The sequence below is a fragment of the Sturnira hondurensis genome, unplaced genomic scaffold (assembly GCF_014824575.4).
Source record: "Sturnira hondurensis isolate 20B ecotype Veracruz unplaced genomic scaffold, ASM1482457v3 Scaffold0014384, whole genome shotgun sequence".
NCBI classification, from domain to species: Eukaryota; Metazoa; Chordata; class Mammalia; order Chiroptera; family Phyllostomidae; genus Sturnira; species Sturnira hondurensis.
The window spans coordinates 16,704,091-16,776,179 of NW_028087015.1; the positions used below are offsets into that span (position 1 = coordinate 16,704,091).

The window sequence follows — 72,089 nt, forward strand, 5'->3', positions numbered from 1 at the left end:
TGTTTGTCTCCATTTTGACCCCACCATGTCCCCTCACTCCACCCATACCCACCTCCCACTTTTGACCCCACCCCCTGTGGCTTTGCTCATGTGTCCTTTATACATGTTCCTTGATGGCCCCCTATTTTTTGAAATGCACTATTCATTGCAATATTATTCTCCATAGCAAAGTATTGATATGATCTAATGTTGTGGAATAAGAAATATCTTTAGTAAACTTATAGCACAGACACATAAACAGATATTATGCATGGTGATGTATTTAATGACATCATAAAATATGTGGAATATAATGTAATCTGTATTGTACCCAATATATGGTTCAATCAGTAAAAGCACATAGGAAAGTACATTGGGATGAGACAGTCATCCCATTAAAATATTAGTAAATAATACATCAAAAATACTACTAGATCCCTGGCTGGTGTAGCTCAGTGGATTAAGCATTGGTTGTGCACCAAAGGGTCACTGGTTGGATTCCCAGTCAGGGCACATGCCTGGGTTGCTGGACATGTACCCAGTGTGGGCCATGTGAGAGGCAACCACACATTAATGTTTCTCTCCGTCTCTTTGTCCCTCCGTTCCCCTATTTCTAAAACTAAATAAATAAAAGAGAAGAAAAGAAAGAAAGAAATTACTAGAATCATGGAAAAATAGGTATTTTTCTTTAAACTTTTCTAATACAAAAATATATTTTGAGATAATTACTAAAGTAAAAAAACACCACATCAAAATGGTATGAAGGTAAATAGATTTTTTTTTAAAGTTTTATTTTTTAGAAAATCAAACTGACACAGATCCAGTCCTCTCCAGGTTCTATTTTCCAGCCCTTTTGGAATTATGACAAATGTTGTGTTTTATGCTTAATTACACACCTTACACATTTCTTCTTTTGTTATGAAATTAAATTCTAAACCATGGATAGAGCAGCTTATTTTTCACCAGTCATGTCAAAATTTGCTGTAGGAATTAAATAGAAATCTTAGGTTTTCAAAATTCTCCAACTCTCCCTGTGTTTTCAGTAGAAAATCTATTCCACAAAATAACCTACTGGAAAGATATCTGAAACATTTATACCAAATGCTGTTCACGGAGGGTCACAGATTGCATTCTGATGATTTTGTCTACATCTGAAGATAGAAAATCAGTTTCACTTTATTTAAAATGTAACTTTCCAACTTTATTTTGTCATCATACCGCATATTAAATTATGTCCTTTCTTCAAAGGATATTTGAAAATGATATTCTTTTCCTGATAAGCCACACAGAAAAGGCAGTGCAGTGCAGTGGTTTGGAATGTGAGCTCTGGAGCTTGGGTAGAACTCCAGACTATTAAACCCAGTTATGTAACTGTGGCAGACCTTGCCCAGCAGAGTCCGCCCATTGTGGCTGACGACGAGAATCAATGCACAGGCGACAACAATCCTGTGTGGAAAAATGGAACAGGCATGACTACTCTCTCAAGGGGACAGTGCCTATGGTGCCCCGGCCACTAGCTCAAGAGGGGAGCACCCCAACCCTTGCCTAGACAGGCTTTTATTGTTTTCCTTGGGTCTTACATCAAAGAAAGATTTATTATCTATCATATAGAATATTATTGTCTACATTCTAGGTACAATCAAGGAAATAAAAATAACATGCAGAGGGGGTAGCAAAGAGCTGATTAGCTCTGTCCTTGGGAAAGCTCACACAGGTTTTGGAAATTACCTTGAAGATAGACAATATACATCTGTTGCTTTAGACCAGGGTGGGGAAGTTTTAGCAAGAGCAAGCCATAACAATCTGTAAGCATTTTCTAGGCCTGATTCCCACGGGAAAACTCGGTTTGCAAGTCTGGGTTCTGCCCACCACTTCACTTCTATAGGTTTTCCGTACAGAGCTGAGTCACACTTGCCAGGCCAAGACGAACCGGTCCCCTACATGTAACCTCCTTGTTTCTCAGCAGCTTCAATTTTTTTAAAGATTTAATTTTATTTTTAGAGAGGGGAAGGGATCGAGAAAGAGAGGGAGAGAAACATCAACGTGTAGTTGCCTCTTGCACACCCCCTACTGGGGACCTTCCTCAAAAACCCAGGCATGTGTCCTAGACGGGGAATCGAACCAGTGATCTTTTGATTCACAGGCCAGCGCTCAACCACTGAGCCACACCAGCCAGGGCAGAAGCTTCATTTTTAAAGTAGAAAATTAATAGTAACTCTCATAATTTTATGACATTTAAAACTGTAAATTATGTGTCCTGATATCCTAGAGTGGTATCTATTATAGTATTGTATATACTTTTTTATTCATATTTAACCCAGTCTATGTACCTAATTTCTTAGTCTCTCGGATTTTCCTATTCTAGCTACTCTCTCCAAGGAGGTGAATACATGACATCCCTTATCTGTTATTGGGGTGAGGGGCGTTTCAGGGCCCATGCTGGTCCTTGGATAGGCACAGCCTCCTTCCTCTGAATCATGATCAGCTGGCAAGCTGCCTAGGCTTTCTGTTCCCCTATTAGGCTGATTTCTGCAGTTGGTGGAGTGATGCCATTGTGTGCTTCTCTGAGCCATATCTCTGTTTGACAATGGCTCGGGCTGACCTCCTGGGAACCTCTGTCATCTTGTCACCACCCAGATCTCATCATTTGTCATGGACTGAATATGCCCACACTTTTTCCCAATTCACATGTGAAAATCCTAACCCTCAATGTGATGGTATTAGCAGATAGGACATTTGGGAGGGTGAAGCCCTAATTAATGGGAATAGTGTCCTTATAAAAAAGACCCAAGTGATCCTTCATTCCTTGTGTCATAGGAGGACAGAGCAAGAAAATGGTTATTTATGAACAAGAGGTCGGCCCTTGCCAGACACCAGACCTGCAGGGCCTTGATCTTGGACTTTTCAGACTCCAGAGCTGGGAGGAATGCGTTTGTTCTTTAGGTTACCAGGTCTGTGGTAGTTTGTTACAGCAGCCTGGGCAGCCTGAAACATTATTTATACTCCAGTGTGGGAGGGGAATGAAAGTTAGTTTGGATTTGCTCTTTCCTTCCTTCTCATAGGACTGTGATGTACTTCCACCAGCCTCCCGTAACTTTCTGGTACGTGGACACGTTTTACTTCCCTTCCCTTTCACTCTTTGTTCCCTCTACTTTTCTTAGAAATTTAATGGTGGATATGGGAGAGAACGTGAAGGAGAGAAGCTGTCATAATATTCAAACACACACAAAAGAATGTCCTGCAGACATGGAGTATTCACTGTGTGCACATGCCTATGACCCCTCAGTGCCCTTGGCCCACCCAGCGGAAGCCAGCACGTATCAGCCCCTCTCTCTCATGTCCAGTGTACTCACCTGGTCTCTGTCCGTGGGGGCTGTTCCTCAGTTCGTTCTTTTATGTGATTGTAAAACTGATTGAAATATTCATATGTAAATTAGACTATGGAAAATGGAATTTCCATTTAAATGCCAGTTATCAATGTTCCAGTCAAGTGTTTTCTGTTTTCAATGAAAATTCCCTGTCTGTCCCTACCAGATAAAGTGGTTCTTAAAATCCTGGGAAAACAGCAAAACTGGCATGTTTTGCTCTGTATTTGAGTGCTTTCCTTGTTAGATGGTGATTTTTTTTGACAGTAGGAGTTTTCATCTTAAGTCATGTATTTACAGTTTTTTACATGTGCACTGACGCATTGCACACATTGTAAAAATCTTAAATGTTTGTTTAGTAAACTGATGCAAACTAGTTCTTATTCTCAAATTTAGTAAGAAATCTCTTCCCTACCCAATAATGGCTGGATGGAGGAATTTTGTTAATTCTTTCCATTTTTACTGGGTTAAAAATTAGATACAACTTTGCAGGTCATGATGCTATTTGAAGTCGAAATTTGGGATCAATAACATCCCAGCGCTTGCTTGGATCTAAGCATGTAAACATGCCCTTTCTGCTTTGCAAAGGGCCTCTGGAGGTTTAGCTCCAGGAACATAAAATCTCAAGCACGGTAGACCCTTTTTACCCACTGCAAAACAGTTCTCATTGCAAATGACACTGACACGCCAGCTCTGTTTGTTATGAGATTTGTTTCTTCGTGTTTGGCAATTATGGATAACCTTTGAAGGAAAGAGCACTTAGAGCTCGGTAAGTCATGTGTACCATTTCAGAAAATTTCCCCTAAGTTCAAAGAGTAAGTAAATATCACTGATACCCACAGATTTAAACTTTTCTGCCAAAAATTGATAAAAGGAGTTTTCTCCCTTTTTTTTTCGTCACAAATTGTTTCTATGAGGCATTTCTTTAGGGTAAGTGGAGAATTAATGGTCTTGAATTGCCTTAACTGTTTAGGCCCTTGAGAATTCTTGGAGCTAATTCAGTAGTTGTTCTGCAGCAGTAGTTGTTCAAAAATTTTTAATTTAAACTAATCACTTTGAAAGAAAGCAAATCATCCTTCTGTGTGACTGGAGCTAATAGTGATACTTGAGGTCTCTGCGGAATCAAAAAAATGTAATTCAGAAAGAAAATACAATGCCAAAAAGCCTGCTTGAGCCTACTTGGACATCAGACTGAAAGACATTAAAGGGAAACATATCCCACTGATCTCCAATTTTGTTCTTTATCAGGCTTATCCTCGGGCTTCTTCCAGTACAAAACAGTATATCTTTCTTAGGAGCTCCTGCACAGCCCATAGTTAAGAATAAAAAGAGGTAAATAAGAAGCTGTAAAAACATACTGTATTGGTAGAAAGGAAGAGATCGCCATTACTTCAGCTCCAAATACAGTGGATATAAGGTGCTTAGATCCTGATGGAACGCAGATATTTAGGTGACTGGAACTGTATATTTCAAACCATTAGACCTGAAGCCACATTACTTGTAACGTTTGTGCTTGTTAGTAGGGTTAGAAATCTAAAAAATATACTGTGCTTTAGGAAATGCAACAAGAGAACATGATCCATTGACAAAAGTGTATTGCCGTATACATAGGAACATTTGTAAGAGAGCCATGCATTTTGTATATTTGTCTAAGCAGCTGATCTCATATTTCTTAGTTGTTGTTTTTCCCTGTAAACATATTAAATATGTCTCCAAAGTTTTATTAAAAATGCAAGTTTCACAAGTAACTTAATAAATAGGAGAGAACATTTACCGTACATTGATCGGAGCATTTTACCCTACTCTCACTTATATTAAAATATAATACTGAATATATTATTTGAGAGTACACTTGCAGCATATATTGGCAAAATGAGTTTGTGCGCATGTCCATAATATTTGCTATGGGTGTCTTTGTGTGTTTGTGTGCAGATGTGTGTGGGTGTGTAGGTGTGAAAAATATATGTGCATTAATATATATTAATGGACTTTAGTGTAATATATTTTAATCAGGGACTTGCAATCAACAATTAAATCATTAAAAAGTATTTCTTATTATTTACTATAATATTTTTGAAATGATAGTTTCTTCAATCATTGAATTAGTTTCATAAATCTTATTGATCCTAATGTATTTTCACATACATTGTATAAGTAAATAAATGATACTGGATAGGAGAAACTTGAAGGTTTATCAGACCAGCCTTACTCACCACTTCTTTCCCTCACTCTGTGCACTCATGGACTCCATACTGGTCTGATGATAGAGAGCATGCCTTACGCAGCCAGGCTCCTGAGTTCGAATAGGAGCTTTGCAGCATCCCACCTGTTTGGGGTGAATTGCCACATCTTCCTGTGCTCCAGTTTCCTGATCTGTAAAATGAGGTCGATAACAGTGTCTATCTTATCAGGTTGCTGTGAGGGTTAAAGAAATTGATATATGATAAATATCAAGAAGATTGACTCAAGAGTTAAGTGTTCTGTTGCTTCTAACAATGACAATGATAATAATTATAATTGTATTTATTTGAAAGATTATTATTAATGATCTTGAATTAAGAAGTACCCTAATAATTTATTTTGTCATACGCTAATATTCATATGATCAGTGAATTATAGACAGGCAGACAGATCGATGATTTGGAAGTATCTTAAAGCTAATGTGTTCAAAATGGACCTCATCCTCTCTTTCCACTCACAATTTGTTCCTCCAGTTACTTATGCAGACCTGGAGCTCAGTCAGAATTTTTGCCTTCTCTTCTCTCCTATGGTCCATGTTGTGTATTAGGTCCTCATGATTCCACCCCCTAAAGAGCTCTCAATTCGCCTCTTCCCTCCATCTCTATTGATGTTTCTATGATTTAAGGGATGATTGTTTCTTAGCTGGTCAGCTAAGATGGACTACTTATTTTCCCTATGTTTCTCAGTTTAAAAAGTATTTTGATATTTCTTTTATCTTCAGTATAATAATGACATTGAAATATTTAGCAGTTATGGATGTGCTATGAACATTTTAATTGCTTTATTTATCTTATGATTCTCAGGGAAAAATGAAAACAATAGTATTGGTTCATAATTGAGGAAATTGAGCAGACAGGTAAGTTAACTAATAGTTTGTAGTTAAGCAATAGTTTAACTAGAATAGTTAAGTTAACTAAACAATAGTTTAGTTAAGATTGAATTAAAATTATCTAGTGGTACTTAGAAGACCCTTACTAATCTCAGTGACTGTGACTTTCTCCTATATGTTGCTCAAGTCTCAGGCTAATGACCTTACTTCTGGCAAGCCTCTTGTGGTCCGCCAAACTGGGTGAAGTCTCGGAATAACGAACTTCCAAAGTGACAGCATTCATCCAAGTGCTTTTGTGTACGTATAGCTATTCTTTGTGGATATACTTCTCTCGCCAACATGATCTGCTCTGTGAGGGAGGGGACCGGTGGGTCTGTTTGTCGATCAAAGATGATTATAGTGTGTGACACTTGGTATGAAACCAACAATTTCTGTTAAAATAATGAATCACTTGAGGTGATTCATGACCTTTTTTTTGTGGCAGTTTCCCAAATTTCTATCATGCTTTTCTAGAACCATAACACCTATGTCGTCGAAAAATAAGTAGTTGCCAATATAGTAATTGCATGCAGGCTTCAGGGTCTGGTTGGATAGGCTGCTTAAATAGTGGTTCCCACGATTTAAAAAAACATTAAATGATTCCCCTTGTCTTTGTGTAGATTTCAGGAAGGATCATCCTTGACTTCAGGTTTGAGTTTAATTCATGGGCATAATCTGTTGCTATCTTTTGTTCTTCCCTTTAGCTTTTATTATTTCCAGGCCAGGTTTCTATATTTGAAGCTAAATATCCTTCCTTTGCTAGATTTCTCTCTTTTTAGTCATTACAGATTATTTATTCCTTAAATCAGCTTTACAAATACACTTATTAACATATCTCTTCCTTATGCTATTCCCAGTAAAATTGAAATACACATGATTGCTACAAGTTTTTATATATTTACTTCAACAGTTTGATACAAGACATGAGTTGTTTTTATTACACATATTTGATATATTCAAATAATCTATTATTACAACCTAAGCAATAAAGCAACCAAAATGCAACTCAAAAATTACCATACTCATATACACAAGGCAATAAACATTAGTCATTTTATAACATTTGTGCAGGGGATAGAGTCTATTTTTTTACTTAGTACTTAAGTGAAAAAGCAATAATTTCGGAGAATGTGTCCAATAGAGTCGTTAAATTTATTTGATATTGACCTTTTATAAATCCACAGGTTTAATAATATTATGACTATCAATTAACAGAAAATACATTTGTTCAGAAGTAAGCCTCATTAAATTCACCTCCCACGTTTGACAAACGGGCTCTATTTGCTCTGTACGTTGACTTTTCAGAGCTGGATGAAAGTATTCCTATTCCACATTTAATTACTGAACCTCCAAAAATGCAACCAAATGAGCTAAAGAAATTTATTGGAAAAAAATCACCCAATGTGTTTTTAAAGTAGTATTATGTGTCCTCCCACAGATGTAACCCCATTTGATATGATACATGTGTCTAGTACTCAGTGATTGCTGAACAAGTGTGTGGAACTGGTGATAACTTGTCTTTCTTTCTTTCTTCACATACTTCCTTGAGCTTTTCCAAATGGTCTCAAAATTATGATAGGCAACTCGTAAATCTATTATTGAAAATGATAAGGTTAAGAATGAAAAGAACAATTTTTGAGAGATTTCTAGATTTGACATTTTCAAGAAAGATATTGACATGTATAAAGGACACATGGACAAAACCAAAAAGGGGTAGGATCCAGGGTGGGAAGTGGGAATGGCTGGGGTGGTGGGGAGGGGTGAAGGGAAAATGGATGCAACTGTAATTGAACAACAATGAAAAAATGTAAAAAAAGATACTGAAAAAATATCTTGCTCACTCAGTGTTGGGGGGAATTGATAGCTATTTTAAAATATAGCACAGTGCGTAGGGAGTGACTCCCTACTTTAGAATACAGCACAGCAATTAGGGAGTTGCTTTTACAGCCACTGACTGGTTTTCTTTTAACTTTTTCTAAACTGTTTATCACCTGCATGCCAGAGATAATGCTCCATTTCCCCTGCTTTTTTTTTTTTTAAGCTGACTCCTGCTTTCTCACCAGAAGTAATGGTCCGAAGGATGGGCCCCCGCCTTGATCTATAAAAATAACTGCTTTCACGTGGGCCTGTGAACCACACGATCTGGGTTCGATTCCCAGTCAGGGCACATGCCTGGGTTGCAGGCCAGTTCCCAGCAGGGGACTCATGAGAGGCAACCATACATGGATAGTTCTCTCATTCTCTCCTTCCCTTCCCCTCTAAAGATAAATAAATAAAATATTTAAAAAATAAAATAAAATAAAAATAACTGCTTTCCCACTGCTCAAGGCCCAGAATTTGGAGACTGCCTCCTCTGGGTCTGTGCGTAAAACAAAGTTCCACTCTGTACACCCGAAAGTGGCTGAGTTGTTTACTGTAACTTCAGTTTCAACTGAAATCAAACATACATTTCACAAATTGATTACATGAAGTACTATTTCTTCAGTAATTAAAATATTTTAGTATTAACATCTTCTATAAAATGTTAATATTTCTATAAAATCAATATAATAATAACAGTAGTACTTTCTTTCTAAAAATAAACTATTTTACAGAAATTTTAGGTTTTTTCAAAGACTTGCAGATATTAGAGAGTTTAATATACATTACAGCTATTTTCTTCTATGATTCTTGAGGTGGTGGTATGCTCTACTACCTCAAGAATGGAGAATTTAAACAAATTATTTACCTTTTTTTCAGCTTTTTGAGTTATAAGTGGCAAATGAGATCTGTAAGATATTCAAAGTCTAAAATGCGGTAGTGTGAAATATTATGCATATACGCATATATTGTAAAAGCACACACAGATATTGTAGTGCACACACAAATGACCAAATGACAAGTGAGGAAATGATAACCACAATTTCATGCAATGGACAGCAAAGGAAATAGGTGCATGAGGGGGACATAGACAGATGTCCACTATTGTCCGTGTCCCAGAACATAGGTGGCTAATTGATTTTGGGGGATGTTTATTACATTATGAGAAACACATACCTGCACATATAAGTATGGATATACATATTAAGATACATAGAATAATATATGTGTATGTATATAGAGAGAATTCAAGTGGTTTCTTTCCACACTAATTAATACAGAAATCTGTATGTTCCTAGTTGCCTCTGTTTTTGTCTTCCTTCTCTTCTATCTCTCGAAACATCTTGACTCTGATTTTTCTAAGCTGCAGGGTGAAGCTGAAATAAACTTAGTTCCTGACATGGTAAAGGAGAATCCTTTAGAGACAAGAAACAGAATTTCTTTTGCTAAGAAAAAGAAAAGAAAGAGATGACTTTCTTATTACTCCTTGCTCCACAAGTCTGACCTGGTGCTTTGCCAAGGTGTCCTTTGGAAGCTGGTGCTTTGTTGAGGAAATCAGTTTCCCTCTTAGATTTCCTTTCTTTTGAACTCTTATTTAAATGAATAAGTTTTGCTGCTTTCTATTCTGTGAAAATCAAGTGAAATGCTAGTGAAATAATCCCCGGAGGGCATTACCTTATGCTTACGTGTAGCAAGGAATTAGGTAAATATAAAATAAAAAATTAGGTATTTTCAAATGTGCTCTAAATGACTTTAGACTGGGCAAATAGTTATCAAATGGGCTTATTTTTCTGATGCTGGAAGGACATTTTACCAAAGTGGCTAAACAATCAGGTCTTAGATTCAGTACTGAAGTCTAGGCTTAAAACGGATTGCCACTTACAAGCTTTGGGATCAAAAGCAAGTTTTATATCCAAGTTTGCCTTGGTGCCCTCAGCCATTAAGTAGAGACAGCAATAGTGCTGACCATCCTGGTTGTTATGAGGATTAAATAAACTTAAAAATATGAGCACTTAAAACAGTTTCTGTCAACATAGGAGGTACTATACAATTACTTGTTATTTTTTCTTCATAACAATTATTTTCCTCTCACTGAAAACAACTAAGTGCTTGTTACATGTTGTACTAGATAACAGATATACTGATGTGAATTCACACTAGAGTTTTTTCCTACATGGAGATTCGTACACAAAGAAAGGCACTTCGACCAGAAAGCATAAAAAATAAACATTTATTTCTTCTGTGAGATGATGGTATAGGTGGATTAATTTGGTTTGGAAAGTGAGATAAAGCTTCTTTAAAAATGGTATTCATTGGTTCTCTTCAGAATTTCCCCAAATAATCTCAGCATGTTTTGGTAACTATCAGGCAACTGAAAATCAGAATATTAAATACATACTTTACAATAATTAAAAAACTTTGGTCACAAATCTTTTTAGCTGTGGTTGGGAGAAGAGAATTGGAGGCTATAGATGGGATTTGCTAATTTATGTATAAATGATCATATAATAATGAAGATGGGAATGCACAGGCTGGGAAAACTTTCCCATCATGGAAAAAGTTTCTGATAAGATACTTTTAAAATTTATTCTATGAAAGAGAAGACATTTTATGGTGCAAAGTTTTAAAGTGTTGAAAGTATTGAACAAAAAAAATGAGCATTATGAAATCAAGGGACATTTGAAATAAGATGAAGACACACTTGGTAGAATACAGGAAAGGAAGCAATGAGACCACAGTGAAAATCTTGCAAAAAGGACTGTTCAGATAAAACAGCAACAGGAGCAACAGTATATCTGAGGTATTCTATGTATGAGAATACCACAGAGTAGTGAGAGAAAGCAAGTATACAAATATTGGTTTTAAGAGTTTCTGGATAAAAGCACTGCAAATACAAAATGCACATAACTGATGTTTTTGAAAATTGATGTTTAGACCAGGAAAAATAATACAGAAAGTTTTCAGAAAAAGTGATACAGAAAATATTTTAAGATAACAGAACAGTTCCTATAGTGAATAAAAAACTGAACAGACAGTTCAAAACACTGTAATTCAGTGACTCCACAACATTAATGAGGATCCAAAAGACTGACATATGTTCTAGTCAACTCATTGATCTCTGGGTTTGAAGAAGAAATTCTGCAAGCATCCAGGGAAAATAAGTAAGAGATCACTAACAGAGGAAAATGAAAGGATGGTTTTTCTTAGTAACTTTAGACAACAGGTGACAACAGAGAAATCTGTAGGATGTCTGTAAAGGAAATAAACTTAACTCGAGTTTTCTGTGACCAATTAGCCTGTCCTCCACTGTGCAATGGAAAATGAAGATTTTTGACAAACCCAGGGTTTTTTTGGGAGGTAAAATATTCACTCTTAAAAAATATACTGCTGAGAAATATCCATTTCATCAGAAATATAGCTAAAGAACTGTGGGAAATACAAATATAAAATGGAATGCTAAACTATATTTTAAGGTGTTTAATAGGAACAATAATTTATATCTAACTCATTGATTCCAAAATTTATGTAGGCATTTTATTATGTTATCTGGACAAGAAAATAAATAGTTATGAAGGTATAGTCATTCAAACATTGCTAAATTATTCAAATGTATTTGGTGAATATCCACTTCTCTAGATCCTAAGGATCCTGCAGAGAAGAAAATAGGAAGTCCTTCTTAACAGAGTGTATCCTCTAAGAATAGGCATAAATTCAAAAAGGATTTGCTAAATATATAATATATGGTAGAAGATAGTCAATATTATTATAGAAATAAGATAGAAGGGGTAAAGGGGGTGATTAATCAAATGGAGGTTTTAATTTTAAATTAGATGGTCAATGAAGACCTAAATAACGTGCTATTTAAGCAGATAGGTGTGTATGACCTTCCAAACCCCTTGTGGTAAAGACAAGTAGATTCTGGTCCTCATCATTATTCTTACACAAGCTGAGAATGGGGTAGAGAGAAACGAGAGGGAACAGGGAGCACAGAGGGAGACATCAGCTCGGGAGGGAGGGAAGACGGCATTTACCTTATGTGTGGGTGACTCGCAGCACACAGGGACAACAATCTGACTCTAGACAGATTCACACCCTTACCCTCATAGTGCATACACTTTACCTCTTGTGCTGCAACTCTGCTGTTGACCCTGAGGTAAAAGAAGCCACGGGACTGACTGAATTCTACAAACAATGATAAATTCAGGGTAAGTAAATGTCCCGTAAGGCGAAACTTTGATAGATAACAAACTGGATATTTCTTGTTGCCATCTCCCAGAGACTTTATTGATGATCATTTACATTGCTTCTAGAAGAGTTTATGTATTTTGTATCTACAGACCATCTTTCCTAGAGTGGATAAGTCATTTACTGAGTAGTGAAAAGAGGGCAACATTGTAAGGTAGTGTAGAGTTAGAAGAATTTAGTTGACATTGATGTATAAAAGAGGATAATTAATATAGAGAAATATTTTGTTATCAATGAATGCATAATAATAATAGCATTGCTCTTTGGTAGGGGTGTGTGGTGCTGATAAGACCAATGCTGTTTATGTCTCATCTTTTCAGGACACATCTGATTTTAGCTATTGCTGTAGTGGACAATTTTGTGCAAGTCAGTCTGTGGTCACGGCATCTCATCTTAGACTATGAGTCATAAAACTTCCTACCTCAGAGCCTCTGGAATGTAGGGGAGCTGAGGCACCCAGCCATTGGGATCAGTGCTTCAGCTTCTCTGAAGTTCAAGAGGAAGGAGAAAGAGAAGAAGGGGAAATATCAATGTGTAGTTAGCTCTCACATGCCCTGCACTGGGGACCTAGGCTGCAATCCAGGCACGTGCCTTGACTGGGAATCGAACTGCTGGCCCTTTGGTTCCCAGACCAGCACTCAATCCACTGAGCTATACAAGCCAGGGAAGAATTTTATTTCATAGAGAGAGCACCACTTTAACAGGTTGTTACATTTATGATGCAAGAAAAGGGATGGTCTCATAGGAAGTGAGAAACAAGTAAAAGAAATGAAAATTTTTGAAAGGGGAAGGGATCTGGGTATATCACTAAGGAAAAGTCTGAGCTTCTACATAGTTTTATGTAAGAAAATCCCACTTACAGATTAAGGATTTTCATAGAGATTGCAAATTGTTTTCACAATATAGATGATTAAACTTTCTATACATATGCTAAATAAAGTCATTCTTCAGGGACAAATTATAAACCCATTAGAAAATGAGATATAAGTTAGCAATTAAAGAGGCCTTTCCAATGGGCTGGAAATAGGAAAAATATTAATACACATACTGACCAACAATTTGTATTTTTATTAATACAAAATGCTTGAGAATGTTGGAAATCAGAGGTAACAGTTTTATTTTTCCACAAAAAAAATATATTAAGATCTAATGGCATTCAGCTTTTTATTTCCAACTCATTTCTTCTACTCTCTTTCACAGACAAACTTCAGAAATAATCACATAATAATCCCTGCATTTCATCACATCTTTGTCTCTGTTCCTCTCATTGCAACTGACCTTATGTCCTAGTCACTCAATCAGATTGTCCTTATCAAGCTTCTGAAGGGCATGTATCTCTCACTTTTCTTAGTCCATCATTAGTGGCATTAGACAGAGGTGAGCGTACACTCTCCACATGCTTCCTTGATATCACGTTTCTTCTGCCTCACAAGGCTCTCTCTCCTCTTTGATCTTCTCTGCTTCTGTATTTGTTCTTTAACTATATGTACTTTTTGGACTTGGTCTTTTGTTTATGAACTTTTCTTCTTAAAATTTCACCTATACCTCCCAGACAAACCTCAAATCTATATAATTCTGTACTTCCTCAATCAATTATGTCCACTAATAAAGATCAGAATTTGAACTCATCCCTCTTTAATCCACTCCCCTCATGAAAAATACTGTAGACACAGTGGCCTCCTGTATGTTCCCTGAACAGGGTTAAGTCCTTATTATTCAAAGTCTTTCGTCTTTGGATGATGTTTCTTCTTAATTTTCAGTTTTAAATGTGCTTTATAGAGCATCTTCTCTTTGTTCATTTCAAAGTAAGTGAAATGAGGAATGAATACACTATACTTATTTAAAGCTGCCCATATTAATCTTTGTAAATGTTAAACTCAGGTTATTACTCTAACCTGAACTAGAACTTGTATGTTAAAGATTTTTAGCCCTGGCTGGCGTAGCTCAGTGGATTGAGCACTGGGCTGCAAACCAAAGGATTGCGGTTCAATTCCCAGTCAGGGCACATGCCTGGGTTGCCGGCCAGTTTTCAGCAGGGGACACATGAGAGGCAACCGTACATTGATATTTCTCTCCCTCTCTCCTTCCCTTACCCTCTAAAGATAACTAAATAAAAATCTTAAAAAATGTTTTTAGTACTTTTTACCATTCATCAGATTCAGTTTCTGTCTGAACCTAAGGAGCAGCCTGACCTTGAGACCGTGGCTGACCCGGACTGCCCAGACACAGAAATGCAGCTGACAAAAACCAGATAGTCAGCTCAAGGACAGTGCCCACACATCCGTCGCCCACCTCCCCAGTCTCTTTCTTCTTCCTATAAAAACAAAGCCTGCACTGAGATGTTAGGATGGGCTTCAGGGTGAGAGTCTCGGGTAAGTGGCACTGAAATAACTAACCTCTTTCCTTTTCATCAGCACCTTCTTAGGAGTTTGGCTTTTGTTGTGGCAAGCAGCCAACTTGGGTTCAGTTACGTTAGCGTCCTATTCATTCTTTCAGTCTATCTAACTATCTTTAGGTATGTATTTTCTCCCTGGAGATCCCATGTTTCCTGAGTTATTATCGCCTATACTTTAGTTTGACTTTATATAATTAGTTTAGAAGTTATTTACATATAATTATAATAGTAGTTAGTGGAAGAGGGTCTAAGTAAAGAGACCCTAACACTGAGTTTCCCTTTGTCTTTAATCCTTCCTCTCTACCTGTTAGTGTTGGCAGCTGGGAGTCAATAAAAGGGAGGGGGACTGGACTGGCTGGGCCTGATTGAGTCTGGAATTGATACTTAATCAGGCTTAAGTCTGGAAGCTTCAAATCCCTCGGTGGCTAGTTGGCTAGTCAAATCCCCACCAAGGGGTTTAATAGCCCTGCTTCCCCCTCACCCCAGGGGAAAAGGATCAGCTTTTAGCCTTTCTAGGAGAGGACTGGTCCACTCATTCAGACACTGTGGGGAGAGGAATAAACAACAAAGGGGAAATTCTTTTGCTGGGCACATGCCCAATAAAAGTCAAGATGGCAGACGGAAAGGTAATTTCATGTGCAGTAGAAGCCAGATGACGAGGCAAAAAATTTGAGGCATGGGTATTAGAAGCCAAAAAGGTGACATAAATGGGTGAGTCTAGCCTGGTAAACCTGAGAAAAAGACCCAGTTGGATAGGGGGAGGACACAGCACAAGCCCATGAAGGACTAGGAAAGAGTTAGGTTAGTTTGGAAAAAAACCTGCTCTCTCCCAAACCTGAGGTAATATATGCAAAGCTTAACAAAGGCCTGTGTGGGTGGCAGTGGTTCATTCATTTGTTTCTGCACTGTCTCTCCACAGCAGCCCTGAGGGTCTGCCTGCATCCCCCGCCCAAGTGCAAGCCCAAGAGTGAGCCCAAGTGCAGCGCTTGTACAGCCTAGGTGGCCCATGGTCAGATGGGCAAATGAGGTAGAGAAGTTCTGTGTCCTGGGCCCTGGCCCTTCTTGGCTTGGTAGGGACAAGTGCAGGCTTGCAACCCCAGAGACTGGACTTCCCTTGTGGCAAGATGGAGCTGAGCCATCTGGTAGTGGACGAGACACCAGGTGACTGGGTGCAGCCCTTTGTTGTTGCTCCACTTAATCTTACCACTAGACCTTATCCTCCTGTGTGTGGGTTTCCAAAATTCTTTTCTCCTGATTCAGTGGAGGAGCCCTATTTCCACCAGCAACATGCCCACAGGTACTAAGTAATTGGAGGAGTGGGCACTGCAAAGGTCAATAAGGGATTATACTGTTTTCACTTTGCATGAAAATATTTCAACTTATACAGGTAAACATTTTTGTACATATTAGAAGAGGTGGAAAACTGTAAATGGTAATATCACATTCATGAAACACGCGAATGTTTCTCTTTTTTATCCACCATTTTACCCTTGAATGTATTGAATTTCCTCTTTGATCTTCTTCATATGTAACCTCTCAAAACAGTCTTGTAAACTTACAACTTAACTCATATTTTAAATAGGATTTTGTCTTTCATAACAGCTTTAAGAATCTCAAGTTTATACAGATAGAAGCCTTTTATTATAAACAAGTTTTTGTATGCAAGCAAAGCTTTCACCCTAAAGATAAGACACCTTCAGCAATATCCATCAGGAAACAGGAAAGAGACGAGGTTTGTTACAAACAAGACCTGGAAATCGCCTGGCACACCTGGGAGCATGGGGTAGAGTTAGGGGATGAGGAGAGTATGGTGGGTGTTTCTGCTTTTATTGAATCAGGGGTGGGGGGTTTCTTGGCTTATTCTGTATTGATGAATTTTTACAAATGGGAAATTTAAAGCATGGGAGGGAAAAAGAAAAAAAAACAGGTCCCAAATTGTCATTTAGACTAGTCAGCCAAGATCTGAAAAACCAAGAATCCTGAGGCGGGGACATGGTGTGTGCTTGGGAGTGGGTGGAGGGAGTGGTGAGGGACAGCTTGGCTCTGTAGTCCTGTGACTGGCATTTTGTGTGTGAGTGTCTGTGTGTGTGCAGCCATATCGGAGATGGCTCTTTGAAGTGGATGCCTGGGCAATCAAAGCTTAAGGCAGGTAATTGCACTGAAAAAAAAGAAAAGCAGCTGTAAGAATGTAACTTCCACAGGGCATTTAAAAAAGTCTATGTAAATGAATTACATGTAAATACGTGACCTTATAAAGCAAATGATAAAATTAACAATTAGAAAAAATGTGACTATAAAGTAAATAAAATGGGATGTATGACATAGATTATCCAGGCATAAAACCGTAACAATAAAATATCACTGAAGGTGCTTATGAAGGAAGCTAATAGAAATGTGTTGATTCAAGTTGAAACATAAACTGAGTTAAAGTTTTTAGATGCTATCTTATGAAATATGTTATTGTGATCTCAGAATAGGAGACAAAAATTTGGAATAATGGTAGGTTACAGTTGTATATGTTAATCTAGTCTAACTTGCTTATATGACAAATAATGAAATTAAAATTACGTTACATGACATTGTTTTTACTATTATTGTAATTATCTTAGACAAACCATTGTTTAGGGTCAAATATTGAACTTGAATACTGTACACTTTGCGGGGAGAAAATCCAACGGGTCCTTTAGATGACCAACCAAATCCCAACATGATAATAGATTCAGTAGGTGCAGGAAAGATACTATGGCAGTGTGATGTCTAACAAAGATATTTCCAGATGAGTTAAATGATTTAAAACTGAGGGTCATATAAACCTTGTTTTTGCCAAGTTATTCCAGCAACAAATATTAAGAAAGAAATTACTGAGTGTAGTTGTTGCCCAATAGCACATTGGCAAGATCCACAAGGTCACCCTTTAGACTGAAAATGAAAAATACATACGTGCTACTTTCATTGTTTTGGCTTTGTTTTGTCATAATACAGAAGAGGGAGTTCTTAAATATTAATGATAGTTTCCTCTCAAACTTATTTTAATTTGATCTTGAGAGACCTTAATGCTTTAACATTCCTTTAAACAGTAGATAATATTTCAATTATTCATATATCTATTATATTGCTGGAGAATATAAAGGACACAGTAACACTTTTAATAATGCCAACAAGTAATATGTTTCTTGTAACTGAAGACTTGTATAAAAATATGTAACAGGTAGCTGATACTTTTACAATATTTAACTCCATAATTTCTATTTAAATTTATGCTTTACACTCTATATTTGAGTGTCTTTAATCATGAATTTAAAGTAGACTTGAAATTGCTTAGAAGTTTATACAGACACTTGTGTCTTAATCAACATATAAAGCAAAGCTTCGACATAAAAGAGTTTTATCTCAAGTGAATATTCATTATTAGGATACTCCAAAAGTTTTAAAGACTGTGGGAGTGTTTAGGAATGTATTCGGTAACACAATAGATAATTATCTCAATCAAGGGTATTAGTTCCTAATATTGCTGAAATCTCAACATATTTCAGTCATTGAGATGTTGCTTGTTGTATAATGCAAGGAAGACAATGAGAATGGTTATGTCTTCTTTAATTTAAAAAGAAGCATCTAATTTGAAAGATGAAGGGAGTGCTGTGTGTTTTTCTTAATAACTATGATTAAAGTTTATTGTCACATAAGGCGTCAAAGATTTACTTTTTTTGTGGGAGAGCGTGGTGCACATTGGTGGCTAAATCTACCGATTATTGTTTTGTTGTTGTTGCTAATCTCTGGTTTCAATTCCTGACTCTGTCACTGAGCTATCAGAATATGGGATAGTTCTTTCACTATTTCCTACACTCTTGAAACAATGACAATTGCCTGTATCACTGTATTTTAATATATGTGAAAATACAAGCTAATACATTTATAAACTTTTCATTACATAAAATTTATAGTATGTTTTTATTCTCATAGGTAGAGATTTGAATTTTGTCTTTTAATTTAATTTTATTGTATTATTATCTTCTTTAGGTACCTTACTCTTGATTCATTTGATTTGTTGTTGAAAATATCAACTCCCGAATTATAACGCATTTCTCTTAAGTTCTATTAAATTAAACAAAATGAAAATGGATAAGAAAATTCATAGGAAATCATGAATATTGTTTCAATTTTATTCATACTAAGACATTACTAATGTTTATATTGCCATTATGTCATGCCTGATTGTCAAATTACATAAATTACATTATAAAAAGATAATTGCTTTGTTCTTTCAAATTCTGAAATTTTTCCCCTTATAAACCTGTCAACTCAGAGGTATCAGTAGTAATAATGAGTGGGAGCTTAGATTGCATACCATTCTTTTTTATTATTTGAAATTACAAATACAAATTAATTTGCTTCATATTAGTTGATTTAACAATGCAGTTATTATTGCTTACATATTTATATTTTAACCCAATTTATTAAATTTAAAGAAGTATTCCTACAGAGCAGGACTTATATAATTATTGGCACAATGTTGTAATACCCTAATGTTATTTTGGAACTACCATCATAAACCTAAATTTCCTACTTACATTTTAACAAACCAACATTCATAAATCATTATTTTTAACAAAAACTAATATTGAGTTGATAAAGTTCACCCATGACAAAGGATCTATGAAACAATTTTAAAGTTCTCAAAGAAATTTCAAACCATCGACAGCAAATTTCTATATACTTTTACTGCCCAGTTTTTCTAATTCTATAAAGGTGTTTTGTGTGTGTGTGTGAGTGTGCATTCATTTATATGAAGAATAGTAATTATCTAAAAATTTCAATGTCTTTTGGTTTTTCTGTACCAGATACAGTTTTGATAAAAAATACTGTAGTTATTTTTAGTCTTATTTAATGTTGCATATTGATTTATAAATCTAAGTTTTAAAGATATTTCTCATGCTTATTTGACTGTAATTTGTCCAAATGTTGTGATTATATCACTAATATAATTTTACATAACAGAAATAGTTATAGGTAATACACTTCTGAGAAGAAGATAGGGGTATAAAAATATTAGATGAAGTAAACTGAAAATCAAATATTTCATATGGATATTGGATAAATGTTCTTGTGAATTCATATTTTACTTAAATTTACCATCAAAAGGCCCAGAATAATTGCTAGTCAACTTAATTTACTGTTATACTAAGATACATTAAAAAAGACTGGTGTGCATATTTTTTTGTGTTTATAAACCACAGTATTTCACATTTGACCATTTTATTGGCTGATCTAATGAAAATTGTTAACCTTTCATTGTTCTTTCAACCTTCAGTTCTCAATCTGTCATACATTCTCACAGTGTAGGTACCCACCTACACTGCAACTGGGTCATCATGTAGATTTTTTTCATCAGATATTGGATGACACATTCAATATGTGGAATGTGTTTCTTTTTACTTTTTAAAAATATTTTATTTATTTCTTTTTAAAGAGAAGGGAAATGAGGGAGAAAGAGAGGGAGAGAAACATCAATGTGTGGTTGCCTCTCACATGACCCCCACTGGGGACCTGGCCTGCAACCCAGGCATGTGCCCTGACTGGGAATTGAACTGGCAACCCTCTGCTTCACAGGCCTGTGCTCAATCCACTGAGCTACGCCAGCCAGGGCTGGAATTTGTTTCTTTTACTTACTGCCCATAAACATTTCCCCTTTTTATTTTAGCTACTCTCTCCCCAGTCAGATTTAGAACTTTTTCTCATTCCGAAGTACTACGGTCTAAACTCTTTAAACATCTTAACCTATGGTTATACTGACCACCATACCTACCCGACTTTTTCTGCTAACTATGTATCATTTGATAAGCTAACCCAGTCTCTGTACTTGCTCTCCCCAATCCCCATTTACAGTCCTATCCAAGTTAGATTGTATGGTCTATTATTTCAATATTTTTATTGCATTTCCAGAAAGAATCTTGGTCAATTTCTTTTGACAAAACTGTAAATCTGGAAAAAGCCATGCTCTAAATCTTCATAAAAACAGCTAAAAATTGAAGATGAGAATCATATAGTGGCTGACTGGTATCACACTTATTTCATAGTCACTAATATCAACAAAACCTTCAAAACTGGACAGTTTTTAATGATTTTATTTATTTATTTTGAGAGAGAGGGGAAGGGAGGAAGAAAGAGAGGGACAGAGCATCAACAGCAATGTCAGAGACAAACATTGATCATTTCCCTCTTATTTGCACCCCCGTCTTGGGACCAAACTCGCAATCCAGGCACGTGGACTGAGCAAGAATCAAGCCAGTGGTGTTTTGCTTTGTGGGATGATGCACGACCAACTGAGCCACAGCAGTTGGAGCAAAATTGCACATGTTTTTCACTAACTTTCTCTAATCTAACTGTACAGCATGTTAGAACTAGTACTAAATGAAAGTGTAAGTTAATATCTTTTTATTCAAAAATCAAAACAGTGCTTAAAGAAATTAAGTATATAGTATTTTCTTTTTAAATTTAATTGTTGTGCAAGCACAGTTGTCTCCATTTTACTCCCACCTTTCCCCCCTACTGTAGCCATCCCCACTCTTTAGCCTAGATGCTACCCTTCATGGGTTTTGTCCATGTGTCCTTTATAGTTGTCCCTGAAAACCCCCCTCTTCCCCGCCCCCATTATCACCTCCCACCTCCCCTCTGGTTGCTGTCAGCATGTACATACTTTGCTTGCTTGCTTGTTTGTTTTGTTAATTAGGTTTTTAAAAATTTTATAACAAAGTAAATAGTGTAGTAGTGATATATGACAAACCACATGAAATAAAAAAATTAAATATGTCATTGTATGTAATATAATAAATAATAATGCATTATTAATGTTATAGCTTGATTGGTTAAACATTTTTTGGCTAGTGTTCTTGAACATACACAAGGTCCAGCAGAAGTAAGGCCTATCTGAGTGTGATTGGTAGGGTAATAACATGGGTGTAATAATTTATAATTTTAATTTCAACATTTCACCTAAAATGTTATTTGTTGTGCTCAAGTCTGATCTTGTTATGTTACAGAATTACATGCTTATAATTTTGTAATAAAAGAGGCATTATTTTTGTAAGATACTATATCAGTTAGGTAATTGAAATTTATACATTTAGGAACTTAATTTTAATTTGTAAATTATAAACTGATGCTACTTATTTTTTGAAAATGCAAGGTGCAAATATTTTTGATAATTTTCCATTTTTCAAAGGATCTTTCTGCTGATGCAACTCTTATTAGGGCTTATGGTATTTTGTATATTGTGATAATATTTGGACAAATCAATATTTAGATTTTTGTCTCTACAAAGAGGTTCCCATATTAAACATTCTTTACCTCTTTGAAAGACACGTCTGTTTAACACCATAACCTTGAACACAAAATCATTTTTTAATTTTTTAAAAATTTTGATTGCAAGAATTAAGAAAATTATTCATTCATTCATTCATTCATTCATTCATTCATTCATTCATTTATATCCTCACCCAAGGGCATTTTTTTTCATTGCTGTGAGAGAGAGGGGAAAGGAGAGAGGAGAGAAGAGAGAAACATTGACATGAGAGAGAAACATTGATTGGTTACCTCCCCATATGTGCTTGGGTGGAACGTCAGATAAGCCTAGACCCAGGACTGACCCACTACTCAGGCATGTGCCCTGACCAGGAATCCAACGTGCAACTCCTGGGCTACCGATGCTGCTCCAACTAACTGAGCCGTGCCACCAATCAGGGAGCGTATTACATTAAGAGCTGTGGATTTACCTTTGAAAGACATCAAACTACTGGCAGCTTTTGCAAATAATGTTGAGAGGAGTGCGTGTACTTGCAGAGCTTTAAAACTAGATATTTTTCTTTTTTTTTTAATTTAACTCTTGTTCAAGTACAGTTTTCTTTCTTGTATTCCCAGCCCTGCCCCACCCCAGTGCTCCCCACCTCCCTCCCATCTCCACCCCCCACCTTAGTTATTGTCCATGTGTCCTTTATACTTGTTCATGTGAGTCCTTCCCCTTTTCCCCTGTGATTCTCTCCCCTCTCCCCTCTGGACCCTGTCAGCATGTTCTGTATTTCAGTGTCTTTAGTTACCTTTTGCTTGCTTGTTTGTTTTGTTGTTTAGATTCCTGTTAACGGTGATATCATATGGTATTTGCCTTTCACTGCCTGGCTTATTTCACTCAGCATAATGCTTTCCAGTTCCATCCATGATGTTGCAAAGGGTAGGAGTTCCTTCTTCCTTTCTGTAGCATAGAATTCCATTGTGTAAATGTACCATAGTTTTTTGATCCAGTCATTGACTGATGGGCATCTAGGTTGCTTCCAACTCTTGGCTATCGTAAATTGTGCTGCTATGAACATTGGGTGCATAGGTTCTTTTGGATTGGTGTTTCAGGGTTCTTAGGATATACTCCTAGCAGTGGAATTGCTGGGTCAAAAAGCAGGTCCATTTTTAGTTTTCTTAGAAAATTCCGTACTGCTTTCCATAGTGGTTGTACCAGTCTGCAATCCCACCAACAGTGAACTAGAGTCCCCTTTTCCCCACACCCTCTCCAACATTTGTTGTCTATTGCTTTGTTTATGATAGCCATTCTGACTGGTGTTAAGTGGTATCTCATTGTGGTTTTGATTTGCATCTCTCTGATAGCTAGTGATATCAAGCATCTTTTCATGTGTCTCTGGATCCTCGATATTTTTCTTTTAATAATAATAAAGGGGTAACATTATATGTTCACAATAATAGTTTCCAAATAATTTTAAAGCTGTTCAATAATGTGCCTCACTGAACCACAGGGCTGTGCAATTCAGTGCTTTAAGCTGCTCAGTATATCTATGCACGACCCAATTTTGATAATGACTTCTTTTTCTTAAATAACAGCTTTATGGAGATATAGTTCACATACTATATAATTCGCCCAAAATATATAATTCAATGTTTTTTAGTATATGCACAGGTATGTGAAACCATCACTATGACCAATATTAGAGCATTTTTATCGCCTCATAAAGAAACTCTGTATTCTTAGCTGTCACTTTCTCAAATCCCTGGGTCCCCTACCCTAAAGCCACCACTTCCTATTGCCATTGATTTTCCTATTCTGGACTTTTCATAAATATGGAACATGCAATATGTGGTCTTTTGTGACTCATTACTTGCATGAAGCTGAGGTTTGCAGCGTTTATCTATTTGGTAGCATGTATCAGTAAGTCATTCCTCTTCGTGGCCAAATGATATGTGCCACATTTTGTTTATTCATCAGTTGATACAGAGTTATTTCCACCTTTTGACTTTCATGAAAAATTTTGTTATCATCCTAAACATATAAATACTGGACAAGTTTTTGCATGATTTTAAGTTTCATTTCCTTTGGGAATATATGAAAGGGTGGAATTGCTGTGTCCTGCAGTAACTCTACGTGTAAGCAGCTGAGGAATCGCCACAATGTTTTCCAATGAGGCTGCAGGATTTTACACTCCCACCAGCATTGTATGAGGCTCCCAATACTTGTTGCTATCTCATTTTTATAATTATAATTATATAATTTCATAATAGCCATCACAGAAAACCATCCTAATTCACATACACAAAATGCATCTGATGTGGTGTATTATTGAGGCTTTGATTTGTATTATCCTGATGAACACTATTGTGGAACATCTTGCTATTCTATCTAACCAGATCCTTTGGTCATGTTTAAAACTCATAGATTTGTATTTGTATTTTTAAGTTGTAAGGATTCTTTATGCATTTGAGATACAAGTTCCTTATCAGATTATGATTTTCAAATATTTCCTTTCATTCTGTGGTTTGTCTTTTCATTTTCTTGATAGTTTTCTATATAGCTCTATATAAATTTAAAAATTGGTTCTCAATTTCCACAAAGAAACAAATTGAAATTTCGATAGGGATTATATTGAATTTATAGATTAATTTGTGGTGCATTGCCATTTTATAATATTATGTCTTCTACTTTTTCTATTTGTTTAGCTTTTCTTTAAATAATGCTTTAGAGTTTTCAAACTATATGTTTTATATTTTTTCAATTTATTTTCTAAATATTTTATTTTTATACTATTTCACATGAAATTGTAATTTCACTTGTATTGATTATTGCACATTCAATAAAATGAATTATATTATATTAATCTTGTATCTTGAAGTCTTGCTGAACTTGTTTGTTAGTGCTAATAGCCTTTAGTAAATTCTGTATGATTTTTTTAATATACGAGGTCATGTCATCTGTGAATAATGATAATTTTGCTTCTTCCTTTCCAATACACATGTTTTTTTATTTCATTTTCTTGTCTAGTTACCTTAGATAGAACTTTTAATAGAATTTTGAATGGAAGTAGCAAGAGCGAATAGCCTTGTTTTGTTCCTGTTTCTAGAGGGAAAGCACCCACGGTTTCACTCCTAGGTGTGCTGTTCCCTTGGGTTTTTCATAGATGTCTTTTATAATGATGATACTTCAGCAAACTATTCTGTAATTTCATAAGATGACATTAGGGTCATGAAATTTCCTGGTTCCAAAGGTCACTTTTTCTCTTCTATTTTCCTGAGCCTCCTATTGAGTAAATAAATCAGATCAAGACTTGTTAAGCAAAACTGGTTATTTCGTCTGGAGGGAGACAAAGGTAGAAATGAATGCCAAATACTTAGACCTATGCTGCTTTCTGCGTTGTGACACTTATCAGATTTCTGAGTGGGAGTGGAGGAGTGGGTTTCATGTATTTTCCAGCCATAAATTAAATAACAAATTGTTCTCATCTTAATATCATTTTTAAGGCAGTTTTCATTAGGAGCCTCCGGTGGAGAGAAGGTGAGCACAGGATTTATCACAGTAGCAACAAAAAATGAGAAAACAAGAACAACACATTTAAAAACCTCATTAACCATCAAGTAGCAAATATTCAAAATATGTTTGCTTAAGAAGCTATAGTAGTTGATTATTTGTGCTATATTCTTTGCTTTCATCGAGGGGGATTGGGGAGAGGGGAGACAGAGAGGGACAGGGAGAGAGAGATGAACAGGAGGAGGGAGAGAGGGAGGGACAGTCACTGTATTGAGTGTATGTCATATTCTTACTAATTGGTGTTCTAACCCAGCTAGAGTTCCATTAACTTTTATAGTAAGCTTTTCCAGAGAGCAACATGCATATGAAAATTAAACCACCACTAAAATAGTAACTATTATATAGGTAGTTGTCTGACAAGTAAAAACACTAGAAAATGTTTAATTATTTAGTGGAAAATATTTTAACAGGAATACTTCAGGGGCAATGAAGAGTAAACAAAGAACTAAAGAGACACCAAAATACAGAAATAATTTCTCTGGGCCATATATCATACACAGCTGACTACACAAAAATTAGTAAGAAATGAATGAATATAAATTTTTAATGGATACAGAATATCATGTTAAAATTTATATATAGATCATCACACACAAATTAAACAATCACCGACACCCTCATGTCTTTCAAATATCATAATAAAAGTTATGATTGAACACATATTATTGTTTGGATTCTTAAAATATTTTAAAAGACATAGTTTGCCTTAATTACATATAACAAAGGTAGTAAATTTTAACAACATGGACAATGATGAGGTCATACATTAAACTGATATAATGCATAGTCCATTTTCTGAAGAGTGGAATGCTCAAGTGCACAGGAAACTAATCTCCATTTAAACATTTCAGGTGATAAAATTACACTAGAATATAATTTTCTAGGAATTAAGTACAAGTGATGTGAAGTCTAATTACCTATAAAAGCATACAGGTTATGACAGTGTAACAATTCAATAACTCAATTTTCTATTAAAATAAATTAGAGAACTTGAAAGGGAAAAAATTCAAGGGATAGTATTTATAATCTACTGTGCCTCGTGTCTTCTCTGAGAAATTGATCACAATTTCAATTATATTTATTTTAAGTAATGTCCAGGCATTAAGTATATATTAAATATAACATGGTTTTTGAAATGTAACAAACAGGACAAAAGTCTAATGTGTTAAGAAAATGAGCTATAAAACAGTGACAGTTAAGTAAGAGGATTTATCAGCACCACATGTACGAGAAGGCACATGACCATAAGATTCATCAATACCCTGCCTCCATCAGGAAAACTAAGTTTAATTACTGAACTGCAGAGTGTGCCTTTGTTTAAATTCATTTCCAACCTCACAACCTCAGGGATCTGTTGAGAGACTGTTTTTTGTTTTTTTGTTTTCAATTAGCAATAATTGTGCCTTGAATAAAACTAATCAGCCATGACATTGCCACTGTGCAGAGTTGTTTTTTGTGTTTTTTTTTGCATAAATTTTTGAGGTGTCTTTACTCTGTTTCTAAACTGTAGACCAACAGTGTGTGTGTGGGGGGGAGGTGTTATGTTCTAGATTTCTTAAGGAAAACAGTTGTACTAAGAAGAAAAATTGTTGTAAGGAAAGCAACATTTTTAATCAAACGTAGGACAAAGAAAGAAAAAAGTAGAAGAAAGTGATAACTAAAAATTACGAAAGAGCTTTATTACAAAATATAAAAGACTAGAAGTTACAAGAATCAGAATAATTTTTAAAGCTCCATTAAAGAATGAAGAACATGTATTTACTACATTTTTAAAAAATTAAATTAATTGGGATGGCATTGGTGAATACAATTAAATATATTTCAAGTGTACAATTCTGTACTCCATCATCTGTATATTGCATTGTGTGTCTACGCCCAAAGTCAAGTCTCTTTCTGTCACCATGTATTCAACCCCTGTGCCTTTAGTAGCACTTCCTACTACTCCACACATACTCCTCTTCCCTCTGGTAAACATCATACTATATTGTCTGTGTCTGCAAGTGAGTTTTTGTTTGTTCTTTGTTGCTTTCAGTTTTATATCCCACATGTGAGTGAAGTCATATGGTTCTTTTTTTAAAAAGATTTTATTTATTTATCTTTAGAGGGGAAGGGAAGGAGAGAGGGAGAGAAATATCAATGTATAGTTGCCTCTTGTGTGTCACCTGCTGGGAACTGGCCTGCAACGCAGGCATGTACCCTGACTGGGAATCGAACCGCGATATTCTGGTTCACAGACCCACGCTCAATCCACTGAGCTACACCAGTCAGGGCCTGAAGTCATATGGTTCTTAACTTTTTCTATCTAATTTATTTTTCTTAGTATGATATTCTCAAGATCCATCCATGTTGTCACAAACATCAACTTAAAATTTAAATGAAACTAATGTTTAATAGTGATACCTGCAGGCAGGTCATAATGACTTAAGAAAGAAATAATATGGACTTAAATAATTAATTTAAAAGTTATTTTATTAGAAATTTATAATATTTGTAAGTTATATAAAACAGTTATATCAAATTGGGAGAAACAAATCTATTCAATCAAAAAAATTTAAATAATTTTTGTGATCAATGTGACACAACATTTAATTTTGGAAAAAATGTCTACATTAAAATTTTATGGAGGACTCGAATTAAATTACAATTAACAATTGAGTTTTCTAAGATGGTCTGGAAGGCACTGGGCAAAAATGAATTGATATTTTGTATTATTTACAACCTTTAAAACATCACCTCATGTTAGTGAACTTTCAGTTTATCATCCACAAATGTAGAATTCAAATAGTAATCCTACATATCTGGCCATTGCATTGAATACACTCTTTTATTATCCAAAAATAAAAACATTATATGTTAACAATATAAATGAGTTTGCAATATAAATGAGTTTGCATTTGTAAAGTTGGAGTATTCCCAACATATAATTAAACACAGTGTATGTTTTTATAATTAATTATTTTTATAATATTGAGATTTCAAAAAATGCTTAGAGAATGGATTCCTTGAGCTGTCTATAGCGTTCTCAAATTGAATAATTCTAGTAATTGGTAAGTGAATCAATTCAAATTCCTTCCTCCAAACTTCCTTACAGTGTGTGCAACATGGATTTTAATCCATATACACTTAAATGTTTTTGTATGTGAGACTCTATTGATACAGAACACAACCTAAATGCCACATTCTATAATGAGTAAGTTCTCAACTACGCAAGTGCTGGTTATTAATATCTGAAATAATCTTCACAATCTTTGAAACAAATATTTCACTAAGAATTCTCTACCTTTGATAGTATTAAAAAAAGTAAAAATCTAAATTATGATAATATGTGAGCACTTTCACTCTCAATCCTTGTAAACTAGTGGATACATAAATTTATTGATTAATTTTTACATTGTTATTAAATTTATTGCCAGTACATTGGTTCCTGTGTCATATAGGGGTCAAGTATACATTTCTGTGACACATGACCTGTTTATTGGACTGTGTGCCCACCACCCAAGGTCAAATTATCTCTGGTCACCATATGTCTCACCCTTTGACTCTTTATCGCCCCTCTACATTTATTTTAATGTATAATAAAACATTATAAGTTTTTTTCCAGTTTGTGGAGCCTTGGTATACTTAAAGCCTAAACCAAATTTGAAACAAATAACAACTAATTTTCATGAATAATGAAAGATTTCAAAGAAATGGCCAGGCCAGTCGTAGAGAAAATTCTTTGAGTAAACCAGAGAAAGATCAAGATCTAGTTCTAGTCTTTAAGCAGGTTCATAATTAATAATTCAGGGGGGATATTATCTCAGCTTAGCTATAAGTTTTATAGTAAGTAACTTAGAAGGGTAAATGTGGACCATTAAAAATGATGTAACCAATTCAAGAATCCAATTTCCTAAAGATTTGTCTATAAGAACTTTTATTACCTTAAAAATTTTAAATCAGTTTCATTAGAATAATAGGGGAACCACATGAAAAACCATAGATTTTTCATGATAAAATACAAATTACCTCTTTGTAATATGTGCAGTGAGCCTTGAACAATGCAGTTGAGTGATCAGCTGCCCCACACGGTCAAAAATGCAGGTAGAGCATGTGAGTTCCAAAAAGCTTAACTGCTAAAAGCCTACTGTTAGACAATTAGTGTGTATGTTGCATATTCTATGTATTATATACTGCATTCTTACAATAAATAAGCTGGAGAAAAGAAAGTCATAAGAATAAGATATTTACTGTATTTTTTTTAAAAATCCACATGTAAGTGTAACCATGCAGTGCAAACCTTTTATTCAAGAGTCTATAGTACTATATTATATAATGTGCATATTGAATTGAGCTATATAAGAGGTCAATATAACAGTTTATTTGTTGTATCTTTACTTTTTAAACCAACCTCTTACTTTACAATTCAATGCCGTGTTAAATACAATGAAATTATTTCTAAGCAGGCAGCGAGGAAATTAAGAATAATGTTTTGAAAATATTATTTACTTCTGACTCTTATCAATACTTGTCTGCAATTCAAATTTGCAATGTTTTGAAAATATTATTTACTTCTGACTCTTATCAATACTTGTCTGCAATTCAAATTTGCGTTAAAACAACACATTATTTTGTTGCCTGTATCAATAGTTGATCCTTGGATTCTCTTGCTGTTCATTCTTGTTTCTAAGTTGCCAAACTCTAATTAAGAAAATGCAAATGATTTTACTTTGTGTTGTGTGTGTCAATGTTTGTGATATGGCAAATATTAAATAGAAAATGGGCAAGCTCTTACAATGCTCTTTCTGTTTTTCATTTCTTATTTAATTCTTAAGTGATTTTTATTTTCGATAATAGTCTTGCAAGCATATGTGAGACTAATGTCAAGTTTTCAAGGAAGAAATACAGGGACATGCTAGGTACTAAATTGTGAGGTGATAAAATGACTGAAAGAATGGATTGGTGACACACAGGGTCTTTTCTTTTCTTTGAACTACCTAGTGCTGCGTTCCGTACTCACTAGCATTTCTGACTGTACTCAATTTATGTTTTCATCTTTAATATATATTTAGCACCACCAATCTTCTTTTTTAATGCTATGCTCAACATATGGGCTGTGCTGACCTTAAAAACTACCCCATTGATACAAAGAAAGTGACGTTGCACTGGGGGTTTCCTCCTGAGGAGAAGAGGCAGGTAGCGTGGTCTGTGTCAAGCCTCAATATTGTGTCAGCAAAACCACTCAGTTTAAAAAAGAAATTCCTCATCCTCACAGAAACTGAAGGCTTTCATAAGCGATTGTAAAATGTAAATTTTTTTTAAAAAACGTGTGTCTTTTATAGTTTCTTTCTTTTAAGAGATGTTTTGGTTGGGCAAATAAAATAATTAAAATTTATTGAGAACCTCTGGGTGCTTACATCTTACAACTACCCTCTGAGATAAAAAAAAAAAATACCCACTTGAGTGCATGTTTCAACTCCAAGAAGGATTGTTTTATGTTCCGTAGCTAAACATCTTAGGTTCCATGACATGTCATTACAAATAATGGCTTGATGATGTGTTAACAGCTTTCACCTAAATGTCCTTTTACTATGCCGGCCTGAGGATCTATCAATTGTGATTTAACACACTTGTTTAGACCTTGGCCATGGTTGACAGTTGCTCACAGCCTGACAGTTTCATGGGCCAGAGTTGGAATCTGCATACTGCCAGTGTGATCCTGCTATTTCTCTTTTGTCAGAGTTCTACCCACCCACAATTTTCACTTCAAAACTTTACTAACTTTTCTCCAACCTCCAAAACCGAAATCTCTTACACTTCCTGCATGGTTCTGCCACTCAGCCCACATATCATGTGCTGTTTCTTAGTCTGTGTTGTGATATTCTGCCAGTTTGCGTAGCCATGAAACACTATGTGGTCAGGGGAAGTAAATTTGAGATTGGAACCGAGATTGGAGGGAAGTGTTGTCCTTTGAGTCAATGAATTTGATGGCATCCAGATCTTCTGTGTATATTTTATATTTCTGGCATCAAATTCTTGCTTTTTTCTTATAATACCGAGTCCCATTCAAAATCTAATTTAGCCTACCTTTATTGGCAGCACTGAAATTGCCATTTTCCCTTTTCTATTGTATGGATTTAATTTATTTTACTTAGTTTTAGTGTGTGCTTAAAACTAACACAAAAACAAAAAAGAAAAAGAACTTTATTGAATAGTGTTAATGTCCAGATAAAACTCACTGACAAGCATTTCCTTTATATTGATACATGTCCAATGAATTTGTATGTGTCATGTTTAAATATCCAGTATCCTCTTCCAAAGCTATTTATTCCTTTTGTGTCATTTTTATGTTTCTATTATCCTTCTCTAAATATATCTGAGGTCTGTCCAGAAGGTATCCAGCCATGTAATATGAAAAGTAGAGACATTTATTGAAGAAGTCATAGGATTCAAGAAATACCGTACATAGGATAATGATGCCTCAGTCCCCTTCAAAGTGGGCACCTTGGGACCTCACATAGTTCTCCCAGTCACCATCAGCTGCCATGTTGTATTTTCCTGTATGTTGGTCTGACATCTCTTCCCTCTCAAAAGTGATTTTGATTTTGGGAAAAGCCAGAAGTTGCAGTGTGCCACATATCTGGGCTGTATGGGGGCTGAGTCATCTGGGAGATTTGATGTTTCACCAACAGTTTCTGCAGGAGACCTGATGCATGAGTAGGCATATTGTTGTGATGAAACTGCCAACCACCAGTTGTCCATAGCTGTGCCCTTCTGAATCATCTAAATAATCTCTGCAGAGGAATGTTCAAACTTAACACAAAATTTGATGCAAATTTGTTCCTCTACTCACTCAGTCATTTTGAATGCAACAGCAACACAGTACACATGCTCACTCAACATTGTCTACTACCCCCACTGACTAATACAGTGAAGTCTGCATTGTTCATGTATGTGCATTCCAGTCCACTCTCCTTGGCTGCCAGGTTACAGAGATGTTGCACAAACCATTCTTGTTTACTAACAATAGATGGTTTTATTCTGCATAGATCTAGTATTCTGACCTGTAAAGTCCAATGTTAACAATTTTCTAGATGACTGACTACGAACTTTAGATAGATTTGAAGTTGCATCACCCTTTTCATGCAATTGGCTCCCATGATCCGCATGTCCTTCTGCTGACACAAAGTGTTTATTGCTGGTAGTCTCTTTTTACCCTTAGCCATATACTAGACTTCACATAGATCATCTGTTTAAATGTATCAAATAGAATGTAAAATATAGCATCTCAATAACTTCCCAAGCTTCATATACTGGCATCATCCATCATATATAGTAGCATCCTTTCAAGCACTCAAGCAGCATATTTAAACAATAAACACATGAATCAGAACAGGATAATGACTTGAAAACACTCTCTACTAAGAGCATATACTTAAAATGTACAGGATCATGGCATAATTATATCTTTTACTGAAGTAAATAATCCAAAGTGCCAAGTTATATTTAGTTTTTTTCTATTATGCTTATTCTTGTATATTTAAATCTTTTACCAGATTTTGTTCATATGTTTTGTCTCTTTTTGAGAGTGGCACAATCCTAGGCATCAATAACTGTCTTCAGTTACCCAAAGTCTTTCTAGGGCATTTTTAAAGTGTATTCGTGTTTACTCTCTGAAAGACTTCATTAGGAATTTGAACACGGCTGCCTGTTGACTTAGAGAAAAATTTCTTTCTTTCTATATAGTTACATAGAGAAAAATTTCTTTCTTTCTATATAGTCCCTATAGTTTCCTTGTATAGGGACTTGAATGACTCACAAGAGCTAGAAAGTTTCATTAAAAATTAGTCTGTAAACAGCATGATCAATATGAAATAAGTTAATAAAATCAAATAGTAAAAAGAAAATGAAGAGATATCATTACATGAATGAATAAAAATATGGCCTGGTATAGCTCAGCAGGTTGAGTGTGGGCTGCAAACTAAAGGGTCGCTGGTTCACTTCCCAGTCAGGGCACATGCCTGGGTTGCAGGCCATGTCTCCCAATGGAGGCATGTGAGAGGCAACCACACATTGATGCTTCTCCCACCTCTTTTTCCTTCCCATCCCCTTTCTTTAAAAATAAATAAAAATTTTTAAAAAGAATTAAAAATATGAAACCACAAGGGTAGAAATTTTTAAAAAGCAGGTGGATAGGAAGAATGAAATAGACCATATAGATGAAAACATTTATTACAATTAAAATATTTATAGATGGAGTAAATTTGAGTATGGAAAAATTATAAGAAAATATTAAAACAGTTCTGAGAATTCTTAAAGAATACAGCTCAGAAATCAAAAAGTTTAAAATATATTAAAATATTAAGCTAAATGGAAGATACATTTAATAGCTTGAAAAACATATAGTAAGATTCTTAGAATGACACTTAAGAAAAGTAGTGGAGCATCAAAATTTGAAGAGATAATTACAAAGATTTATTCAAGTGTGAGGGAAAACCACAAATCCTAGTAAAAAATGAATTCTGAATACAGGAAAAAATTTAATCCATATTTAGAGACATAGGTAAAACTATCCAACACTTACTATAAAGGTATTGATTAACGATACCAAAAAAAATTATCAAAAAGTATAAGAAAAACTTGTATCTTCAGGCTGTTATTCAGCTACTTAATTAGTCAGCTAAGCAATTATTTAATATTGATAGTCAAATATAGAGTTTTTTGGTATCAGAAAAATTGAGAGTTAAAAATTCAGTACTCTAATTAAAATTGTATCCACAGCTTCACATGATTAAGAATCATGCACACACCACACAAATAACAACTGTGATCTAAGGAATGCACATGTTTACATATGGAGGAGTACATGTATGCACATGCATATGTATTGATTTGTTTTAAAATAAGTAAATAAATAAATATATATATATATACATATTATTTTTAAATGGTACCTGATATTTGTGTTTGGTTTTTGCAGATAAAATTTAGTTTTAGTTTTAGATAATTATATATTATATAAGCATGAATATTTATATAAGCATGAATATTCTAAATTTGTTTTATTCCTTCAAGTGGTTACACTATTTCAAAACTTTAAATATAATAAATATACAAATATTATAAAGGCATGAATTTATAATCCAATAAAATATTATTCAAAAGGATTATAGAATAACTTTATCACAATGAAGTAAAAATAATTAAGACTGGCATTTATTTATTAATAACAATAAGAAACAATTTTCCTAGAAAAGCAGAGGGTTGAATGTTGGGAACAGCTCTGCCTGGTTTCAGGAGTTGTAACTGCCCCCCATGACTAAGACTGAATGAGCAACCTCGGGAATGGGAGCCACAAGGAGACAAAGCTTGTCTCTGGCAGCAAATGCTGCCTCTGCTTCATCCCCTGTCCCCAACGCTTGGTTGGTTAGTACATGATGAGTAAGACCCCTCAGAGGGGGAGCAACCAAAGCCAGACACGGTCACTTGGGAGGCCCTCAAAAAAGGACTCAGGAGCTGCAACAAAGAGGGAGTGATGGACCCTCACCTCCCCACCCCCCGCAGGCTATTCTGACATAGCCTGAGTCCCCATTTCCATCTGGGAGAAGCACTTCCTAGCTCTAATCCACTTAAGCCTAAAAACCTATGATGGGGGAGGCAGTGCAGCCCCTTGCTGGCTAGAGCAGGATTCGGGGTGATCAGGCATAAGAAAGAATGCCTAAAGTCCTGTGAAGCCTGCTTTGCTAAAAGTGCTTTCATTCATATGTTGAGTCTGAGCAAGAAATGAGTATGTCCCCCAAAGTTTCTGCAACCCCCCTACCTGACAGACACTGACTCAGACTAAGCCCTCAGATTTCTTTGAAATGTTATCCTTTTTGATCTGTTTGATTAAACTGTTTGATCCTTGCCACTTGACATTGATTGATGACCTTTACCTGTATTCCTATGTGTTCTGAACCTAATAAAAGCCATTCAAGAAGGGGCTCCTGGTCCTTCTCCTTTGAGAGATTGACCACTTCTCTTCCCCAAGCAGATCATGTCTTGGTAGTTTCACTTTCATCCGTGGCAGACAAGGGGACTTGCTGGCAAAGTTGCCCCCATAGTTGAACTTGTTTAAACTGATTAAAAAAGGTCTACCAGAAACTAATTAACAGGTTGGAGAAACTTCCCAATAATTTTAAGAACAAAACAGATATGCCCTTATAATTGTTTCTTTTTAGCAAATTACATTTGAATTGATTCAAAGCCATAATATAGAGAAATACAAAAAAAATTGTAGGGATTAGAGAAAAGAAATAACATCATTTTCTTCAGAGATAATATGATGTGTACTGAAAAATTTAGAGACTATATAGATCAACAAACAATTTGTAGTTAGTATGGTTACTACATTCTAGATCAACATATCTATAGCTCATATATAGATTCCACACATAAACCTGAGTATACAATCTGCTTATAATAAAATATGAGAGGTACAGATAAATCCATTAAAATACATTTGTAATAATGAGTTGAGTAATGGTTAAACATTTTCAATTGTATGAAACTCTTCAACAAATGTAGATATACACAATATTCATGGGTAAGGAGATGAAGTATTAGAAAGGCATCAATTTTGCTATACAAGCAGAATTTCACACACACACACACACACACACAAAACAACCTGACATGCTATTCCTAAAATTCAAATGATGAAGTAAGGAGGGACTAAATGTCAGTACACATTTTGATAATATTTTGTGAAATATTTGATAAAATGGTATCAAAATGTAATACAATGCTGTACTAAATCACGGGATGTCATACTACTGAAAGTATAGACAAACAGGCCACAAAGTAGAGATCAAAGAATAAACTCAAGGCATGAAGAATCATGATACACTATTATGCCACTGTAGGGCTGAAGGTCTAGATTGGCCATTTGAACATTTATTCAAATAAATGTTGTGGAGTCAGTTGCTTATTATCATACTGGGGAAAACCTGAAACACCTATTTTAACCTGTACTAGAATCACAAGAGGAATTAAGTATAAAGTTTAAAGAATTTATTGTATTATAATTTTTTTAAAGTTCAAATGGTATCCATTCAAGAAAACAAAATCCATGCCAGGGTCACCTATAGACAGGATTTAATATGACAGCTAGTTAAAAAAGTGATGAAAGAGTTAAAAAGCCACGCGGAAGAGAATGGAGCAATCCAGATATTAATAACCACAAAATGGACTGGAGGGGAGAACCGAGTATTTGATGAAACCAGTTACGAACACTGGAGCTGTGGAAAGAAGGAGTCCCAGTGGGGCTTCCCAGTGAGAGCTGAGACCCTAAGGGAAGAGCTACCAGGAGGAGGTGGGTAGGCAGCGATTGGTGAGGTCACTACCACTGTCCAGCCTCTTTAGTTATGGAAGGAATCAGGCTGCCTGGACCTGACCAGGAGCCAGGATATTTGGGGGGAAATGTCAACCTCCTGCAAAGCCAAACAGGATAGAAAAAAAGGTGCAATGAATATGACAGCAGGGTGACATGGTAACAAAGTGGAAGAATATTTATAATATGTAAACATTGATAGAAATATAAAAAAGGCTACAAAATAGAAACAAAATAATTGGCTACATTTGTATTTTTGAAATTTGTATGGAGGTGTTGTGGTCATAAAGTAAAAAAAGTCTTAAATATTAAACACATTGGAGATGCAGAGCATTTCTCACACCATACAAGTTCAATTCAATATATTATAAATATATATTTATATAAAATTATATATATGCCAATTTGAATTCATTAAATTAATTAAATAATATAAAGTATAATTTAGATAGTGTATTCACTAAAATATGGGGAAATTAATTGGTGAGTTACTCTCCTCCAAAGAATATCTCATTTGCTGAAATGGAACACTAGAACAGTGCAGTTTAAACTATGTAAATAAAGGGAACTTGGGCAAAAAGAGAGCAGAGTACACACCTGTGACTACCGGGTTGTGTGAGAGTTTTATTGTCTGATATAAAATTCTAAAGTACTTGGCTTTTATTCAGGCACAATTCAAGCAAAAAACCATCCAAGTTTCATATAAACAACATGTATTTCCCCAGAGCTTCACATCAAGCAATCCACACAACTTTTTGGAATTTCTACTGAAGCAAAGTTTGTAGTAAGATTTAAATATATATATATATTTTGCTGTATTTTCCTGCACAATTTGAGTGCTATTACAGTCAATTCTGAACATTATTATCATTAATATTAACTCTTGATATTCAGAACTATTTATGTTAATCTAGAAACATTACAAAGATTCTAAAATGTTTTCTTTCCCTGCTTTTTTCCCTTAAACATATTTATTTTTTTTATTGTTGTTCAAGTACAGTTGTCTCCATTCCTCCCTCACCACTCCCCCCACCCCAGTCATCCCCACTTGCTACCCTCGACCCTACCTTCTTTGGTTTCATCCACGTGTCCTTTACACATGTTCCTGAAAACCCTTCCCACTTTCAGCTTATTTCACTTAGCATAATGCTCTCCATCTCCGTCCCCAATACTTTTTGAAATTCAAGTGGGAGCTACTTTATAATAGTTTTATTGTTTTAATATAGAGTCCTTAAATAGGAACTGAGAGTGACACAATATGAGTTCTGCTTAATAGACAAGGTGGGACAAAATGGGTTTACAGTTGTACGGAAAATGACAATGGATAGATCATAACACAAGAGTAAACAGATTTTTGTGTACCTGTACTCCTGCCTTCAACCTCCTTCTGCCCCACCCTGCATGTAGTCATTCGATTTGCTCAATGCAATGCACTGGGTTTAGGTGCAGTTTAAAGCATCAAACCAGAAATCTCCCTATGGTTGACCTATGAGAAGACGTCTGAAGGTCAATTTAACTTTTTACTTTACCGCCTGCCTATCCTACCTAACTTCTTTATAGAAACCAATAAATATATACTATTAGAAATATTAAGTTCTCTGAAAAGAGCTAAAGGAAGGGCAAAAGGAGAAAAGAAGAAATGGACCTTTTAATTTAAGGGGTATATTTTGAAATACTTTAATATACATAACAGGGAAATGCTGCTCCAAAGTGTAAGCCTATTTAAATTATTCTGTTGTTAATTAGAGATTCTCATACATATTCATCCTGCTACCAAGTGAATAGTAATCTAAGGCCAAATTGATGGTTGATTCTATAAACTTATGTTTCTAAATCCTCAACTTGTTAAATCCTGTTTTGCTCTGTAGCTAGTTCCTCTTCTCTTACAGTCTTAGTATTCATCAAACTAGTTTCACTTCTAGGATTATGAGAGGAAATATAAATTCTATTATACAGAAAAGGTAACAATTAGAATGATTCATGTTACTGAAATTTAGGTTACAAAAAGATGGCAAACACTATTTCCACAAGATATTTTTTTCTTCAAAACGTTGATGGCAAATCAGCTATGGACTGATTACACCAAACCCACCATGGGTTGGATGTAGCTCATGCAAAGGTGGGACCATAACAATGATATGGTCCACTTGCAAACACAAAGGTATGTGGCTTCCTATTTCATAGCTGGGCAGGAGTACCCTTCAGAATTAAGGTTAAATTTAAATGCAATATTTTTTCAATAAACTAAAATGATTTACTCTTTAGAACTTCAAAAATAATAGCAAGAATTTAGCTTTGGTAACTAAAAAATTTCCCCCAGTGGACACTGATACTTTGCAACAAAAAAATGGGCATTAGGAAATTTAAAAATCTTTCTATTCCATAAATTCATATAATTTAAATAAAATATCCCAAGAATAAAAATGTCAGACATTCAAAAGTGCCATTTATTAGATGTATATGTGCAATGATTTTTCATATAAGGAAAAATAAAACACTAAAGAGGTAGTAAATATAGATCAAAATTGAATATATTCTACACAATATATCCTATTGTATATATCCTACATAATATATTTAAGAGAAAATAATTTATAAATAAAATACATTGTTTTATAGACAGTGTGGAATTAGAATCTCACATGAAATTACTTCTCTTAAAATTACAATGCATAAAATACATAAAAATAAAATGTATAATCATAACAACAATTTGCATTCACTAAATGTTACATTTTATTCAATATTTTTGCTACTATTTAATTAAATTGAGACTTGTTAACATTAGGTTATATTCTAATACTGATATTAGACCATGAATGACCAGAAACTATCTGAAAGTAGTATTTTTGAGATCAGTTTAAAATACAATAAAATATCAATACAATCCAAATATCAAGTAGTGCATGGCAGAGCTGGGTTCCAATTTTAGTAGTGTGATTCTAAAGTGCATACGTAGACTGTCTTGTTTTATTTTGCTCATTTGGCTGTTCTGTTGATTAGGTTACACTTAAAGGTGAGGTAGTTTGGTATTAGTCTTTCACTGCCTGGCTTATTTCACTTAGCATAATATTCTCCAGTTCCATCCATGCTGTCATGAAGGGTAGGAGTTCTTTCTTTCTTTCTGCTGCATAGTGTTCCATTGTGTAAATATCCACAACAGATATCCACAAATATTCTGTTATGTTTTTGATCCACTCATTTACTGATGGGCACTTAGGTTGCTTCCAGTACTTGGCTATTGTAAATTGTGCTGCTATGAATATAGGGGTGGTGCATACGTTCTTTTGAATTAGTGTTTCAGGATTCTTAGGGTATACTCCCAGCAGAGGAATTGCTGGGTCAAAAGGCAGTTCCATTTTAAGTGTTTTGAGGAAATCTCATACTGTTTTCCACAGTGGCTGTACCAGTCTGCATCCCCACAACAGTGCACTAGGGTTCCCTTTTCTCCACAACCTTGCCAGCACTTGTTTGTTGCTTTGTTTATGATGGCCATTCTGATTGGTATGAGGTGGTATCTCATTGTGGTTTTAATTTGCATCTCTCTGGTGGCTATTTTTTAACACTACTGCATCAAATATATATCTATATCTGTATCTCTCTCTCTCTCTCTATATATATATATATAATACGTAATTTAAAGTAAAAAGTTAATTTCATTGGGTGGTAGTGAGGTAATTCATTAATTCATATGAGTGAAAAGGGAATTCCAGAAGAATTTTTCAAATTTTTATTCACTATTATTATTTTTATCCTCAACTGAGGACATGCTTATTGATGTTTAGAACTAGTAGAAGAGAGAAGAAGATAGAGAGGGAGAAAAACAACAGTGTGAGAGAAATAACAGTCATTGATTTGTTGCCACTGCAACTGAGGACCAAACCCACAACCCAGGCACGTGCTCTGACCAGGATTCGAACCTGTGACCTTCTAGTCTGTGAGGATCACGCTTCAACCAATTGAGCCACATCAACCAGGGCAGAATTCTGGACTGATTTAGTTAGAAATCTGATGAGGGAAAAGAAAAGAAGTCTAGTCCAGTCCTCAGGCACTCCTAAATAGTGAGCTGTGAGCTTTTGAGTGATGAGTAATGTGTTTAAACCTAGAGCTAATTTGAGTAGAGACACAAAGTCAGTTGTGCAAAATGGAAAAAATAAAGGTGTTGCTCAACAAACAGCATAGCAGAAATAGCAAATCAAATTGAGAGAGACAGAGAAAGGGAGGGAGGGGAAGAGAGGGAAAGAGGGGCAGGAGAAAAGAGAGAGAAGGAAAGAGGTAGAGAGAGAGAGAACCTAATGATCTGACAATTTTATCACAGGTATATGTATATTCAACAAAAATGAATGCATATGCTTACCAAAAGATACATTTAAAGAGGACCACAGCAGCACTGTTAATAATACCCATCCCAAACTGTTCAAATACTCGATGTCCAAAAACAGTTGAAGATACTTAAAAATTATGGCACACTAATATGCCAGAAAACTATGTAGCAATAAAAGAAAATGAAATAAGACTGCATATAGCAATGTGATGCCACTTAGAAACTTAATATTAAGTAAATTAAGTCAAAGGGAAAAAGAAGAGTAAATACTGTGTGAGTTCATTAGTATAAATTTCTACAACAAGATAATCTAGTCCACATAACATAAGCTAGAATCATATTTCTCCTGAAGTGGAGGGGTGGCAGGGACTGGATATGAACATAACAGGAGTTCCCCTGGATCCAGTAATGTTCTGTTGCCATTGGTGTTCATTTCAGTGATGATTATAGGGCTGTGTCACTTTGTAAAAAATTCTTACAGCAATGTACTTATGACATGTGCTTTTTTATATATGCTGTATATCAGTGGAATGTATGTATCATGTTACCATCCAATCAAATACTTCACAAAATTACAGAACCATAAAAGACTAAGAAACAAAGATATTGTAGTGGTGAGAATTACAGGGCTTGAAAGATTTGACTTTTTTATGTTTTCGCCTGGGGTTTTGCAAATTCTGAGACAGTATGAAATGGAGCAAACTCACAGCAGTTGGTCAGTGCTGGGGTAGAGAAATGTCTTACAAAGATGCACTGGCATTTCTTCTTGAAAATCTAATCATTTAATATTTAAGTTTTCTTGTGAGTTTGTCATTTTGATATAACATTCTTGATATTTCATGATATATTCAGATAATTACTATTACTGGATATCAGGGGAAAGAAGTGTTAATTTCCTTTAGTTTCATCTATATTTTATTCCTAGAATTTTTTGTTTTAGAATTTGTATTTTACTCCTTAAAATGTTTTCACTTGTGGAAGGCATTCTTACTTTTTTTAGCTTTAAAAAATATTTTTATTTTATACAGTTGCCAATTCCTATCCTTAGTTTATTTGTGGGTTATTATAGTATTTTAACAACTAAAACATCATATACTAGTCACCAGTACTTAATCAATTTTTTTGCTAATTTTTAATTAGGTTATTTGTATTTTTATTGTTTAGTTGTAAGAGTTCTTTACATATTGTAGATACTGGATTCTTATCAGATATATGAGTAATGTTAATATTTAGAAATGAAGTTTAATTTATACATTTTTATCTGGCAATGAAGAATTCATAAGAATTTCTTATTTATTTTTTATTTTCATTGAATGTATTGGGGTGACATTGGTTAATAAAATATCTAGGTTTCATGGGTACAATTTGACAATACATCTGTATGTTGTATTGTGTGTTCATCGCCCCAACTCAAAAAATAATATCACAAAACATGCTTTATTTTGTGATTTACAGTCTGTCTAATAAATGCATAATGGAAAGACAAACAATATCTGAAGTCCTTTTGTATATTCCAATTTAAAAAATTATTCTCAATAAATGTCATATACTATTGAAAATATATCTGCTTCCTTTAAAATTCTCAAATATTTCCCTTATAGTGTTTTTTTTACCATTTTTGTAGTAGAACCTAAATATGTTATTGATATTTTACCATCAGAAAGAGCATGAAAACTATCAAATATTTTATGTAGTAATAAATCATCATCTAAGACTAAAATACTTTTTTGTTTATATGAATAACCCAAAGGTTATCGGGTTAATAACCAAATACTGGTTCCAAGGACTGTGTATGTTTTTGTGTGAGTGTCTGTTTAGGCATCATTTATTTCTATGTTTCATTATAGACAGTTTTTTTAATTCAGGGGTTGAGAGTGTTTTTCTTCACTCAATACACAAATTTTCTTTTTATATGGTAATTTGCAGTATTGTTATTATTTTTGCCTAAGGGGAGAATATAGAATAAACAGAGGATTATCTTTGAGCTCTACATGATTGTATTACTAGTGTAACTCATAAAATAATAAGTAGACACAATTTGCTTCTGGCTCTGTGTGTGTAAAAGTGCTCAGAATCGCATTCCTCTTATAAACATTCTAAAATTGTACAAAAATTAGAATCTTTGTTTCTGACATCACATAAGAGGCATTGTAGGGCCATGATGCTTAAGGCAGGGGGAGCTGACACAGCGAGCTCTACGCTACCCCGGAGATTATGGCCATGGGAATATCAGCGCCTAGGAGGAGGATCCCAAATAAAAACAGCCGAGCTTGTTCTGTGGAGCAGAAAGAAAAATTTCACCTGTATCAGGTGAAATTCTAGAAGGGAACGCTAAAAAATCCTGAGAAAGAATTATGAAGGAACTATAATCCAACCACTCCCATAGCCCACATAGGGCAGCAGGCTTTGAGAGCTCCAATAGGTGGAGCATAGTAGCTGGGTCAAATTTAACAACGTTTGGTGGAGATCATACACGTGCAAAAATAAACCTGAAACAAAAGACTACTATCTCTTCAAAAATATAATGTACTTAAAACTAATTCTCTTCCATGTGGTTTTAATAGTGTTTGAATTTAATGTAAAGGGTGGTATAAAATTTGGAGGAATTTTTTTTATTATTTAGACAAGTTTACAAAAAATGTATTTTTATTTCTAGATTTTTGAAATTATCGGCCATAAAATTATCTGCAACTATTAATTTATAACAATGATTTTGACCCACTGAAGGAAAAGAAAATCTATCCTAGACCTATACATCCAAGACATTTTTTAAACGAGGACAACTAAAAAGGATTTTCAGATTTATAAAACCTGCAGCCACAACCAGTGGACCTGCAGTACAGGAAAGCTGTGCTTGTGTGAGGAAGCTCTTCATGTTAAAACCAAATGACACTGCAAGAATATGGATTTTTCAAAAATAAAGAAAGAAAACATAAAAGGTAAACTACCTGACGTCAGTCTGAGTAATACTTTTGGGGGCTTGTCCCCTCGAACAAGGAAAACGAAAGAAAAATAAGCAAATGGGGCTACATCAAACTAAAAGCTTCTGCACAGTTCAGATAATCTTCATAAAAAAATGCAGCTGGTTGAGTGGGGGGACATATTCACAAATGAGATATCCAATAAGGGGTTGACCCAAAACACACAAGAAAGTTATACAGCTCAACAACAACAAGAACAGGAAAAAAAGTCTGATTGAAAAAGTAGGCAAAGGACATGAAAGGACACTTCTACAAAGGGGACGTACAGGTGACCAACAGACCTACAAAGAGATGCTCAACATCACCATTCATCAGGGGACTGCGAATTAAAATGGCAATGAGATGTCACCTCACAGCAGTCAGAATGGCTCTCATGAAAAAGTTGGCATAACATGTCGGTGAGGATGGCGAGAAAATAGAACCCTTGTGCACTGTTGGTGGGACTTCAAACTGATGCAGCTCATATGAAAAAAGTATGGATTTCTTTAAAAAACTAAAAATAGATATGCCCTATGCCCTAGTGGTTTCCTTCTGGGTATTTATCCAAAGGAAACAATAACACTTATTCAAACAGGTAGACCATCTTCTTATATCACACACAAGAATAAATGAAAGCAGATTAAAGATTTCAATGTTGACTCAAAATCATAATAATGAAAACGATAAATGAAGCCCTATGTTATTGCAGCATTATATACAATAGCCAAGATAATGGAATATTACTTAGCCATAAAAAAGAATGAAATCTTATTTGCCACAACGTAGATAGATTGGAGGGTATCATGCTATGAAAAACATCAGACAGAGAAAGACAAATACCATATGCTTTTGCTTATATGTGTAATCTAAAAACAAAATACAACAAACAAAACAAAAACTGAGTTACAGAAATGGAGATGAAGGGACAATGATCAAAATGGAGGGCCTGGGAGAATGGGTGAAAATGGGAAGGTGAATATAATCAATAATATTGTGATAAGTATAAACAATGCAAATTATTATGATTACTAGAATTACATTTAAGGTATAAAAATGCCAAAGCACTATATTATACACATATAACTAATATAGTCAATATACATGTGTTTACCAACCATCTGACCAATATAAGGTTGTATACCAACTGTAAAGTTGTATATCAATAGATTAAATGAAACACAAAATTTCTACAAATAAGTAAAGGGTTTTGGGAAACAGAACTACCTGGGTAAATTATAGTTATATATTTTAATATTTTAAATGATATCAACACCTTTAAAATCAACTTACTTTGTAAACAAAAATAATAACATTATTTAGAAATTATCCCCAGTGTACCCATTATAGGACCTACAAATTTAAATTTATAGAAACATAACATAGTATAGTTGGTATTTCCATAAAATGTAAGTAAAGAGGTACTTCACTTTGCAAATAAATGCAAAAATTCCTTAAAATAGACTAGAAAAGGGACCGCTGTTGTCAATGGTCTTAAATTGAAGAGAAAGAGGGAGGCAATTGTACGGATAAAGACTGACAGTGGGGGATTAGTATTTGGATTATTTCAAGATGAGCTTCCTATTGCCCAAACTGACCAGCAAAAAAGAAGTCGACCAGGTGATAAAGAGCACTGCAGAGAAGGTGTTGGGTCTCAGGTTTGGGAGAGATGAGGATCCTGCCTGTCTGCAACTAGATGATATTCTTTCTAAGACCTCTCCTGACTTGAGTAAGATGGCTGCCATTTATCTAGTGGATGTGGACCAAGCTCCAGTTTATACACCCTAGTTTGACATCAATTATATTCCATCTACTGTGTTTTTCTTCAATGGGCAACATATGAAAGTGGATTATGGGTCTCCAGATCACACTAAGTTTGTGGGAAGTTTCAAAACCAAACAAGACTTCATCGATTTGATTGAAGTAATCTATCGAGGAGCAACGAGGGGAAAACTTATTGTCCAAAGTCCTATCGATCCCAAGAATATTCCCAAATACGACCTCCTCCAGCAAGACATTTAGCACATTAACTACTGTCAAAGTTGGAGAAAGGGGCACATCTCGAGACAGTATTTGGATGCAGCTGTGCTGTGTTTCTGGGGTCCTTCGGAAACAAGCCCAGTGTCCCAGTGGAGGACAGGTGTGACTTGTATGGAAAATGCTGGCCTCCAGCAGAAGACCCCGCCAGGACTGGGACCATCGGTTTTCTGTGTTTTCTCCCCACAAACCTCAGAGCACTCAGGTCAGCTGTGATGGACTTGCCCACGTGATTTGTTTGACTTTTCTCTACATTGTACTTTCCTTGTTCCTTAGCATAATACAGAATTCTCCTAAATAAATAAATAAATAAATAAATAATGTTAAAAAATGCAAAAATTTCTTAAAATAAAAAAAGTTTTTAAAAAATTTCTTCAAGTACAATATTTCCTTATACATAAAGATGCATAAGGATTAGATTGTCAAAATACTAATCTCTTTTACTGTTGATAACAAGCAGTATGTGAAAGCACTGAAAGCATGTTGAAAGATAAATTAAAATATGATATTCATAAATACTTGATGAACATTTTCTTGTTCGGAAATTTGACTTAATTACCAAAATAAAAATGCATTTATAGTTATCTTTGATTTTTAGTGTGGGGTGTGTTAGTTTCCATCTACTTCTCTCTTTATGTCCTTTTTTATTGGCAGGCACTCTCTCCTGGGTGGGTCGTGCTGCAAATTCCATAAACTATATTAGCAGTGGTTTGCATTTCTTGCTTTGAGACACTTATTGCCAATATCCCACACACTTGTTCTTTCCTCATCACTGTACTCTGCATACTTTTTCCTAAAATAAATCTATTATATCACTCATCTCCTCAAATGTTTTTGTTGATTTCTATTTCCTGAACAAGTACTATCCCCTGGTCCATTTAGTGGCTTCTCACACAAAGTACATTGGCAACATCTGCACATCGTAAGGGTTCAAGACATAGTAGTTTCTTGATTAACTTTAACCCCTGGCATGTCACCTCGTATGTTACTCAGTGGGATCTCAGTGAACCCTCACGTTTCTCTGAATATAATTCCAAGGACATCCCTTTCCACCACTTCATGGCTTTGCACCCGTGATTCCCTCTGCTTTGAAGGCATCAATACCCCCTTAGTTTCATTGGAAGCATCCGCTGACATCCCGATGTGGAGCAGTTACTACCTCTCCTGGACTTCTAAGCCCTTTGCTAAAACAGTGCAAAAATGTGGTTTCATAGCTCTTATTATGTGTATCTTTTCAACACCATAAAGGCACTGCATGTGTTTAGGACTGGAAGTATATTTTGAAGTCATAGAATGACAGTGACACAGAATGTGTATATGGAACTTAGTAAATCCTTGTTTGCTTTTAAAAATGTTTCATGTGAACTTATTTAAAAAGTATATTTTCACCCTCTAAATATTGACATCCCTGCAGCTGGCATTGTAAACAGTTCAACTGGCAAGAGAAACATGATGCTAGAAATTGACCGCTCCCAAAACTTTAAAATGTAATTTTGATTATCATAGACGAAGGTGACAAGTGTCAGACATTTAAAAAATCTATGCACTGACATTTCACTAAAATGTGAATATATTATAAATGGCTTTAAATATTGTTCTTGCAAATACACTTGCCTGAGTGTACCTTAGAAATTGCAAGTGGATAATAAGCCAGGTGACACATAAGCACCTGAACAACCTCAAGAGTGACAGAAAAGGAGATGAGGAAGTGGCTCAGGTGTGTTTGAGCTGCGAAAGCTCCGGGCGTGTGTAGGAGCGTGTGAATCCCTCGCCTTAGAGAGCAGCTAACACGCTGCGAGCTAACCCCGCATCCTATCTTCAGCTGATTGAGAAATGTAACTTCCAGATGTGTGCTTGGTGATGCCAGATTTTTGCAAAGAACATATTTACAGGTAGTACAAAGTGGAGAAATGTAAATAACAATTTAAATGTCAAACTCACATTTCTATCAAAATATGAAGCTTGTATTAAAAAAAGAAATCATATACCATTAAAAGGATTATCTAAAAAAACCATGCCTTTGGTATAAGCCACATTCCCAAGGCCCAGTCTATTTCCCAAAATCAACCACTTTCACTTCTTCAACACCTCTATTTTAAGTGAAATGCTTATAATATTTTCCTTACATTATTAATTTCAGACAGTATATACCCACTGGCTTTCAATAAATCGGTTAAATGATTTCTCTCATTTATATAGCCATTCTCATCTCTATTGTCCTCAACTATAAAAAGTCAGCTCTATAACAATAATTGATTTTACATTATTAGCATTTCACTCATATTTTGAATACCACGCTGTATGCTGGGCCAAGTGGTCTCCTGTTTCCCTTTATTGTACAATTTTCCTTTTCCTTTTATTAATAATGACTTTGTTTTAAAGTGGGTATAATAATTACTATAGTAATAGTAATTATTATTTCTGTTTTAAAAACTTTTCTTACTTTAACATAAAGCTGCTGCTAAAACACTCATATCACTGTCAGTCACCAGGAAACTACTGTCCAAATGTCTAAACGTTTTGACTGAGCTGTCAGTGCCGTTCTGTTTTGTTTTGGTATTTGCCCCAATTTCCTCAGCACGGATGTCACCATTTTAATATGACATGCTCTCTGGACCTGGCTTTCTCTGCTGTGTCTTCAGGTGGATCTTCTGTCTTGCGTGGGGGTCGAGGGGGGTGGTCACATGTCTTTCTTCTGTTTTGGGGGAGATCACATGCTTTCTATTGGCTCCCTCTCCTTAGTGGTACACGCTCTTCAGCAGCTTCCTGCTGGCTGCCGTGCTGCGGAAGAGAAAAGACTCCATGCCTGTTGTGATGGGCTCCATTGTACAGTGCTAGGATACGATCTCCCAGACTTCCTTTTCACTCAGGCTGCATTTCCAACATGGGGCAGAAGGGGGCGCTGTTATTGTAGTCAACCAGGAGCCCAGACTGCTGCAAACTTCTTTCCACCAAACCTTTGCTTACTCAAAATCAATGGCAAGGGGAAGAGGATGTGGCAAACCTCGCACTGGCTTTTTAAGTTCTGAAGAAGAGGTAGCACATTTCATTTTCATTTACATCCTCTGGGTCAAAGTAAGACACATGGCCAACATGAAGACATGAGTAGGAAAGAAAAACCCTGCTATGCATGTTGGAAGTAAAGCACTGGAAATAAGAGGGAACTGAAAGTAATGACAGAAACCTAAGTCAACCTCTGTGAAGTTCCTTTTGTAACTGAATGCTGTCTGCTGTTTTGAAAGCCAGTACTGGAGAGACAGGTGCTGGTGGAAAAGGAAAGTGGCGTATTCAGACACCGGGCATCTGGGAAATGGGGGATTGTTCTCTTAAGGGTCATTTTCCCATTTCAGGGGAAGCAGAGGTTTTTATCAGAAGAGAGAGGGGAACAGGACAAAGAAATCAACAGAGGGTTGCGAAGTTCTCTTTGTGCGTTCTAATAAGGCACGTGATGGTCCAGTGTACCTCATTCTGGTTTAGTCACCCAGGCTTCCCATAATCCTGCTTCACATCATCCGGGATCCATGGATGAAGATCAGCAAATCTTCTGGAGCTCAGATGCCTGAAGGCCAGAGGATATATCTTTCGAAAGTAGTTCCTAGGATTCATATACAAACGTGCTGTTTATCTGCAGGCTGCGTGTCAGAGTTGGCACTTACAGAAACAATGTCAAAGGAATGCTGGGGTGGGTTGGAATTTCCCACTGGTACACTCCGAGGCCAGCCAGCACCTTGATGATGATGAGACTGCCTGGGGCCTCCCTTCCAGGCTAAAGACAGATTTAACTTTCACTCTGATGTTTTTATTTTCTCAGCTCTTTTCACATTTAGCCACTCACTCCACCTTCAATACCATATGCATTCAATGACATTAATATATTTCTGTGACCCTGCTGCTCATGAAACTTAATGTCTCATACATACTGTGCATGACAACACATGCATGTTCAGTCCATTTCATTTCTTTATCTCTTTTTCTTGACTACATAGCTTTACAACCTAGTTCTTTTTTTGCACATACTACACCAACAATGTTCTGCTTGTCAATACTCCCAATTCTTATGGCTTTTAATAACAAACATAATGATGTCCACATTGAAAGCTTATTGCAAAGTACTTTCAATAAGATGACATGCACTGACATGCTCAGACCTTGCCTGTAATTCTGGCTGTCTCCACATTATCAGAATCACCACATTCATGTGATTCCTTGTTTCACTACAGTGTCCCACCTGGGATCTGAGTTGGGATGTGGGAAGGTTTAGGTTATTCTTGTATGAGGCTCTTATGAACTGAACTTTCCAGCTTGACCACAGTTACTGGGGCAACCCAGGATGGCCACCAGTAGCTTCCCTTAAAAACCAGAATTGGTATGAAATACTCCCAGACTAGTGAGAGAGCTATGTTCTTACTGAAAACATTTTTAATTCCATTATCAAGCTATTGGCAAAAGTGTCAAAAGGCTATTATAATTGCTGTTTCTATCTTAGATTGGCATTCTACTATCTAACTTCTCTTTAGCATAATCCTTCTGTCATTTGGAAGTCCACACAGGTACATCAGAGCCTAAATGATTTTTAACTTGATTGATGTGTAGACATTTTAGACAGAATCAAGAGCCTTTTGTACAGCTAATGTCACTGCGATCTATTGATTCTTCAGTGGGTGATGATCTATTTATCCAAAGTTAAATATTTTGAAACATACTCTTTGCTGTATGGCCTGGAAACACCTCATAAGTGTAAGAAAATAAAGATATCCCTTTACTTAAGTTCAAAATATGTTTTTTTTAATTTTTATTTTTTATTTAATTGTTATTCAAGTACAGTTTTCTGAAATATGTTTGAAACCCAAAAGCAAAAAACACCCAATATCCAACCTCAGTAAAAACCAGATTTTAAAGAACACATGTGAGTTTTTAATAATGTAATTATAATGTAATCTTAAAATGTCCAGCTACTTGATACTTGCAGCCCTTCGTGCAATTCGGAAGTATAGGTGATATTGAATCTGGGTTTCACTGCCTGCCACTCAAAGGCCAACAGTCAGGAGATGGGCTGATGGCAGGAAAGTAGGTTCATTCAAGAGCAGGCTGCCTGAAAGGGTGATGGAATTCGGTCACAAAATCCATCTTAACAACTGGACATGGGTGGGGTTTTGGTAAGGAGGGAGAAGAAAGGAAAGAAAAGAGATAAAGGAATGAACAGGAAGAGGCTACGAGTTCTCCACTGAGGGAACTACGGGTAAGGCAGCAGTCTTTTCAAATGACAGGTTGGAGGAAGGCGTATCGCCCACAGCAGAACGTCTGGAAGTTGGAGCCGGCGTCTTTTGAAGTCCGTTCCTAGAATTCTCAAGCAAACAGGCTGTTTAACCTGCAGCCACATTTGAATGTCCAAGTCCTCATTTGCAGAGACCAGATTAAAAGAATGTTGAGATGGGTTACATAGGGACAAGGTTTCGGTTGTTATGTAAAGGCTGTTCGATAGCTTTTCAAAGTGAACAGTAACGAGGATGGCTGAATCTGTTGTAACCGGTCACAAAAACCGGCCTTTTAGTTAAATCTAGTATTTCCTTTTTTTTTCAGTTTATGTTAAATTTATTTTTTAATAATTAATTTATTTAGGTGTCAGCCCCTAATAGCTAGTCATGAAGAGACAAATTTTAAATCCATAAACCAATATTTTGTCATTAAATTATGTTAAAAATGTCTCCTAGATCATATCAATAATAATAGTGATTTTATTTTTATTGTGGCCTCGTTCTGAGCAGTAATTGTGCCTCCTGATTTTTGTAATGCCCCCTCGTGGTTTTAAGACCCCAGAGGCCTTATAATGTAAGGCTGTCAGTATGTTTATGTCATATAGAGAAATTGAGGCCCCACACTCAAATTTTCCAAAGCTTTATTTAGTTTTTCAGTTATTTTCAACAATTTGTTCATTTACTTGTGCATTAACTTTCCAACCAAGAGGTTTAGATAATAGGAAAGTAAATGTTCTGGATACTTGCATAGGTCAGAAAGAAGAGTTTTCTTATCTTTAAAGAATAGGGCTCCAGCCTTCCAGATTTCCATATCTCAAAGGCTAAGGTCACTTATCATTTCAATTGTGTGCCTCATGTCTTCGCAGATGACTCTCCCCAGTTTGTCCTGCTCTGCACATCCAGGAAGTTAACCTGTTTTGTTGACATCAAGGCTCTCCCCTGCCTCCTGCCTTCTTTCTGTGTTTGGGCAATGCAGACACAGTCAGGGACTGAATGGAGGGAGGCAGGCTAGGTCAGTGTGATTGACGGTAGCCCTGGCTCTCCCTCCGTAGCAACACCTTCCTCCACGTGGCTGACTGCAGTGGAATAGTTTACCCTCTGTAAGTTGCTTTACACGGCCCTCTTCATTTCTGGGCTGAGGTATCACAGCTTTCTTCTTACCAGTCCCACGAAGAATTAACAGTCTAACTCCCCATCCCAGGGTACCCTACATCTTGTGCAAGTTCACCACTTCCCATCTATATCTATAGAATCAGTCCTTTCTGTAAAATCTCCTCAAAGTCTCTAAGTTTAAGTATGCCATATGTTACTTCCTAGAACCATTTTTGATGCAAGAATCCTAATGCTTGAAATATATCACTAAGGCCTAGCATTTATTAATACAGAAATGCAGAGACACATTTGTTCCTGATTTTGGCTTATCTAGTTAAGCATCTCTCTCCCTCCCTTCTTTCTCTCCTCTCTTTCTCTCTCCCTCCCTCCGTTCTTCCCTCTCCATCTCTCAGTATGTGACATATTGATAGAAACTTACTGCCATTATACATATCTGGACTCCTGAATGCCAGTGACAATGTGGGTGACTATTTAGAAATACAAGGCTTTATTATATTTTTCCTAAGTATGAAGAATGTAGAGCAAAGTCAGAGCCTATGGATCAATGGCCTATTTTAGATTAATAAATAAAGACATGGCCAAACGTATCTTAAATTGGGGGGAATGAGAAATTCCTTATTCAGCTAATCTTGGCTTCCATTTTGAGATGGAAAATGAAGTAATTTAGAAAGTGTCTTATAATTACTACTATGTAAGAAGTTAGCTGAGATTGTAATGATATATTCTAATTACCAAAGGCCAGGTAAATAAAATATTTGACTCACAATTTCTTGTGTAAATTGTAATTCATAGAAAGAAGGTGTATAGGGAGTGGGCAATGGTTGAGACATGATCAGTCAAGATGAGCAATTGAAAGAGAAAGCAGGAACATGAAACAGACAATAATTATGGGATAGTAGTTGATGAAGTCATCTTCTCACAGGGCCCACCACCTAGTTCTCTGGCTCCGTAAAAGATGTAAGGATACATTTAGAATGTAGGAGATCTATATTTTTATGAATAACCATCCTGTAGTCTAAATTTTCTGAGGCAGGTCAGAATGACTTTGTGCACTCAGAAATCATTTATTCAGTTCCAGGTGCAAATAAACTCATCAAGTTTCCTGAGCTCTGTTTTAACCTCAATATTATTTTTCCCCACATCAAAAGATTTTCAATTTTGTCTGGTTCCTTCCAGGAAAGTTTAACATAGCAGCAATTCTATTTGCCTAGGTAAAGATTTTTTTTATGTTTGTTCTTTCAGAGATTTAAAGAAAATTTCTGAATTGTTTTATAGAAGTAAATATAGGAAAGAATTATATGGAGGGGTTTATTCAAATTTCAATATATCATGCAAAAAATATACTGTCCCAGAATGCAATCATTAGTAATGATGACTGCTGATTCTGGGAAGAAATACAGAGTAAACTGAAAGATCCAGTAACACATAGTAACAAGCCAAGCTTAAGTATCAATCTGCTCAGAATCGTATATTAAAAATAATAGTAATTATCATTGAAAGGAATTGATTGCTTGTTATAAGCATTGTCAGATCATTCTCTGTACTAATGTAGGTTTTTAAAACACTTTCCACTGTTTAGTAATGTGATTAAAATGCATATACCATCATTTAACAAATCAAAGAAGATAATGATTCTATGGAAGCAATGATTGTCAATCACTTGGCATTTAATAATATAACAATTTCATATATTCTCTATATTACATGTACACATATATTTTCAGATATTGTGATATCTCAGGCATAGGTAATCCCTGTTTTCTTTTTTCTCAAATTTATGTTGGCTATTATTGACATTTTTATTTTCAGTTTCCACAAAAATCCACACCAGATTTTCATTATCCATTGACATGTTGTGTTACTCAGTTTGTTCATTGCTCCTTTTTATTCTTTTAAGAAGGGGAGAGGTAATTTTAATGTGCAGAACTTGAAAATATTATTTTTAACTTATTCAGAATCATGAATATATCTTTAGAAAATTCTCTTATTTTCTAAAACAAAATATAATATTGGAAGAGCAAATATCCCTAACCAGCCCTTTATTAGACCAACCTGGATGGAAAGTGTTGTTCTTGCCTTGTGTTTTTTAATTCTCATTCTTCTATGACATGCACATTGCTATTTTTCCATTTAACTGCTAAGTAGACTCATAGAGGTTAAGGGATTTCCCCAACACCTATAGCTCACAGGGGGCAGAGCTCTCATCTATGCCACAGTTTCCCAGCCCAGCAGCCTGCAAAGCTTTGGATACACAGAGGAAAATTTTCTGGCTCCTCAGAACATCCTTTACCCTCCCACAAAGTGGGGTGGAATGCTGGTTGGAGGCAAGTGCAGGGTGGAGGGAGATAAAGGGGAGAAGAAAAATGGGACAACTGTGATAGCATAATCAATAAAATATACTTAAAAATGAAAATGATTGAACAATAGCCACTGCTCTGGAGCATGTTGTTAAATATGCCATTTTCTTCCCTACAGAAATAAAATGAAGACTTTAGAAATGGAAAATTAATTTACTTGCTTGTTCAAACATAGAACTCTTAAAAAGTACATTGCTCTTGGTAACTACTTAATAGTCAAGAATTCCTAAATCTTTTAAAAAATCTATAAGTTTAATTTATATGCAAATGTTCAAATACAGTAATACTCAAATGTAATCACATAAAAATAGTGCCATCTTATTTATCACTTTTATTACTCATTAAATTAACTTTCCAGATAAACAATTTTTATAAAGTGGCTCCCACATAATGAAAAATAGAAATTGTTATAGAAATTTTAAAATGTGATTAAAGACAGAGTGATTTTCAATACTTACTTGATGAATGAATAGATGCAGGGTAGGAAAAAACACAGTATTGGTAAAGTGAAACATAGCATAATGACATAAAAAGTTATTTGCAGTTGTTTTTAACAAATTTTAAATTCTTATTTTTTTTGTATTTTATTTAGATTTCAATTAATTGCTTGTTAATTTCATTAATAGTCTTATTATATTAGATAGGACAGCAATACAGATGGCTAATACTGTCATAAAAAGAAATACACTAGAGTTTTGTGATATATAATGTATAAAAACAAAATTACTAACTGCTGGTATCTGAGTGATACATATAAATAGAAAACAGTGGTTGAAGTGAAAAGTTTGTTACCCAGTGATGACAGACACAACCGCTACACCATGAGTCAGTAAAATGTAGAGGAAAGCAAAGGTCATTCTAATTCAGCATATACATTATTCTGATGCATAAAACCTTTCTAGGTTGATAACCTTTTCTTACAGCTTATTAACACATCACTTAAAATTCTGGGATACCAACCTACCATCAAAATTCACTGAATGTACTTTTTATATAGATCATAATTTTCCAAAATATTTTGCAAGAAATCTTGTTCTGCTACATAATCTTTCTGTAGGAATATTTAGGATGGTATATTTTGGAAAACGCAAAATGTTTTCCATCTTAAGAAAACTGAGATATTACTGTAGCATAAATACAACTCTCAAAAGTTGTCCAGTAGTAAAATTAGATCCACTTTGTTAGAAAACCCATTAAAGTAGGCCTTCCATTTTCCTTAGGGAAACACGTCATCATCCTAGGACGTGACTGTCTGCCATGAACTGCTTTTAGTTAGAAAGTTTTCATTTCAGCCCATCCTGTGGGTACTTTGTCTCTGAGTTTGTAAGGCTGCCAGGTTTTGCATGTGGCCCCTTTTCTTCCACATGACAAAGCATTTTATACCTGAAATTTTCAGGGTTATTAAATCAATTCTTACAACTTTATTTCCTGCAAAAACCCTCTGAACAACTATGTTCCATTTTAACAAAAACTACTCATTTTTAGTATTTGATTCACATGTCTTTGGATTCACAGGTATGCTTGAATAGTATTACAGGTTATATATTGGACATAAACAATGTAATGTACTAAAAAGGTATTATTACACACATCTCATTCTAAGTCTTACACGGTTTGCTAAATGGTATGTTTTTTAAAAAGGTCCACAATTACGTACTTATAGACTTTGGCTTCTTCTGGTGCATAGCATACCATGACGATGATTAGTGGCTTTACTAATTGATTTCCCTAGTGTTGGTCACTGTGCTAAATCCAAATGACTGCTAGCCAGGCCACTAGTGAGGCGATTAGCCTGGTACTGGGACTGGGACTCTGAGTGAGCACTTCTCTAAAAAGATACAGATTCAGACATCGAATTACTGTGTCATGATATCCAAATACGATTAGTGGATACTTGGTCCTATTCAAACATACATGGAGACACGTGGTCCATGCACAAAGGTCCTTGAAATTCAGTTTCATATAAATACCCGAGAGCATAGTTGGTCCATGCCAAACGGCCTTTGATATTTGTCCTGTCAAAAAGATCTACACTTAAGAAAATGTCCCTGAGTTCACACAGCCCCTAATATTTATTCCTATTTTTGATTTACATGATTAAGGCATAAAAAGTACTGTCATGTTATATTGGACAAAATATTGTGTAGCATGTGTACTGCCAATAATGATCCTTCTGGCCTGAATAGTCTAGCTGACTATGGCCCAAGGGAGTGGGTAGGTGGGTTATTATTTTACACTTAATCCTAATAATTTCCAACTTTTATTATATATTTTGTTCTTTATTTAGTGTCTGTCTCTCTGTCTCTTCTTCTCTCTGTTGCTCTTTGCACCATATGAACATAAACTCATGTCACTTTATATTTTAAATGTGTGAGGATTTAAAGGAACACAAAGTGCCCCAGTCAACAAAACCGACTGTCCCCTCATGCAGTGAGCTGAGTATCTACCACGCACCAGTCTGGAAGTTTTGCTGAGAGTTACATAACTGTGTTATTATGTAATTGATATAATACAACCCTAACCTCTACCTACCAGCCAATGACACCCATGGACAATGAATAATTGGAGCATGGCTCTGGGGAGTAGCTATGTAATAAGGATTTATAATTAGTTTACATAATACCAAATGGTCTTTCTCTTATCCTTATTTGACTTGGCTCAAAATAAAACTAATATATAGCTATCTAGCATACTGCTTGCCAGAGATGCCTGTAGTAATAAAGAAATGTTCATGCAGGAATATATGGTGCTTATTTGTTAAGAGCCAATCAAATTTTAGCTGACTTTCTGGTTGGTGCTATTCTCTAAATGTCTAACATTACAGTGGCATAGTCAACATCGACATTTAAATAAGTTTGAAGATTAATGTAACAATAGTCCACCTATAGCTGACACATTTAAGCATAATTTTTCACACATATTTTCAAAAATAATATTCAACTTGCCCAATATGTTATTTAATGTTGTCCATCTTAGGGTTTCATCCTTGTTGACCAAACACTGTGAAGGACATAGAAAGAAAACAGGACTTTCCAATCTTCTGTAGGCATCCTGCCTGTTGTAGCCGGTCCACTCTCTCCTGTGAAGCAATCTTCTTGCATTCAAATTTAGTGTATTATAACTTTATGTTCTTTTGTTTTAGCATTTGCCGCTTCTACTGCTTTGGAGGGTCCTTATATTCCTGCACACAGTCAGTCACTACCATGCTTAGGTGTTTCCTTTTTTCCTTCCTGAGTGCATTTGTCATTCAGATGCCACTTTGTCCCCTGGCTACATCACACTTTAGTTTGCAACAGCTGCAGCTGCGCCTTCAGGTTCTGTGCTCTGGACCTCGGTTTGGATCTCTCCTGGGCAATTCCCTTACGGTTACATCCTGCTCCACTGCTGTGGATTTCTGACTCCTGATTGTTTTCCGGCTCACTGGAATTTATTCATAAATGTGGCGTGTTTTTCTTTTCAATGGGAATTCATCCTTTCTTTGGCATGTCAACTGTCCCTCTATCCGCAATCATTTCATAATGTCTTTGTTTTTTTTCCATAACACCGTTTGTGTACTCATCCAGATGTTAGAAAACAATGGAAACTGCGTTACCTCTGTGTCTCGAAGGAGTCCCTGTCTACAAGTACCCTCAGCCAGAAAGGCTCACAAATCAGCTTTCTAGCTCAAATTAGTGGCTACCTTCAATGCTTTTGCTGTTGAATCTGGCCATGTCCTCCATTATTAAGTATACCGTGAGCACATTCTCCATTGCTTCAAGAATTCCTCTGACCTTGGGAACCTCATTTCATAGCTAAGAACTGTTCAGACCATTCATTATTGTAATCTCTATGTTTTAATTTACCACGTGGCAATGCTGAAACCTATATTTGGGCAAGATGGCTCCTACAAGTGCTTTTTCTATGTTCTAACTTCTTGAGTTTTTAAATTTTAATTTTAGCTCTGAAGTATATTTGAATACTTTTTCCTAGGCTTGTGGTTTTAATAAAAGTTTTCTAACACTGTTACACAACTGAGTCTGAGCCTTTAAGATCTCTCCAATTTTGGTTTTATATTATTGTATATTTCATATGGCTCCTTTAGAACAAATTTTATTCCATAGTCAATGCTGTATTATATTGAAAATCACTGTAGGAATAAAGGATAAAAGTGAATATGAGGCAAAAATCATTATACAAATAATTATGAAAAAAGTTTTTCATGTAAATGACTATCATTTTACTTACACAACATTTTTAAAAATAAACTTTCTATAAATTGCTTTATTTAGTATTGTTTTTTATCACAAGCATTTTGTACATTGTTACAAAACAAGTAATGCTATAAGTTTATCATTAAAAAGAGTTCTGCTTATTCTTCATTTCCCCAATTACCAGTGGTTACGGTTTTATATACATAGTATATGTATATACATAGTATATGTGTACATATAATTGTATTTTCTAAGTAGCATGCTCAAATAAAAATTTATGTGTTTTCAAATTTATACAGTATTTATTGACTAAAGAACATTAATGTTTGAAACTTATACACAAATCACCATTACATGTGTTCCTTTACTTAATTATATATCATTCAGTTATTTCTGCCTTTTTCTGTACAGATATATACAATTAGTTGTTATTATTAAATGTGTGCATGATTAGAATAATAGAAACAGCATTTTCACATAAACCATACATTGTAGCACATTTATATATCTTTTACTGTATAAATTTTTTGGTCATTTTTCTACATTCATCATTGCCTTATATTTATTTCATTTATGTGGCTTTTACTCTACAATTCAGCACTCAAGATATGGTGAACAAATTATTTTATTCATTTTAATTCATTTCTAATGCATGTCTAGTTAATTCATTTTTCCTTAACACATTGTGAAACGCCTAATTAAAATGCAAGAACAGGAGGAGATTACACACATATTCAAATTTATGACTGAAATTATTATTCTTTACTTTCTGCCTTGATTGGTTGGTACATGTCATAGTGTTTTGTTACCTGAGCTAAGATCAGGGCTTCCTCCATAACTGTTCTACTGATAGTAGCTATATGTCTTATTACTTGTTTTGGTTAATTTATTTATTTTTATAGTATTAAAATTCGTATATGTTAAATGAAAGTGTGTGTGTGTGTTTATCTTTGTGAAAACTCTTCTGGGAAGAAAGTTTCTAGTTTTTAGAAGAAAAATGCAAATGCCCCTGTGTAACATTTTTAAAAGGAAGCTTGTATATCTGTTATTTGAAACTTATTCTATTAATATAAACAATTCAAAATTACCTATCGTGATAGTGACACACCTGAGCAAGGCAAATGGGTGTTTAGACCAGAAACAGGTCAGACCAGCACGAATGTAAGACTGCCTTGAGATGCAGATCTTTTGGGTTTCGGGTCTATAAGGAAGCCAAAAAAGGTGAGTCCTTCACTCGTAGAAGTTTGGTACTAAATGTGCTTGATGTGAAACTTGGAACTTTAGCCAAAGTGAGTGTGGGACGACATGGTCATCTAGTTTGTGAAACAAGTTGACAAAGATGCTTCGCTCTGCTGATGTAGACATGTCTTCATGAAGGCTGTTGCTTAAGGAAGACGGAAGGCAAAGAATGGCCTTACTCTCAGCATCAGAGTCAAATGCACACTGCTAAAGATTTTAGACATCATTAACTGAAACTCGTAGATTGGGTTTTAAACTGGGGCCTTGGGGCTCTCAGGACATTAGCCAAGAGTAGGGAAGGATGACAGATAAAAGAGACTAAAAACCCACAGGAATATGTGTAAGATACAAAGATAAAGCTTCAAGCCAGAATTATATGAAAAAAATACATGATTCCATGGTGGGATTAACCCTAGAAACTATGAAAATATTCTCATATGGAGATGCAGGGATTTATTGAAGAATGTGTTTTATCAGAAGAATATGAAATCAATTGGAAGAATAAGCAAGTGAATTAATCGATATATGAAAAAATAATAAATTGGTTGCCTTAAAAACACATTAGCATTTGGGGGTAATTTTAAAAGAAGATACATACCCTAGATTCCATGAAAAGGACAAACACATGGGGATGTGGGTACTTTTCGTGGTGCTAGTTAAAGTAAACTAAGAGATATAAACAAGAAAAAGAGAGAATGTGAACCAGCCGCACAGCTGCGGAACCATCCCCTGCCCCTGCATTCACCACAGCATCCTCATGGATCCTGTGATATCCTAGAGTAGTGCACCCTTACACACGCACACACAGACTCTGAGACAGTTAAACTTATGGGAAGTACACTAAAATATGAATTTCATGAAGACACTGTAGAAATAAAATAGGTTTTATAGTTTCTTTAAAAAGCAGAGATGCTTTTTCAGGGAAGAATAGTATAAGAACAAAGAAGTACCTTTGGGAACCTAAAGAGTGAAAAGAAAAGGAGTATGGGGAATTTAGGTTTCTGCAAGAAGAAGATTATGAAGAAGAACGAATATACAATTATTCTTTTAGCCCACCTTCCACACAAACAAAAGCAAAATTCCCAATACTTCACCGCTCTGATGGCTTATTCTGAAGAAGCATCCGGTGAATCAGATGAAAGCACCTCCCCAGAAAGACCTCACTAACTACAAAAGCAGGATGGTAATTTACAATGCGTGGAATTGGCAGGCACTTCTTTAACCCAGGGATTAAAGTTCAAGTTACCACTAATGGAGCACATTAATGCAATATGTCCCCTGATGTGAGGCGCTGAGACGCATGCAGAGTCTATTCGGTGACATTCCTGCAAAACAGGCACACCTGAGTTGAATTGTGAAGATCGATCCAAAAAACCTAATCGAAAGTATAGTCTATATAAAATGATGGTATTCTGTCTGCAACTTGGTGCAAAATGATTTGAAAAATAGAGAGGGTGGGCGGGGGAGAGAGAGAGAGGCAAGAGTTTAAAGGCTGCTGCAAACATAGTTAATGCTGATGTTGGGAAAAGGGGGTAAAATGTACATACAGAAAAATTTGGTGCTTTTGTTGTAACTTTCCTATAAGTTTGAAAGGACATCAAAATAAACATTTTTTAAAAATTTTATTTATTTATTTATCTTTAGAGGGGAAGGAGAGAGGGAGAGAAACATCAATGTATGGTTGCCTTTCATGCGTCCCCTGCTGGGAGTTGGCCTGCAGGGAACCAGCCTGCAACCCAGGCATGTGCCCTGACTGGGAATCGAACCGCAATCCTCTGGTTCACAGGCTCGTGCTCAATCCACTGAGCTACGCCAGCCAGGGCCAAAATAAACATTTTTAAACCTAAAAGAAAACTGTAAAAGTAATGTTAAAAATAGATCAACAAATATAATTATAATTTTAAAAACTAATATTAAAACACTTTGACTAAAAGTGTTAGGTGAAAATTAAAATAAAATGACAAGAAATGTAATAACTAAAAATGAAATAACAAAACAGAGATAGCAAATAATTCCATAAGAATACAATACTTCTTTGGGCTTATAAACATTAAGCTATACTCAAAACTTAAATTGCCAATAGTTCAAGATTAATTTTACAAAACATGATGTTACCTGTAGAATTTAACATATTTATAACTTCTTGGCCCAAGCAATTAGAAAATAAATTTGTTTTTTCTAATTTAAGGGAACATTTATAAAAATGCTATTAATAAGTCACAAAAAGTATCAATATATTTTAAAATGTTTATATTCCACTGATTATATTTTGGACTCAAATGGCATTAATTTATAAATTGACAATAAGAAGTAGGCAAGTCCCAGAATGTGTAGAGATTAAACATGAATCCTAAGTGTATCATTGTATGGATTTTCTTGTTAGTCCTAAGTTTATTCAAATAATTTATTAAAAAACCTGACTGTTGTAGAGCCCCCTCATTTATACTGTAAGAAACTCCTAAAATATTTTATACTGTAAGTATAAATATTTTGAGTTAAGCATAAATTTAGTGACTTAGTAAAAAACAGCCATAATCAGTGCTTAAATATCTATCACAAATATCTTGTTTGCATTTTATTTTTATTGTTGTTCTTTTTTAAACTTTTTAATTTTTGTTCAAGTACAGTTGTCTCCATTCTTCCCCTACCACAACCTATCCCAGCCATCCCCACTTTCCACCCTTGATCCTACCTGGCTTTGGTTTTGTCCATGTGTCCTTTACTTAAATATCCATCACTAATATCTTTTTTCTGATCCAACATGACAAGTCATCACTCCTATCCTGACAACAAGGACAAATCTAAAAGATGAAAAGTCAACAACTTTTCTCAGCTCATCAGAGAACTGAGATCATAGGGCGAACCCCAACTTGGAAAACTGGAGATGGATGCGGATGTAGAGAATCCCGGCTTACCATCACTGGATCCGGGATCGGGGAGGAATACTTAAAAGTTACTTGTTTAATTGCTTTTGATGGAACATGGATAAGCTTAAGAGATTAGGAGTTTCCAGAGGAACAATGTGAAGATTCCTACACTTTCATGAGTTCAACCCCCATAACCCTAATAGTTTCTGATTCTAAAGATTGCAGAAATATCCCATCACGCTTCCAGCAAGAGGAGAAGTAACCATTTAGAAATATGCTCAGTGCTCTGCTGTCCTTGGCTAGAGCCAGCCCCATTGGAAACCATTACATCAATACTCACACAGGTTTTACAGAGTCTAACTGATGTGGGCAGAGTCAGACACCCAATTCCAGCTCCCATAAGCCTTCTTGCCTGACCCAAGTTAAAATACAAACAAACAAACAAACAAGCACAAAACATGAGAAATACTTGTGAACATTGAAGTACAGTGGTCTCACTAAAAAATTAAGAACCAGCCACGCAGCTATGGAACATTTCCCCTCCCTTGGGTTCCATCACACCAGAGTACGGATCCTGTGACATAATGAAAATGAGTGTTGCACCCTAAAGAGCTGGAAGGCTCTGGACCTCTGTCAGAGAGAGTTTCCAGGGAAACCCCCAAGGCATCAGGAGCCACAACTATGAGAACAGAAGTAATTAAAGCCTCTGACACCTTCAGGTGCAACAATATAGACTGCCTAAATCCTAGCTTGATAAACCTAAAACTTCACACTACAGGTCTATTTTCCTCTGTTCCTTTTACTTTATACATCCTGTGTGCCTTTCATCAGAGAGTCCCAAGGCATGTGAAAAAGTAAACATTAAAAAAATATTGAACAAAGAGTGCAAGCAGAAGAACCAGACTGAGAAATGTCAAAAATTTGGAGTTACCAGACTAGAAATTTATTTATTTATTTATTTATTTATTTATTTTTAATTTTATTTATTTATTTATCTTTAGAGGGGAAGGAGAGAGGGAGAGAAACACCAATGTATGGTTGCCTTTCGTGCATCCCCTGCTGGTAGTTGGCCTGCAAGGAACTGGCCTGCAACCCAGGCATGTGCCCTGACTGGGAATCGAACCGCAATCCTCTGGTTCGCAGGCCCGCGCTCAATCCACCGAGCTATACCAGCCAGGGCGATTAGAAATTTAAATACCTAGAGTTGATATGCTAAGAGCTCTAGTGGAAAAAGTGAACAACATGAAAGAACAAATGTATAATATAAGTGGGAAGATTCAAATTCTAAAAATAATCAAATTAAATATTAGAAACAAAAGCACTGCAACAAAAATGAATATGTTTCATGGACTCATCTAGCAGACTGGTAGATGAGGAAAGAATAAGTGATGTTAAAATACATCAATAAATACTTTCCCACCTTAAAGGCAAAGAGAAAAGACGGCTTAATAAATGCTCAGGAACTGTGAAGCAATCGCGAAGTATGTAATATACAATAATCTATGCAGCAGAAGAAAGAGACAAGAGAACAAAAGAAATATTTAAGAAAATAATGACTGAGAAATTCCCACAATTATTGACTGGCGCCAAACTACAAATTTAGAAAACTGAGATGACTCCAAACAGAATAAATATCTTATTCAAATTACAGTAAGTGAAAGACAAACAGAAACTCCTACAACAAGCCACCATGGGGGTGGGGAAAGACCTGAGCTATACTTACCTGTATTTCACATCCTTGCGAGCACTTGGTTGTTGACTTATTGATGACAGTCCTTCTGACACGTGTGAGGTAATATTTTGTTGTGGTTTTAATTTGCATTTCTTTGATAATTAATGAAGTTGAGCACATTTTCATATGTCTATTGATTATCTGTATGTTCTCTTTGAAGAAGTAGAGGAAATGGAACTCGTGCATCGTTGGTGGCAATGCAGGTTGGTGCAGCCACTGTGGAGAGCAGTATGGAGTTACCTAAAAAAAAATGGAATCACTGCTGTATGACTCAATGATTCCACTTCTAGAAATTTTTCCAAATAAACCTGAAGCATTAATTTGAAAAAATATGTGGACCCCTCTATTTATTGCAGTATAATTTACAGTAGCTAAGATTTGGAAGCAGCTCAAGTGCTCACCAGTAGCTGTGGTACATTTACACAATGGAATATTACTCAGCTATTAAAAGAAAAGAAAATCTTACTTTTTTTCAAGTTTTTTAAAATTTAGTTATTGTTCAAGTACAGTTTTTTGTCTTTTACTCCCATCCCAGCCCACCCATCCAGTCCTCCCCACCTCCCTCCCATTTCCACCCCCTTATTTCTTGTCCACCTGTCCTTCATACTTGTTCCTGTGAATCCTTCCTTTTTTCCCCTGAAATTCCCTTCCATCTCCCCTCTGGTCCCTGTCTGCCTGTTGTGTATTTCAATGTCTTTGGTTATATTTTGTTTGCTTGTTTATTTTGTTGTTTAGCTTCCTGTTAAAGATGAGATGATATGGTATTTGTCTTTTACCACCTGGCTTATTTCACTCAGCATAATGCTTTTCAGTTCCATCCATGCTGTTGCAAAGGGCAGGAGCTCTTTCTTTCTTTCTGCTGCATAGACTTCCGTTGTGTTAATGGATCCATAGTTTCTGGATCCATTCATTTACTGATGGGCACCTAGGTTGCTTCCAACTCTTGGCTATTATAAATTGTGCTGCTATGAACATTGGGGTGCATAGGTTCTTTGGATTGGTGTTTCAGTGTTCTTAGGATATAATCCTACAAGGGAATTGCTGGGTCAAAAGGCATATTCATTTTTAGTTTTCTTAGAAAATTCCATACTGTTTTCCATAGTTGTTGTACCAGTCTGCAATCCCACCAACAGTGAACTAGGGTCCCCTTTTCCCTACAACCTACTTTTTGAAACATCATGGGCAGACCTGGCAAGTACTATGCTAAATGAAATAAACCATCTATAGAAAGACAGATATCATATGATTTCACTCATGTGTGGAATCTAATGAACAAAATGAACAACAGACAGACTCATAGATAGAAATCTGGCAGCTACTGGGGAGTGATGGGCTGAGTTTGGCAGTTGAGAAATTGAGCAAAAAAGAAAAACGAGAAAAAGACCTCATGGTTATGGACAACAGTGAGGTGATTTTGGGGGGAAGCAGAGGGTTTTTTATGTGTTTTCTTTTTAAGTGAGAAAAAAAACACCACCATTGTTATTTCACCCTATACATAAAAAAATATAAAAAGTAAATATCAATTCATGATCAAGTTTTTGTTTGCAAACAAGAAATAAATTGAGATTCTTAACAGCATTTTCTATGCCCAATCCTTAGCAAATACCACCTGTTTTGATGAATGTTTCATGTCATTCCTGTGAAATCCATGAACAAACAGCATCTGCACACACTGACTGACCATCTCTGTTTACGGTCCTATAGGATATGATAACCAATTCAGTAAGAGATTTTAGTGTTTTCAGATAGAAATGGAATTTGATAAGAAAATTAGAGTTAGAGAAAATGTTGTCTAAATAGACAACCTACATCAGCATACAAACTATAAAAATAATAAAGAATTGAGTACACAATCAACATTACAATTTTATTTTATCTTTCATTTATTTATCTTTAGAGGGGAAGGGAAGGAGAGAAATATCAATGTATGGTTGCCTCTCGTGAGTCCCCCACTGGGAACTGGCCTGCAACCCAGGCATGTGCCCTGACTGGGAATCGAACCACAATCATGCGGTTCACAGGCCCGCACTCAATCCACTGACCTACACCAGCCAGGGCAACATTACAATTTTAAATTAAGAAAATAATGTTCTTTTGGATATTGATAAGAAAATTTCAGAAGAAAAATATTACAATATATGCTAAGAAAGGGCATAAATGGCCAATTTATCAAAAAAGAAACAATAAAATGGATCTTAAGTGTTTTCACCGCACACACATACACAAGGTAATGAGGTGACGAACACATTAATTAACTTGGCTGATGTAGTTACTTCACAGTGTGTGCATATTTCAAAACATCACATTATGCACTTTAAATACATGGAATTTTATTTCTCAGCTATATCTCAATAAAGCTGTGAAAAAAAAACAGGATACGCATGTGCATTTGAGAATTCCTTAGTAGTACCTGCTGGGTGGTGCTGGGGTAGAGACTCGCTCCTGCCCTACGGGCTCAGCTCCCTGACTAGTGAAGGCTGAAGCAAGATTGTTCTAGGAAATGCACGCAGTGGGTTAGAGTTCCATGCCTCTCTGTGCATTTGCGTGGGTATGTACCGCGTAGGTGGATGCATTTGGGGATTTTTTAAACAGAAAATGTATAAGTCGTATTGAGATATAAATTTAATACAGATTAAAAGTAAGTAGATTGGTTATTTTCAATTAAAATGGGTTTTTTCTATATACTGACTCTAGTATATCTTGTGCATAGTACCAATGCAAGTAACCAAGAATTAATTACTTTTTGTATTATTTATCTTCATTTACTTTCTTTTTTACATTAAGGTAAATAATTTATGTTAAGATGGATACATAATGAAAATTAATGTAATGACCTTAAAACTTTAATTAAATTTAGGGTGAATTTATAAAATTATGTTACATCTCCCAAAGCTTGGTGTGTTCTCTAAGTACTAAAAAGCTCTATCATTAAAGGGATTTTAGATTTTTAAGAGAGTAGCCTTATTATCAATCTGTAAGTTTATTCAAAATAGACAAGGTTTTACAATGCTCACAGTTACTCCAATATTTTAGGTTTTGGGGTAAAAATGCAAACAAATCATAATTTAATTGTCCCCCCCTTGAAATGACATTATGCATGGACCTTTTGATAAAAACTCATGTGAGTGTTTTAAGTTATAGTGTCTCAAGTTATTTTCTGGGGAAAATAAGAATGTGTCTACCTTAGCTCATTGTTGCTTAATTTCTATGTATCTGTTTGCCCTAATCATACACCAAAATAAAGTAGAATTCACTTATTTCTTCATACTTTCTTTTATTATTCCTTGCCTCTCAAAGTTCCCAAAATCAAGTAAAGAAGGGAGCCATCAACTCTGCCAAGCCACATAAGAGACAAGGCCTGATAAGTGAGCATGGATTTTGCCCCAGGTTTTTTGGCTTTGTTAAGCCATTTGGTGACCTTGACAAAGGGGCATCTATGGAGAAGTGGGAGGGAATGTCTGCTTGGAATGGGTGGTGAACGCACAATACAACATATAGGTGTGTATTATAGGATTGTACACCTGAAACCTATACACTCATTAACCTGTGTCACCCTAATAAATTCAATAAAAATGTTTTTAAAAAAATGAGAAAGAAAGAAAAATGACAAGGGGAGTTGAAAAGATTGAGGATGGATAGTTTTTAGGAGTTTCACTACAAACGGAAGTATGAAAGCTTCTTGTTTGGCGGCCCCTAACGACCTTGTCTCTTAGTATTTAAGTCATCATGTAGTCCCTTCCCTTAGATCTAAGCTATTCCTGGAAACACCCTTAACTGAGAATGTGGCAGAAGCCACACTGTGCTAATTCCAGGCCTAAGCCATAAGAAGGCTCAGCCAGCTTTTGCACTCTGGAAACCCAGTTACCATACTGTAAGAAGCCCAGGCCACAAAGACAGGTTGCGTGGAAGAAAGAACGGAGGCCCTCTGCTCAATAGCCCAACCAAGCTCCAGCCAACAGCCAGTACCAGCCACCAACCCTGAGACATCCTAACCCAGTGGAGTTCCCAGAAGGCTACAGCCCCAACTGATACGGGGTGAAAGAGAAAAACTACCCTGCAGAGCCCTGTCAACCCAATGAATTGGAGAGATAATAAAATGATTGTATACAAATGCCAAAAAAAAAAAGAAAGAAACTGCAGTAAAACACACACGTGCCAGGAGAATGGTGAAATATGTCAAATCACCAGCATTCCATGGACTTATTATTACTAAACTGAACTCCAGATGGAAACAGAGCACATTAGATTACCAGGTAATTTAACATGACAACGTAAAAGGATCTGAAACTGGTAATGGGAACACTGATTGACCTTTAAATATAGTTCTCAGGCTATGTTTCTATCAGCAAGACCAGTACTGAAAAAATGCACCCTGAAATACTCCAGCCACTAACGATTCTGGAGTCAAGATATAATGAATATCATCTTAAGAAATGGTAAATATATCATTCAACTTGATGAAAGATGTGATTCATGAGTTACTGTTCAATTATCTGCATATTTATTGTTTAGTCAATAGGCAGTTCGCCTCAAGTCCCTAGAGGCACTGGTAAAACCATCACATTAAAATACTATTCTGACAATACAGCATATTATTAGGAATTATTTTGATAAACTTTTAATACTTTATTTCTCAATTATATTAATTAAAATACTGTCAGATAATTATACTTGTGAGAGAGTGAAACATAACAAGAACTCCATGTTTTTACACGCAGTATGGTCTTTATTTTTGGAGGGCACTATGTAGGTTCAGACTACTAGGTACAGGTTGTCATTCTTTATGAACCCGGACTGCAATACATTCATTCAAAAGAAAATTCCACACACCGCCCCAAGAAAGAAGGAAGTTGCTGTTTTTAAGTACATGCCTCATAAAACTGTAAAAGACTTCTTAGTATGATAAAAGATTAGGCTATTTTCTCATGAGAGACTTTCAAAATGCAACTTCAGATTAAATGGAAGATAATCCAATCAGTGGATTGTGTGTTAACAGTCAATTAGCGAGGCGCTGAAGGATCTCAGGTGTATTTCACGCAGAGCTCTGAACCCAACAAGCTGCAAAGTACCATAGGCAATAATGGGCCCTCTGATGCCCCCAATGGCACAGGGTGCCTAGGCGTGTAAACGCATAAGGCAGGGTCTGTTATATATTCAACTAAAAGAAGAGCTCTAAGTCCTCCTGAATTTATTGCAACTGGTCACATGGCAGCATCATTTACTTTTTATTTGATTTTTTAAAAGATTTTATTTATTTATTTTTAGAGGGGAAAGGAAGGAGAGAGAGAGAAATATCAATGTATGGCTGCTTCTGGTGTGTCCCCTGCCCGGAACTGGCCTGCAACCCAGGCATGTGCCCTGACTGGGAATCGAACCACGATTGTGTGCTTCGCAGGCCAGCGCTCAATCCACTGAGCTACACCAGCCAGGGCTGATTTGATTTTTAAAAAACTTTTTAATTGAATTTATTAGGGTGACACTGGTTAATAAAATTGCATAGGTTTCAGTTATACAATTCTACAACACAGTAACTGTGCACTGTGTTGTGTGTTCACCACCCCAGTCGACTCCCCTTCCATCACCATTCATCCCCTCTACCTTCTTCCGCCTCCCTGCACCCCCTTTCCCTCTGGTAAGCCCCACGCTGTTGACTCTGTCTATGAGTTTTTTGTGAAACTCTCACATCCCTTACTTCTATCTTTGATACTCATTGTTTAATCAACAAATATTTGGTTGTGTCCAAAATTTTCACGGAGACGTCTGTAACATGTCAAAAGGTCCTTAATATGCGGTCCTGTCCAAAACGTCCACAGAGACGTTTTGTCCACACCAAAATGTCCTTGATCACGTGCCATGACCAGCTAGGCTCCCCAGACAATGGGGAGTGATTATTAGCAATACAGCCACAGCACAGTTATTGGACTGATAAAACATGATGGTATTTTTATGTAGTAATTATGTAAAGCAAAAATAAATATGGGCTATTTGAATCCAAGGTGTTTTCTAAACATGGACCAAATACCAAGGACCATTTGTCATGGGCCAAATATGCTGAAGGACATTTTTGATAAGTCCAAATTTCAAGTGTCTTTTAGTGTGGACCCAATGACTGAATGAATATTTAGACACAAGTAAATATCTTGCAAGAATTAATTTTGATTGAATCTTTTGCATTACCTTAAGCAGAACTTCAGTGCATCGATCTGACCCTTATTGTTAGCTCTGCCCTGCTCACCTCCATTAGAGCTACATCATCTCCCAATTTTGTTTTACGAACAGATGTTCTAAGTTCAGAGTCAACAAAAGCTGCTGTGAAAACCAGACAGCATAGCTGCACTTGCTTTTTTACAGTGACCATTTAATTCTCGGATAAGGTTGCCAGGGCTGAGTAAGCAACTTTCCTGGAATCGGTACCAAATTTGTTAAGAGAAAAATAATCTAACCCATTTTCCTTAGAGAGATCTTTATAACATTTTTTCAATTTATCATTTTTAATTCCAAACATAGAAATATTTCACCTCCCCATTTTTGTCTTCCATAATCTTTCTGACCACTCAACTCTCTCTGTGAGAGTATTTTAATGCATTTCTTTGCACATTTATTAAATGTTGTTTTAATTATAATTTAATATAGATTAAAAGTATTAAATTATATGTAAATCTATAATTACAATTCATTCATTCTTTCTTTCTCACCAGTTCCTTTGCTAAAGTACTAAGGTAATTCAATGGGAAAATAGAATTTATTTTCATAAGTTGTCTAGTAACTAGTGATATTAATGTGGAAAGAGCCAACTCCAAAATTCACCTCAGGTTGTATATGAAGATTAAGTTCAAATGGATCATGTACCTGAACAACCAAAATAT

At 35.5% G+C, this 72,089-nt stretch overlaps 1 protein-coding gene across 1 annotated transcript; it reads left to right on the forward strand.

The window, feature by feature from the left end:
* Positions 1 to 28,646: 28,646 nt before the first annotated feature.
* Positions 28,647 to 46,762, forward strand: LOC118998564 (thioredoxin-like protein 4B). Its single transcript, XM_037062797.1, is given in 3 exon segments — positions 28,647 to 28,657; positions 37,300 to 37,303; positions 45,969 to 46,762. A coding segment is annotated over 1 exon segment (450 nt). The 5' UTR covers positions 28,647 to 28,657; positions 37,300 to 37,303; positions 45,969 to 46,005; the 3' UTR covers positions 46,456 to 46,762.
* Positions 46,763 to 72,089: the final 25,327 nt, after the last annotated feature.